The sequence below is a fragment of the Zea mays genome, chromosome 3 (assembly GCF_902167145.1).
Source record: "Zea mays cultivar B73 chromosome 3, Zm-B73-REFERENCE-NAM-5.0, whole genome shotgun sequence".
In the NCBI taxonomy this organism is placed as follows: Eukaryota; Viridiplantae; Streptophyta; class Magnoliopsida; order Poales; family Poaceae; genus Zea; species Zea mays.
Genome location: NC_050098.1, coordinates 2735069 through 2805008, shown reverse-complemented (window position 1 = coordinate 2805008; position 69940 = coordinate 2735069). Strand labels below are relative to the sequence as shown.

At 47.4% G+C, this 69940-nt stretch overlaps 6 protein-coding genes across 13 annotated transcripts in view; 3 read left to right on the top strand and 3 right to left on the bottom strand.

Moving 5' to 3' along the window:
• LOC100192065 (uncharacterized) overlaps positions 1-5974 on the bottom strand; it is an 8895-nt gene extending 2921 nt beyond the window's left edge. Inside the window, exons 1-3 of the mRNA NM_001137488.2 lie at positions 5621-5974; positions 4926-5026; positions 4568-4724 (exon numbers count right to left, since the gene is read on the bottom strand). Coding sequence (NP_001130960.1) covers positions 4568-4724; positions 4926-5026; positions 5621-5722 — 360 coding nt within the window. The 5' untranslated portion in view covers positions 5723-5974. The remainder of the gene's footprint in view (positions 1-4567; positions 4725-4925; positions 5027-5620) is intronic.
• Positions 5975-32939: 26965 nt separating this feature from the next.
• LOC100281482 (uncharacterized) lies at positions 32940-40395 on the bottom strand. The gene is made up of 7 exons (NM_001320248.1): positions 40174-40395; positions 38425-38458; positions 36620-38323; positions 34234-34659; positions 33966-34064; positions 33762-33865; positions 32940-33629 (listed from the first exon to the last, which is right to left on the bottom strand). Coding segments are annotated over exons 2-4 (2115 nt in total). The 5' UTR covers positions 38426-38458; positions 40174-40395; the 3' UTR covers positions 32940-33629; positions 33762-33865; positions 33966-34064; positions 34234-34249.
• On the top strand, positions 33114-34177 carry LOC109945367 (uncharacterized). Its single transcript, XM_020551227.3, has one exon. It carries the CDS (start codon positions 33248-33250, stop codon positions 33551-33553), a length of 306 nt encoding a protein of 101 aa, XP_020406816.1. The 5' UTR covers positions 33114-33247; the 3' UTR covers positions 33554-34177.
• A 433-nt stretch (positions 40396-40828) lies between the features above and the next one.
• LOC103649558 (G-type lectin S-receptor-like serine/threonine-protein kinase At2g19130) lies at positions 40829-44973 on the top strand. Of its 3 annotated transcripts, XM_023301952.2 has the most exons (4): positions 40829-40942; positions 41808-42584; positions 42694-42920; positions 44263-44973. In XM_023301952.2, the coding sequence occupies exons 2-4, from the start codon at positions 42493-42495 to the stop codon at positions 44778-44780; spliced, it is 837 nt and encodes a 278-aa protein (XP_023157720.1). In that variant the 5' UTR covers positions 40829-40942; positions 41808-42492; the 3' UTR covers positions 44781-44973. The 3 variants fall into 3 exon arrangements, with proteins under 3 accessions (XP_023157720.1, XP_008673509.1, XP_020406815.1); XM_008675287.4 differs by having other exon boundaries at positions 41808-42920; XM_020551226.3 differs by having other exon boundaries at positions 40849-40942; positions 41873-42920.
• Positions 44974-45590: 617 nt separating this feature from the next.
• Positions 45591-48089, top strand: LOC103649557 (GDSL esterase/lipase At5g45910). Its single transcript, XM_008675285.3, has 5 exons — positions 45591-46248; positions 46349-46585; positions 46686-46831; positions 46957-47236; positions 47383-48089. Exons 1-5 carry the CDS (start codon positions 45939-45941, stop codon positions 47574-47576), a joined length of 1167 nt encoding a protein of 388 aa, XP_008673507.1. The 5' UTR covers positions 45591-45938; the 3' UTR covers positions 47577-48089.
• A 454-nt stretch (positions 48090-48543) lies between these two features.
• On the bottom strand, positions 48544-54531 carry LOC103649556 (probable inactive receptor kinase At4g23740). Of its 6 annotated transcripts, XM_008675280.4 has the most exons (4): positions 53401-53740; positions 52825-53292; positions 51336-52716; positions 48551-49665 (listed from the first exon to the last, which is right to left on the bottom strand). In XM_008675280.4, the coding sequence occupies exons 2-4, from the start codon at positions 53225-53227 to the stop codon at positions 49215-49217; spliced, it is 2235 nt and encodes a 744-aa protein (XP_008673502.1). In that variant the 5' UTR covers positions 53228-53292; positions 53401-53740; the 3' UTR covers positions 48551-49214. The 6 variants fall into 6 exon arrangements, with proteins under 6 accessions (XP_008673505.1, XP_008673503.2, XP_008673502.1 ...); XM_008675283.2 differs by lacking the exon at positions 53401-53740 and having other exon boundaries at positions 48544-49689; positions 51336-52713; positions 52825-53303; XM_008675281.4 differs by lacking the exon at positions 53401-53740 and having other exon boundaries at positions 48544-49665; positions 51336-52713; positions 52825-53303.
• Between the last annotated feature and the right edge of the window lie 15409 nt (positions 54532-69940).

The window sequence follows — 69940 nt, the reverse complement described above, 5'->3', positions numbered from 1 at the left end:
CTGCGCGACCCGCAGGATCTACAAACTGCCATGTACCTGGCACGGGCGTTCGAACGGCGCGTGGCGGCCTGGCCCCCATTCCAGCAGCGCGGGTCGCGACCACCGCAACGGGCGCAGGGCTCGGGTCGCGTGACACCAGCACCGCCCGGGGCTCTACCGACCAGTACGACGACGCCAGGCGATAGTACGACTCCGACACGCCCGTTTCGCCGATTGTCCCCGGGCGAGCAGCAGGAGCGGCGCCGGCAGGGGCTCTGCTTCAACTGCGATGAACCCTACGTTCGGGGACACGTCTGCCAGCGGCTGTTCTACTTGGAGGTCGACGACTTCCTCGACGAGGCGTCCGGTGAGGGTGGGGTCGACCCCCTTGAGGAGTCGGCCGCCCCAGACGTCACGGGAGCCAACGCGTTGGTGGTCTCGTTACACGCGCTGGCGGGCATCCGGACGGACAAGACGCTGCTGCTACCAGTCACCATCAACGGCGAGCGACTACTCGCGCTCATGGACACAGGGTCAACCCACAACTTCCTCAACGCTGACACAATGAGCCGCCTCGGGTTAGCCATGGCGGGTGGCGAGCACCTTCGGGTCACGGTGGCCAACGGTGACCGCCTACCCTGCGCCGGCATCACCCGCGACGTCCCCGTCATCATCAACGACGAGTCCTTCTCCATCACGTGCGTTGGGATGCGCCTGGGCTGCTTCGACTTCATCCTCGGCGTGGACTTCCTGGAGACGCTGGGCACCATCCAGTGGAACTTCCGAGCACTGACCCTGTCGTTCCAGCGCCAGGGCCGGCGCATCCACTGGCAGGGTGTGCGGGCCACGCAACAGCCTGCCCCGCAGCAGCTGGTTGTGGCAGTCGTCGACACTGCCCAACAGCCCCTCATGGACGTCCTTTTGCAGCAACATGGCGCCATCTTCGACGAGCCCACGGGACTGCCCCCGGCCCGCCCCTACGACCATCGCATCCACCTGCTGCCCGGTACAGCTCCGGTGGCCGTACGACCGTACCGGTACGCACAGCTGCAGAAGGACGAGCTGGAGCGACAGTGTGAGGCCATGCTCACACAAGGCATCATACGACCCAGCACGTCGCCGTTCTCCGCTCCGGTGCTCTTGGTTCGCAAGGCGGACCGCTCGTGGCGTTTCTGCATCGACTACCGCGCCCTCAACGCCAAGACGTCCAAGGACAAGTTCCCGATCCCGGTGGTGGACGAGCTCCTCGACGAGCTCCATGGAGCCCGTTTCTTCTCCAAGCTGGACCTACGCTCAGGCTACCACCAGGTGCGGATGCACACCGATGACATCGCCAAGACGGCGTTCCGCACCCATCATGGCCACTATGAGTTCCTAGTCATGCCGTTCGGCCTCTCGAACGCGCCTGCTACGTTCCAGGCCCTAATGAACGACGTACTCCGCCCATATCTTCGGAAGTTTGTGCTTGTCTTCTTCGACGATATCCTGATCTACAGTGCATCATGGGCGGAGCACCTCCAGCATGTGGGCATCGTCCTCGAGACATTGCAGGCAAACCACCTCCACCTGAAGCGCTCCAAGTGTTCCTTCGGCGCCACATCAGTGGCCTATCTGGGCCATGTCATCTCCGAGGGCGGGGTCGCCATGGACGCCGACAAGGTCGCGGCAGTGGCCTCCTGGCCGCCCCCGCGGTCTGCACGAGGCCTCCGGGGCTTCTTGGGACTAGCAGGGTACTACCGGAAGTTCATCAAAGACTTCGGCCTCATCGCAGCCCCGCTGACACGTCTCTTGCGACGAGACGCGTTTGCCTGGGACGATGACGCGACAACAGCCTTCCACGCCCTAAAGCACGCCCTAACGACGGGTCCAGTGCTCCAGATGCCAGGCTTCGCCAAGCTCTTCGTCGTCGACTGTGACGCGTCAGGTGCAGGGTTCGGTGCTGTCCTTCATCAGGGCGCGGGACCTCTCGCCTACTTCAGCAAGCCATTTGCAGCCCGCCACCTTAAGTTGGCGGCCTACGAGAGGGAGCTCATCGGCCTCGTGCAGGCCGTCCGTCACTGGCGCCCGTACTTGTGGGGGCGCCACTTTTCTGTTCGGACTGACCACTACAGTCTCAAATTCTTGCTGGATCAGCGCTTGTCCACAGTTCCTCAACATCAGTGGACCAGCAAGTTGTTCGGTTTCGATTTCTCGGTGGAATACAGGCCGGGGCGCCTGAACACCGTGGCCGACGCCCTATCCCGCCGCGACTCGGAGGCTACCGTGGAGGACACGGCTATGGCAGCACTGGCCATCTCGGGCCCGACATTCTCCCTGCTGGACGACATCAGGGGGGCGCTGGCAGCTGCACCTGACGGGCAGCATCTCCTCCAGCAGCTGCGGGACGGCGTATTGGCTGCGCCATGGCGCCTCTTCGACGGGCTGCTCCTGCACGGCACACGCATCTTCGTGCCGAACTACGACGACCTGCGCCACCAGGTGCTGACACTGGCGCACTCGGCAGGTCATGAGGGCATCCAGAAAACCCTCCATCGACTACGGGCAGACTTCTACATGCCACATGATCGCGCGCTCGTCCAGGACTGGGTGCGCACCTGCACCACGTGCCAGCAAAACAAGACACTGGCGCAGCAGCCGGGCGGCCTCCTGCAACCCCTTGAGGTGCCGTCCCAGGTGTGGGCCGACATCTCCATGGACTTCATCGAGGGGCTGCCCAAGGTGGCAGGCAAGTCCGTCATCCTCACAGTGGTGGATCGCTTCTCCAAATACGCCCACTTCATCGCCCTCGGCCACCCCTACACCGCGTCGTCCGTAGCACGGGCATTCTTCGACGGCATCGTACGACTGCACGGGTTCCCGTTGTCTATTGTCAGTGACCGGGACCCCGTCTTCACCGGGCACGTGTGGCGCGACCTCTTCAGGATGGCGGGGGTGACACTAAAGATGAGCACCGCCTTCCACCCACAGACGGATGGACAATCGGAGGTGGTCAACAAAATTATTGCGATGTATCTTCGGTGTGTCACCGGCGATCGACCGCGGGCATGGGTGGATTGGCTGTCCTGGGCGGAGTATTGCTATAATACCTCCTACCACACAGCACTGCGTGCCACTCCCTTCGAGGTGGTCTATGGCAGATCCCCACCGTCCATGCTACCTTACACGCCAGGGACGACACGTACTGAGGCCGCAGACGACATGCTACGCTCCAGAGATGAGATGCTGGCCGAGGTGCGCCAGCGCCTTTTGCAGGCCCAGCAGCTCGCCAAGAAGTATTACGATGCCGGGCATCGGGAGGTCCAGTTCCAGGTGGGCGACTGGGTGTGGCTACGCCTGCTACACCGCACCTTTCAGTCCCTCCATCCACGCGCGAAGGGAAAGCTGGGACCTCGCTACGCAGGCCCTTTCCGTGTCCAGGAAAGGATTGGGTCGGTAGCCTACCGCCTGCAGTTGCCAGATGGTGCTCGCATCCATGATGTCTTCCACGTCAGCCTGCTGAAGCCGCATCGTGGGGATCCTCCTGCAACTCCGGGGACGCTTGACCCAGTGATGGATGGTCGGCTGCTTCCTGTGCCGGCCAAGGTGCTTCGCGCTCAACTTAGGCGGGGCGTGTGGCAGGTTCTCGTACAGTGGCGTGGACTGGCTGAAGATGACGCCACATGGGAAAAGCTTGAAGAGTTCCGTGTTGCTTACCCCAACTTACAGCTCGAGGACGAGCTGTTTGAGAAGGCGGGGAGAGATGTTATGTATGGCCAAGCCTATGTTAGGCGCAATAGGGCCAAGGCTGCCCAGGTGGGGCCCAAGGCCCAATAGCTAATAGATAAGCTCTATCTAGTTAGTTATACTTATCCAAAGATAGTAGATAAAGATCAGCTCTATCTAGATAGTTATACTTATCCAAAGTTAGTAGATAGACTTGAGATAGCTCTATATATAGATCTGTAAACTCTGGAATAAAGACAAGCAGAATTCCAATCTATTCTGGCTTCCCAGAGGGAGCCAGAGTCTCCTGTGATCTTCTCCCTGCGCACAACCCAGCCAGGATCACGACGGCGCCCCAACGCCGCCACCCTGGTCCCACCAAATCCCCTCCCTACAATCTGCGCAATCTGCCCGGTAGAATCCGTAGTTCTACCAATACCAAATCCAGCGTGAACCGCTACAATTACTTTACAAGTCCAATAAAAAAGTTGCACCAAAAGCATGATTAAAAAAAGCCATGACTTGAATATTTACCCAAACTCAAGCATGTCATTCTTCAGGGTGAGGAACAGAACCATGAACTTTTTTTATGGAAAACTGAATTGTCTTATATCATCTGAAATATCTAGTCAAAACAGCCAGTTTTCAGCAATATTCAGCTTGGTTGGATTGGTGTTATCTCCAGCAATGAGAACTCTAACAGACTGTCAGTCCATAGCAACCATGAAATGAGCTCAAAATGGAATACACAGCACAACAGAAATAACCTGTTTTTCTTACAACATTTGTTCTCTGCGTTCAGTTAAAACGAGCTATTGCTTGCAGGAGCTGCACCAAGTTCACGCTTCATATTCGCAGAGAAGAATGCAAACTATGTTCTGCTTACCTGAACAATAAGTGTCTTGAGGAGCTTCTTGTAAGTGGGGTGATCTCTACTTATGCACAGTAGCTCTTTCCTTGCTGACTCCAACATATCTGTTACCAAATCATCCTGAGCTTGAAGGACTTTAATTCTGGAAGCATTGAGCTGCATCGAGTAATCACTGCATAAGACCACACACAATAAGATCAGTGAATTGATATGTTTTACACAAAAGAAAAACAGTATGGTCATCAGCATATGGTAAAGTGGGGAAATATCCATAACGGCCTGTAGACAATAGTAGCTATGAAGTGTGACATAGGTAAAACAGAAACAAGTCACAAGAATGAGAATAAGAAATTAAGTTAGAACTGCTATTTACATTTTCTTCTTGATGCCAACTTGCTTCTCTTTCCGGTCATATTCCTGCCTGATCTTCTTCTTTTCAGCTTCCACCAGCTGCAACTTTTCTATTTGGAACTCCTGAGTGGTTTACATACACATGAGTTAATAGAAAAAGTGGTAGAGCTTTCGGATTTAAAAGCACACTAGGCCAAATCATGGCATCACTCAGTCCATGCTCTCCCGTGGTACAAGTGTCACCGTTGTCCATCCAACAGCAATGTGTGTGGACGAAATCTAACAGGAGCGAACAGAGTAGTTCGTTTAGGGTATTATTAATAACTGAACTTGCATGACACGGCTGCACTAGAAACAACCTTGTAAAAACTAGTCGTACGAGATGCAGGACAGGCGGGTGTCTCGTTTAGCAGCGCCACCGGAAAACAGGCAAGGAACTGGCAACGAATAGTCGAACACAATGTCGCAGTTGGTAATCCAGACGACGGCCGGCGACTCGAAGCCCCGCATCCCAACTTGAGCACCACAGCAGCATTGCCCAATCCCCGACCTAATCCGCTGGTCCCACTCCAACTACCCGCGGCGCATTGCGCGATCCTAACACGCCGGGCGAGATCCGAACCTGCGCGACCTGGATCCCAATTCCCACGAGATCCAGACTTGGAGACCCTCTAGAAGAGAACGCGCGCAAGGGGGAAGGGCGGAGGACACGGGTACCTCGGCGGCGGCGGCCTCGATCTCGGCGGCCTTCTCGACGGCCTCCTGGCGGATGAAGTTCGTCATCTGCTTCAGCTGCCGCGAGACGTCCACGTCCTCCATCTTCGCGGGCAAACCCTGCGCCTCTTTTCTCTGCCTGTTGTCAGGCGATCCCCGTGTCAGCGGGAGGCGGAGTTGCCGCAGCGGTGGGTTTTGTTTGTCTCAAGATCGTCGGAGGCGATGCCGATGCGTCGTGCCGATTCGTTTGATCTGGCCGACGCGGACTCTGGCGGAGAAGAGGTTTTGTTTGGGGGAAGCCGCTGGGATTTTATTCCCCCTCGAGTTTTCCTCGGTGGCTCGGGCCTCGGTGTATATATCTCCGACGCGTACACGGTACACGAGCTTGGACTAGCGGACCTGAGCTTGAAAAGGAGCCCAGCGTTAATGGGCTGGCCCTTAAATCAATTTCGGCCCAAAGAAACAGACACCATCTTCCTCTCCCCAGCAGCGTCTCTATCCCATCTACCATCTCACTTCTTACTTTAGGTATATCTAGTATCACATTTTCTATTTTAAACTTTATTATACACTACTAGGTGAGTGCCCGTGCGTTGCAACGAAAACATATAATAGTATAGATAACGTATATACATGTGTGTTATATTGCCAAAAGGACATGAGTTTGAAGTAAATTCTAAGCGAACAAATATGTGAGAAGAACAAGTACAAAATAACGAGCAAAGCTACACAAACTAAAACCTAGGTAAGTGGCCTGCTTGGAGAGGATGTTCTTGAGGGTGGCCTCCTTGGTGTGGCCCTTGAAGGGCGTGCGGCCGTAGACGAGCTCGTAGAGGAAGACGTCGAAGGCCCACCAGTCCACGCTGTTGCCGTGGCCACTCCCGCTCACGAGCTTCGGCGCGAGATGGAGAGTTTGCAGACCGAGATTTCTAGAGGCAGAACACGCGCATGTGGACACCTACACTGAGTACTTAATTAGTTGTAAATAAATCTATGTTGCTGATGTGAGAAAAAAATTAAGGATGATACATTTTCTTCTTTTCTAACATTTTGGAGTAGACATGAAGCAATCCGTGGTTGGACATCCTCACTCTCCTCAATTACCAATCTCATTATTATTGTTTCCATGCAACATGACAGCTTCTGAATGCCCAGAACTGAAATAAGACATAGTAAAGTTCAAAACTTGTAGAAATAATACAAAATACAACATACTTCTAAAACCAAGAGATCTGGCCTATTTAACAAATTTAGCAGCAGGACATAGTAAACCAAAGATTAAGAACAAAATAAAAAAGATTCATTTATCATTATTCAATAAAATATTGGGCGTCTTACGGAGCAATGACGAGTTTAGAATTGAAATTTCAACATTAGCAGTTAAGTAAGACTGGCAAAATTACACACATATAGTTTTAGTATCTAAATTGGAAACAAATAAGACCAAAAGTAGATTATGTGATTTCATTTAACAGATCCAAGGAAAAAATGGAGCCATCGAATGCTCATGTTACTTAATAAATCTTAGACATATAAACTATGCTAGACAAATTTAAATGAACTTGAGAATGTATCCAGGATATATATTAGCAAAAACAGTTTTAGTGCATCAAGAAATCCAGAAAGAAGAGAAATAGATGAAGGTGAGAATATTTAAGATAGTTCTTACTTAACGTAAATGGTAAATATTATTTTGATTGAGATAGAAAAGGCTTAGATTAAAAAACATTCAGGCATGGAAAACGTATGTGTGTCACGGACAGCCATATAAATGGATAGTGAAGATAATTACAGTTACAACTGTAAATGCTTTCAGACATTTCAGTATCAAATTTGAATATAGTGTACAGAACTAAAACATAACAGAACTAATAAGTTTGCTAGTTGAACAAATAAACACCTGAAGTACTGCCATTGGAATCTGAAAGCTAAATACAGAGAAACATATACAGCTACATGTCAAGGATTCCACAATTTGAAGTGATACATAAAAAATAATAAATGATACAATCATGTAACAGATAATAGAGGTTAAGGACACAACCTTGTATTTCAAGAAACTGAACATAAACTGTTATATTAATTCAATGGTAAAACTCTCAAAAGGGGGTGAGAAGGTTCCACTGATAAAGGAAAAGCCACTAACTACAATGGCTCATGTCTATTGTAGTTATATACTTATATTTATATACATGTGCTTGCAATATAGTGCAAACAGAGGCCAAACTGGATCAAGATAAAAGTCAGTGTACCTTGTCAAGATTTTGTATTGCTCATACATCCAGGATAACACTAAAGATATACAACAACATTAGTGATAAATTTTTTCACCTACCTACAACAATATCCCCTTGTAACCAAAATTATTACTCTGTTAGGAATCAACTGCAGCGATAAATGACAAAATCATATTAGCAGGTTTAGCCATTATGTTGTGATAGTCAGGAAGCTGTAGAGTTACAACATCCACCGGCTCCAGAAATGGCCATGCATCTTTATGAGAGGTGATCTGGAAGAATGAAAATCAAGAAGACTGAGTGCAAATGGAAAAGAGATGAATGGAAACTTTCATATGGCAAACCAATCACACACTTTCTGATTCTCCTATAATGATTGAATGAAATAACAGGAGGGGTGGAGCAGCGTTAGGTGTGAGCGGCATGGGGGAGGCGGGATGGACAGAGTGGGGAGGTGATCAATGCAATACCTTATCTTCTAAAACAATGAGTTACTCATGCATCAATTCTCTTTCACCTTCGTCAACAAATGACTGCAACCTGATATTTTTGAAGTGACAATAAAGTCCATTAAAATTCCAACTAAACTCCGAGCAAATAAACAAGTATAGACCAATAAGTTTATTTCAGGTAATAAAATATTCAACAATCAGTTATTCCTTGCCATTAGTCACGTACAAAAAATGAGTTGTAATCACATAACAAAAATAGAGTAGAAGTGACTGGTAAGGTTAACAGAACAATAAAAATAACTGGAACTCTGAACATAGATATTTCAGACAATGATCTATTCAAGAATCAATTATTCTTTGCAAACAATCACACAAGAAAACGAATCAAACCCTCTCTGTCATGCTCGAGGCCTTGGTCCCGCGCTTCAAGGCCAGTGCCCTCCTGCCAACCAGACTTCTTCAGCAGCTCAAACAGGTTCAACGACAGAACGCATCGTGGTACTGAATGCCAGAAACCTTTCTAGTTGTACCTGTACAATTTACTTAGAAGTACTGCATGCTTTAAGCCATTACCACGTATAGACTATAAAGTGAACTCGGGCCTAAATGTCAATATGGTGAACCTAGCTAAAGATCTAAAAGCATGCTACAGGAAAAGAAAGTGATCTATGTCTTGAAGCCGACTCACCTGTGCCATGCCTGGTGGAGTAGTGAGACCGAGCTCAACAAGCGTGGGGATGTCTCCGGGCTCGAGCACATTTGAAAGTGCATTCATCCCTTTTTGTGAGTTTTGGTGATTTGGATAACAACACATTTAAAGGTCTAACGAGTTTGCTAAGTGTTGAACAGGAAATTCAGTATGATGAACATACTTGAATAGTGTATAATGATCAGTGAACAAAGGTTCAACATGAGGTTAAATGACCAATGAGACAATGCAAATGGATATAATATGATCTCTATATTGGTTTGAATATATGGACAAGACCTGAGAAATCACTACATACATATGACCAGAATAGAGGACAAAGTGATTTAGAGGATTGGTCAAGCCAAAGAGAATAAGATATGAGGAATCGTGAATTGGCTTGACCATATTACTGTCAGTCCATATATGCTTCTATGAGAATCAAACTAGAGCTTGATTGATCTTGACAATTATATCTAGAAGACATTCAAGCAAGGTTCACAATATTGAAGAAATGATTCTCTCAATGGATGCTCAATTTGATGTGACTCGAGAATGGCTTGATAGGGTGAAGATAGCAAGGAAAGGGCTTCGAGGAACTAAGCGAAGGTGAAGGCCAAGCGACGGCTTGTAGACCGAGGTACCATGGCTAAGGTGAAGAAGAGAGTACTTGCACTAAGTCGATGAACTAATCAGCTATGAAGAGTTATAACATGTTGATGCATCAGTAAGGTGACTTGAAGCCATGATTTGAACTCATATAAGGTGATATGGTACAAGTCACAGGGTTTGATTTGAGTTTGCTTCAAAAGGTGAGACAAAGATGTTTGTGATCCTTATGAAGCAATGCCATGGAGAAATCACACAAGAGACACCAATGACTCAAGGAGTTTACTTCATTATATTTTATTTAACTTGAGTATAGGAATCGTCGTACTATAAAGGGGGATCCAAAAAGAAGGTTGGTGTTTGCCAAAGCTCAAACCTCTCTATTCAAAAGCTATTTTTGAAAAGCAAAAATCTCTTTAACGTTCTATGGTTGACCGTGGTTAGGGTTGAGAAACCTAGAGTGTTCTTGCTGAAAAGCAGCTGAACTTCTTCAACTGCAGCTGAGCTTTCCAGCTGAACTTGACTTCAGCTGAGTTGAGCTTCTTCAGCTGCAGCTGAGCTTTTCAGCTGAGCTGAACTTCAGCTGAGTTGAGCTTTCTCAACTTCAGCTGAACTCAACTTCAGCTGTGAACCTCTTTGACCATACACCAGCTGAACTTGCCTCCGGGCAGTTGAGCTGGGGTTTTCTCTCCTAAACTCTCTGGTCAAGACCAGTTGAACTGGTCCTGAGGGGCAGTTCAGCTGGTCTCTGACCCCTCTGACCTCTGACCAACAGTCTGCAAGTCAGACTGGCAAACAGGTCGCCAGAGGTGTCAGGGGCGGTTCAACCGCCCTGGGGGCGGTTCAACCGCCCTAGTCAACCCTGACCAGTCTGCAGGTCAGTCTGCGCGTCAGTCTGCCAGTCAGACTGGCAGACAGGCTGCCAGGCCTGCCAGGGGAGGCTCAACCGCCCTAGGGGGAGGCTCAACCGCCCTCAAACAGAAAAATCTGCCCAACGGCTAGTTTTGAGCTCCACCTATATATACTACCTCCTACCTCTCTCCCCATAGTAGTGAGCACGATTTGAACTCCATTTCTAACCCAAGAAACACCTCCCTCTCTCTCACACACATCTCTTGTCTCTCCCATTTCAAATCTTTGGAGAGGAATCTTTGAGTGAGCTTGAGAGCTGCGGTTTTTGTGCTCCATCTCTAAATCTCTCTTGCTCTTCTTCATTCGAGCTTTGGTACTACATCGAGTTCTTTGTGGATTCATTACTCTTGGAGCTTCTAGCTCCTAGACGACTAGGTGTCTCTTGTGAGTCTCCAAATCTTGTGGAAGACCACAAGAAAGTTTGTATTACCCGCTCGTTTGAGCAAAGATTATTGTGTGGGCTTGACCTTTGTGGTCGGCAAAGGGAGGATTAGGGTTGAAAGAGACCCGGCTCTTTGTGGGCGCCTCAACGAGGAAGTAGGGCACCTTTTGTGGTGTGACCGAACCTCGGGATAAATCTTGTGTATCTTGTGTTCTTGCTCATTGTGTTTGTTCATGTTATTCGTTCTCTCACCATTCCATGGAAGATTGTTTATATCTTTTTGGTGTGTGGATTTTGAGAAGTGCCCTTCTCAGATCTACTACTTTGAACCCTATGGATCATTTAGAACATCTCATTTCCAAAGTTAACTGAGTGAATTTCGAGATCAATTCAGTTTTACCGAGTTTGCTTCTAGTTTTTGTTGAAAAAGTTTTAACTTGCCTATTCACCCCCCCTCTAGGCAACTTTCAATTGGTATCAGAGGCTAATCCTCGTTCTAACGCTTAACCGCGTGAGGAAAGATCATGTCGGGGGGACTAAGAAACGAAAGTGCTTCTAAGCTTGAAAAAGTTGAGGTTGCCTCGACTTCATCTTTTGGTGCAGATGTTGATCCTAGGGCAATAGACCTTGCCATGAGAATTGCCGAAAGGATGTTCCTCAAAATGAAGGAAGATGAGGCGAAGAACATTATTGAAGAAGAAGAAAATGATCGATGGAGACCAAACGACGAATCCACCTCTTCACAAGGTTCGTCTTTCAAATCCACTTCTCATATGTGCTTTGTTGCTAATGAGAGTGACAGTGAAAGCGAAAGTGAGGATGAGGAGGAGCATGAAAGTGATAGTGAAGATGAGGATGATCTTCAAAAATTCTTCGCTCAACTAAGTAAGAAGAACCGGATGAGCTTGCTCAAACTCATGAAAAGAGCGGAAGAACAAAAGGAAATGCTTCATAAGCAAGAAGATATCCTCATCGAAAAAATCAAAGACTTGGAGAAGTTGACCAAAGAGCATGAGAAGCTAAAGTGCTTTCATGATGATTTGGTCCAAAGGTATGAAGACATTTCAATTGAGAAAATTAAAGCTATTAATCATTCATCATATATTGCTCAATTAGAAAATAAAAATGCTATGCTCAAGAACACAGTAGAAAAGCTAAACATTGAAAATATAGCTTTACAAGAAAAACATGATATGCTTGTATGCTCTCATAATAAATTTATGGATTCACATATCATGTTAGAAATGGCTCATGAGGTTGTGTTAACTAATTTGAAATCATACCAACCTCACATGTGCACATGTGTTGAAATTGAAACTATATTACCATGTGCTAACAATTGTTGTTATCAAGCAAGCCAATCTTCCATTGAGCTAGAAATTTCAGGAATTAGTGATATTTCTATCACACAAGAAAATAAAGAGCTCAAGGAAGAAGTTGGAATGCTAAGAAGGAGCTTAACTCGTTTGAAGGGAAAGTGTCATGCTCAACCTTCTCCAGATAACCATGATAATATGGTGAAAAAGCTTGAGAAGGGGACAACCGTAGCATGCACAAAACCCCTTCAAAAGAATACCAAGCTTTCCAAGAAAGTCATGAGCAAACATCAAGATAAGAAATCCAAAGCTCATGACAAGTGCCTCAACCACGTCTCCACATGCTCCACACAAGGTAACAAACAAGCCACTCTTCCAAATAAGAGAATATGCACTAGAAAGTGTTATCAATGTCATGAGAAGGGACATGAGATTAAGTCATGTCCCTACATAAAAGATAGTGGCTTAACTTTAGAAAGAAAGAGGCTCACTAACCATGTAGCAAACAAGAAGCAAGGCAAGAAGGAGTCTTGCAAAATTAAAAATCAGATTTGCTACACTTGCCGAAGAAAGGGACACCTATGCAAGGATTGTCCCATGAGTAAGTATCCTAAGTCTACCATGTCAATTCATTCATATTCGCTTAGGAGACCCAAAAATGACATTTGTGCTAGAAAGGTAATTAGTTCACCTAAAACTAGCACAAAGGCCATTTGGGTGCCTAAGTACTTGTTAGCTAACCTTGGTGGACCCATCCAAAGATGGGTACCAAAATGTACTTGATAAGTTTTGCAGGTACCCACAGATGATATGAAGCTTTGGGGTGCTTGAGCGGTTTAACTCAATTCTTATCTCAAGCTATCAATCTTACATTGTCTATCCTTTAAGATTGACCCAAAGATGAATTGAGTTGTTATATCACTAACTTCATATTCATCTCTAGCAAGAATTTGTGTTGTAGGGAATAAGGATTAACCTTTGTGGGAATCAAGCAAAAGGCCTACAACCAAGTGATATCCAAAGGATGGTAACAATTAATTCTTAAGTGCACATTGCTTTTAATTGGTATATTCCTTTGTGTCTTTTGTAGCCACATAGAAAAAATGAAGCACTTGAGAATGAACTTAAAAGATTTTACCTTGCTTTGGAAAGGATCTAATTATATGGTAGATTGCAAGTTCATATTTTTATATTATGATAATCTACATGCTTTAAATTGGTTGTATGTATCTTGTGGCATATTTCAAATTGAATATCATGTTATTGCCATAACCTAGACATAAAGAGGATTATCCCATGTTCTTAAATGAATAGAGTGCTAAGTAAGAAATTCAAATTCTTAAAGCACTTACCAAAAGGGAAATTCTCTATATGACTAGAGTTGTGAGACTAATGTTTTTGTCTAAGTGATTTATGTAGTTTCACAACATGAGAATGTGTTTCTCAAATGGAGTGTGCCATTCAATCTATGCGTACATTTTAAAATTTGAAATGAGGTTTATTGTGAAAAAATTATTTTAAAATTCATTCCAAGCTCAACTGGTTTGACCAGCTGAACTTTCTAGTTCAGCTGGGGAGACCAGCTGAACTTCTGAGTTGAACTTCAGCTCGGCTGGTATTCACCAGGAAACCCCCTGGCTAAAACCGGTTGAACCGGTGTCCAGGACCGGTTGAACCGGTCTCGTGCAGTCTGAGCCGCTGGCGCCCGTCAGTCTGACCGCGTCAGCCCCCTTTTTCAGTCATTTTTTGTCGCGTCAGGTCACCTTTTCATAAACCTGTGTTGTACCTTTTCAGCTTTATTTTTGCAGACTTTTACTATTTCATTTGGTATGTGACCAATAATTGTTCCTTTCAAGTGGCATTCTTTCAATTGGTAATAATCTATTTTATGAAGAAAAAAAATGTCAATATGAAAGTTAAATTCTTTTTGGCTTAAATTTGTAAATTGGTGCATAATATTAATTCACTCATCCATGTGCATTAATTTAAAAAGAATTTAATTTATGCCTTTATATCTCATAAATGATGGTTTGTTTGCCATTCATATATAGATATCATCGTTCATTAAATACTTCCTTGTACTACTAATACCTCTTTTCAAAGTGTTTTATCGACTAGTTTTAAAAGGAAAAGAGATAACAAAGAAGGAAGTCTCCACAAATGATGAAAAGAAGAATGCTAAAGTGACACCACCACAGATAGTAAGATCTGTCAAATTGGTATAACAAATGGTACATTTATATGGTGGTAAGTATTCTTAGGCATAAGTTAATTCATTGCAAATTTATCATGCCTTGAACAATATATGTAATGTACTCCTTATGAGTCTCTTAACTGAATTGAAAGTGCATGTGGTAAGTCATTCAAATACATGATGCACATATCTAGTGGGAGAACATTATATATCTTGTGTCGTAGAGAATAAGTTTCCCTTGAGTAAGTTATACTAAGACAATCCAAAATGGTAAATTTGTATCTCATTCATATGGATTGTAATCTTTGTTTTCTAAATAGCTACTCTTGATGCAGTTTAAAATTTCCTTATCGTTAAATCTAAAAGTGCATAAGAATTCTTTTTGTTGATATTCATCACATACATATGCACTAACATGGATATGATTTTAAACTGTAAAAAGTACAATTAGTGATCCATACTCTCTAAACTTTGGAAACCTACAAATTGATATCTCAGGAATCTACTTCAATCGGTATCCATATGCTTCACTAGGATTGGATCACTATGTTGTAAATTCTGTTGGATCTTTTATGGGCTTGGCCCATTTATTGAATAAACTCTATGGTGTGTAATGGTGGAGAATACCAATAGTACCACCTTGGAAGTCCAAGGGTCTTTTGCCTTGACTTATATGGTGGGATTTATTCCACTTAACTTGAGAAGTCAAGAAATGGACAAGGGCGTGCCACACGCGCGCGCGCGCGCCGCCGCCGCCGCCGCCGGCCGGGACGGGCGTGGCGTGGCGAGGCAGGCCGGCGGGCGGGCGGGCGGGCGGGCGGGCGGGCGTGCGTGCGTGCGTGCGTGCGTGGTGTGGTGTGGTGTGGTTGTGTTAATTTTTAGCACTCACTAACCGCGCACGTCAGCCGAGTGACCCTGTCCCTTCGTCTGCCGAGTGACCCTGTCTCTTCGTCAGCCAGCCGAGTGACCCTTCTCCTTCAGCTGCCGACTTATGGTGTGACTCGGCAAGAGCTGGCCGACTCATGGCATAACTCGGCTAGAGCTGGCCGACTCTTGGCGTGACTCGGCGACCTTTCTCCTTCAGCTTCCCTCTGCGAGAGGAGGTTAAATAGAGGAGCACCCCTGTCACTCGGTACACGCGAGAAAACACTTTCAGTCTCACATTCCAGCAGCCGAGTGAGGGTATTTCCATCTCGTGACTCTGCGCGCACAGAGAAGCGAGAGGGCAAGTGCCTCCGGAGCCCTTGCCGTTCGAGACCTTGCACGAGGGATCGGCAATTAGGTTTTTGGGGAGCGTCTACGCGACTGCCCAAAGTCTTCTTCCTGCTGACATGACAAGTGAAGTTGGACAAGGATCTAGATCCTCGGAGCGCATGGCAGGGTATGATCAATTCATCTCCTTACTGTTTTCCATTCTGCAAATTATATATATTCATACCTGCTGCTTTATTTATAGTCATAAATTTATCCAATCTGTTTTGTCGTATTATATCATGACGTGTCTGATGCCTGATCATACTAGTAATATGATAAATCTGTTTGTCTTAATTTTACAGTCATGCTGTTTATGTTGCTATCTGTTTATTTTCAGTTGTTCCATAAAAATACATGTTCCCTGTTTATTTGCTTATTATATTTATATGATTCATATGTTTCATGTTCTCTTGATCCATATTGTTATGGATATATTTGAGATAATGATTTCTATGATTAACAATATTTTATATGTCATCATCATAATGTTAATTTATGGAATTAAAATAATACGGAAAATGCCTATATTTCTAACATTCCAAAAACCTAATGTTAGGCATTTTTCTGTCAGAGGTTTTGCTGCTGTGCTAAAGCCTGATCCTTTTGATGGTAAAAACTTCTTGATATGGAAAGCTAAAATGGAATTGTGGCTAACTGCAATGTCTTGTTTTCATGCCGCTGAGGGCAAGCCTGCCAACTTACCTCCTGAGGATGAGGCTAAGTTTAAGGCTGAAGACAACCTCTTTCGAGGAGCAGTAATTAGCGCACTGGACACAAAATTCCAGAAAAGCTATATCATCCTTCCCACGGGGAAAGAGCTGTGGGATGCTCTTGTTGGAAAGTTTGGAGTTACTGACGCTGGTAGCGAGCTGTATCTCATGGAGCAGCTGTATGACTACAAGATGGTTGAGAACCGATCTGTAGTGGAACAGGCTCATGAGTTTCAGGCACTAGCTAAGGAACTCGAACTTTTTCCTTGTCCTTTGCCTGACAAGTTTGTGGCTGGCGGTATAATCGCTAAGTTGCCACCTTCTTGGAAGGACTTTGCTACCTCTCTCAAACATAAGAGACAAGAGTTCAATGTGGAAGAGCTCATTGGTACTCTTGATGTTGAGGAAAGGGCTAGAACAAAGGACAGTGGAAAAGGTGTTGAGACCTCTACTGCTAATGTGGTGCAGAAGAGAAACTTCCGCAAGTTTAACAAGAAGAAAAACCAGAACAAACAAGAGAATGCAAATAAGCCTGTTCATACAGCACAGTTTAAAAAGAAGAACAACAATAACAAGGGAAAGGGAGGATGCTTTGTCTGTGGCAGTGATCAACATTGGGCAAGAGAGTGCCCTGATCGCAAGTTCACTCAAGACAAGAAATCAGCTAATGTTGTAACCACTGAAACTGAAGGAGGAACATCTGGGTATGGTAATTCTTTACCATTTGTTCTTTCAGTCTGTAATTCACCTGAGTGGTGGATGGACAGTGGTGCAAACATTCATGTGTGTGCTGATGCCTCTATGTTCACTTCCTACCAGGTCGGGAGGTCTGGCGCCTTGTTGATGGGAAATGGGTCGCGTGCTCATGTTCTTGGTGTTGGTACGGTCATTCTGAAGTTTACTTCGGGAAAGACGGTGCCATTGAAGAGCGTGCAGCATGTGCCCTCTATCAAGAAGAATCTCGTTAGCGCTTCGATGCTATGTCGAGATGGATATAAAGTTGTTCTTGAGTCTAATAAATGTGTTGTGTCGAAACATGGTACCTTTGTTGGTAAAGGATATGATTGCGGAGGCTTGTTCCGCTTATCACTGCATGATGTGTGTAATAAACTGGTGAATTCTGTTAATTTTTCTGATGAGTCAGATTTATGGCATTCACGGTTTTGTCATGCAAGCTTTGGCTGTCTTATGCGGTTAGCAAATATAAATTTAATTCCTAAATTTAACTTGGTCAAAAAGTCTAAGTGCCATGTGTGTGTTGAATCAAAACAACCCCGCAAGCCTCATAAGGCTGCTGAGGCGAGGAGTTTGGCACCTCTAGAACTTGTTCATTCTGATCTGTGCGAGATGAATGGAATTTTGACCAAAGGTGGTAAAAGATACTTTCTCACTTTTATAGATGACTCCACTAGATTTTGTTATGTGTATCTCTTAAAAACAAAAGATGAAGCGTTCAATTATTTTAAGGCCTACAAAGCTGAAGTTGAGAACCAACTTGAGAGGAAAATAAAACGGTTAAGGTCTGATCGAGGTGGAGAATATTTCTCTAATGTGTTCGATGAGTTCTGCGTGGAACATGGTATTATTCATGAGAGGACACCGCCATTCTCACCACAATCCAATGGGATTGCTGAAAGGAAAAACCGCACTCTAACAGACTTGGTGAATGCCATGTTGAGTACAGCGGGATTATCCAAGGCATGGTGGGGTGAGGCGATTTTGACAACATGTCATGTCCTGAATAGAGTTCCAACAAAGAACAAAGAGATCACACCATTCGAGGAATGGGAAAAGAGAAGATTAAATCTCTCATATTTGCGCACTTGGGGTTGCTTGGCTAAAGTGAATGTACCAATCAACAAAAAGCGTAAACTTGGGCCTAAAACTGTTGATTGTGTATTCCTTGGGTACTCTTTTCACAGCACTGGGTATAGGTTCTTAATTATAAAATCTGATGTGCCTGATATGTATGTTGATACTATCATGGAATCAAGAGACGCAACATTTTTTGAGAATGAGTTTCCTATGAAGAATACACCTAGTGATATAAGTCATGAGACTATAATTCCCCATGAGCACGAACTGTCGATTCCTATAGATCATGCTGAGGATTCTCACGTGCACATCCCTGAGGAGGATGACACTATAGTCACTCGAAAGAGCAAGAGACAGAGGGTTGCAAAATCCTTTGGTAATGACTTTATAGTGTACCTTGTGGAAGACACACCAACTACCATTAGTGAGGCATATTCCTCTCCTGATGCTGACTTATGGAAGGAAGCAGTAAGGAGTGAGATGGAATCTATTATGTCTAATGGAACTTGGGAGGTCGTTGACCGTCCTTATGGTTGTCAACCTATAGGTTGCAAATGGATCTTCAAGAAAAAGCTTAGGCCTGATGGTACAATCGAGAGGTACAAGGCAAGGCTTGTGGCCAAAGGATATACCCAAAAGGAGGGTGAAGATTTCTTTGATACCTACTCACCAGTGGCTCGATTGACTACGATTCGCACATTAATAGCCGTGGCAGCCTCTTATGGTCTTATCATTCATCAGATGGATGTTAAGACAGCTTTCCTAAATGGAGAGTTGGATGAGGAGATCTATATGGATCAGCCAGAAGGGTTTATTGCGGATGGTCAAAAGAACAAGGTGTGCAGGTTGATAAAATCATTGTATGGCCTAAAACAAGCACCTAAGCAATGGCATGAAAAGTTTGATAATACTCTTACAGCAGCTGGCTTTGTTGTAAATGAATCTGACACGTGTGTATACTATCGGTATGGTGGGGGTGAGTCTGTTATGCTGTGTCTTTATGTTGATGACATTTTGATCTTTGGATCAAATCTCAATGTGATTGAGGAAGTTAAAAATCTTCTATCGAGCAATTTCGAGATGAAAGATTTGGGAGAGGCTGATGTCATTCTAAACATCAAGCTTGTTAGAGAAGCTGATGGTGGGGTAACTTTGTTACAATCCCATTATGTGGAAAAGGTATTGAGTCGCTTTGGTTTTAGTGACTGTGATCCTGCTCCAACACCTTATGACCCTAGTGTGCTATTAAGAAAGAATCGGAGAATAGCAAGGGATCAATTGACATACTCCCAGATCATTGGCTCGCTCATGTACCTTGCAAGTGCAACAAGGCCAGACATCTCTTATGCTGTGAGTAAGCTAAGTCGGTTTGTGTCGAAACCAGGAGATGATCACTGGCGTGCTCTTGAGAGAGTGTTGCGGTATTTGAAAGGTACTATGACATACGGTATTCATTATACCGGAAACCCAAAAGTGCTGGAAGGCTATTGTGATGCCAACTGGATTTCTGATGCTGATGAGCTTTATGCCACAAGCGGATATGTGTTTCTGTTTGGAGGTGGCGCTGTTTCCTGGAAGTCTTGCAAGCAGACTATCTTAACGAAGTCTACAATGGAAGCAGAACTCGCAGCATTAGACACTGCTGGGGCTGAGGCCGAGTGGCTTCGTGATTTCCTATTGGACTTACCGGTAGTTGAAAAACCGATACCGGCTATTTCCATGAACTGTGACAACCAAACGGTGATTACAAAGGTTAACAGTTCTAGGAATAACATGAAGTCTACAAGGCATGTTAAGAGGAGATTGAAATCTGTCAGAAAGTTGAAAAACTCCGGAGTTATAACTGTGGATTATGTCCACACATCGAATAATCTGGCAGATCAATTCACTAAGGGTCTGTCACGCAATGTGATAGAAAGTGCATCGAGGGAAATGGGTATGAGACCCATGTGAGATCTACTCTAGTGGTAACCTGCTCTATGTGATCGGAGATCCCGTGAAGTAGAGTGGAGAAACAAGCTAGGAGTAGATTGTGAGGAAAGATCCCTTCTTTAACTCATTTCTGATGCACATCTTTCCTATCTGTAAGGCAGGATGGTTTTTACCTTAATGTATTCCAAGAGTCTTATAAAGGTGAGATGTTGTCCTACAGAACATCTTCTGAGGAATACACCTATATGAGTCAGACTGCTAGTCACAGTCTATGGGACTTGGGTAATCCCTAAATACTCATGAAAGGCACTGAAGTGTGACTTATATGCTTCTAAACAGCGGGAATACCCTTTTGCAGCCTAGTATCAGCAAAGGATTTGAGTGAATCTTATTTCGCACAAAACTGTCAATTCAAGGCATAGTCCATTGTTCAGTTGTGATTGAGTGAAACTCTTATTCTAGATGGATGTTCAACTTAACAGTCTCCATCGAAACACTGGTATATCAAAGGATTGTGATTCTGATACTTCATCATTACAAACCCTAGAGTTTGGTGGGGATTATTGGATCTTTTATGGGCTTGGCCCATTTATTGAATAAACTCTATGGTGTGTAATGGTGGAGAATACCAATAGTACCACCTTGGAAGTCCAAGGGTCTTTTGCCTTGACTTATATGGTGGGATTTATTCCACTTAACTTGAGAAGTCAAGAAATGGACAAGGGCGTGCCACACACGCGCGCGCGCGCCGCCGCCGCCGCCGGCCGGGCCGGGACGGGCGTGGCGTGGCGTGGCGAGGCGAGGCGAGGCAGGCAGGCAGGCGAGCGGGCGGGCGTGGTGTGGTGTGGTTGTGTTAATTTTTAGCACTCACTAACCGCGCACGTCAGCCGAGTGACCCTGTCCCTTCGTCTGCCGAGTGACCCTGTCTCTTCGTCAGCCAGCCGAGTGACCCTTCTCCTTCAGCTGCCGACTTATGGCGTGACTCGGCAAGAGCTGGCCGACTCATGGCATAACTCGGCTAGAGCTGGCCGACTCTTGGCGTGACTCGGCGACCTTTCTCCTTCAGCTTCCCTCTGCGAGAGGAGGTTAAATAGAGGAGCACCCCTGTCACTCGGTACACGCGAGAAAACACTTTCAGTCTCACATTCCAGCAGCCGAGTGAGGGTATTTCCATCTCGTGACTCTGCGCGCACAGAGAAGCGAGAGGGCAGGTGCCTCCGGAGCCCTTGCCGTTCGAGACCTTGCACGAGGGATCGGCAATTAGGTTTTTGGGGAGCGTCTACGCGACTGCCCAAAGTCTTCTTCCTGCTGACATGACAAGTGAAGTTGGACAAGGATCTAGATCCTCGGAGCGCATGGCAGGGTATGATCAATTCATCTCCTTACTGTTTTCCATTCTGCAAATTATATATATTCATACCTGCTGCTTTATTTATAGTCATAAATTTATCCAATCTATTTTGTCGTATTATATCATGACGTGTCTGATGCCTGATCATACTAGTAATATGATAAATCTGTTTGTCTTAATTTTACAGTCATGTTGTTTATGTTGCTATCTGTTTATTTTCAGTTGTTCCATAAAAATACATGTTCCCTGTTTATTTGCTTATTATATTTATATGATTCATATGTTTCATGTTCTCTTGATCCATATTGTTATGGATATATTTGAGATAATGATTTCTATGATTAACAATATTTTATATGTCATCATCATAATGTTAATTTATGGAATTAAAATAATACGGAAAATGCCTATATTTCTAACAAATTCCATGCATAACTTGTCTTTATGATATGAATGCTTGTGCGACTAACCTTGATAAGCTAGGTGCACCCAAAGTCAAGGTAGGTTCATCATCAAGAAGGCAACACAACGATGTATTAATAAAAGGAGAAAAGGCTCCTACTCTTAACTCTAGTTTTTATCTTTGTGATTAAATATTGACTTGAAACCATGTAAGATGGTTGTCAAGTATATGTGGGTGCCTACACAAAGAGAAAGGCCACAATAAAGATTGTGTGGGTACTCAAGGCTCTTACTACTAATCTCAAAGGACCCAATTCAAATTGGGTACCAAGATATGCAGCTTAAACTTGTTTTGCAGGATCACGCCTTCAATGGATCAAGTTGGGTGCTCGATAATGAATGTATAAATCATGTTTGGAGATAGTAGCAAGGGTGGTAACAACTGAATCTCAAGTGCATATTATTTTCAAATCTTATCTTTTTTTGTGACTTATGTAGCCACTAAGGAAAAAGAAGCACTTGAGGATATACATCAGTTGTTGATTATGAAATAAAGGTCTAATTGGAAGATGAATGAATATTATCATATGGTGAACAATCCAAAATTATGTGACGTATTCTCTATCTAGTTAATTTGGATTTGACTCTTCTTTATTAGACACTAACCATAACATGGATTAAGTCAGCCCTTTAGACTTTATTGAATAACCATGCATATTATCCATATCATTCAAAATATATTGTGCTTAAGAGCTCAAGGGAAATTTAGTCCATATTATGATGTTTCTCTATTTTAGCAACTCGCTTGCCTTCCACATATAAAGGGTTGCTAAATAAGAAACTAGTACTTGTGCTACTAATGTCATCTCTTATGTTGAGTTTATCCATAGAAAATCTATGTTAAGAGATGGTGCTTGTTTTACATTGGATAAACCACAAGCTTAAAGGATACTATTCAACTAAAGTAAGATGAAGTTGATAAGAGGCCAAGGTATGAAAACTTCCTCTCCTTCAGTCGTTTTAGTATTCTATCCTTAGTGGGATGTTCCATAGTATAGGTTAATTTCCTTGCAATATAAAATGTTCAATAGTGCATATAACTTTGACATCAACTATATGTGTGCACTAATTTAAAGGAATTTAATCTATCTTTTTGGGTTTCAAGAATGATGATTCATTTTCCATCCACGTATAAGGATTATCATTTGTGAAACCCTCCCTTGTGTTTCTGATGCTCTCTTTTCTAAGTGTTTAAATAAGGTCCTTCCAAGTGCTTTCAAAATGGATTCAAAATCCACGGATATAAGAGTCTTGGTTGTTTCAATCATTGAGTTTCAATGGGTCTCATATCAAGTTTGATTGAACCAAGCCAAGATCAATGAAGTTCAAGATCGCCTGGTTGGATGAAATCATAAAGAGAAAAGAAATCACAATGATTCAAGAAGGGAGTTACACTTTTTGTCAACCTAATAATGAAGATGTGGTGACATATTTATATGATATCCTTCATTATGAGGTTGAGGTTCATATTAGCATGCTTTACCTTCCAAGATTTCAATTGATATACTGTTAGTTCTTAAACTTTTAATTGGTTTAATTTTCATCATCTATGTAAAGCATGTTATGTTAAACTAAGATATAGTGCAAACATCTCCTTTAACCTCACATTGTTAATGTGCATAAGTGTACTTTGTGTACTCTTGCATGCACAAATTGAGGGAGAGTTTAGCTTATATCTTGTGAGGCTAATGATTTCTTCAAGTTCATGTTTTGTAGTCTCACACCTTGGAGAACATCAAATGAGGATGAGTGGTTCCAAGGAAATGATCAAATATTTACCACATGTCACCCCATGGATTAGTTCTATTGGGGAATGATATGTGTTCTCTAGCATAAATTCAATTGTTTCATATATATTATGCCTTGACCAAGATATATGATGAACTCCTCTAAGAATCTTAATTGAATCAAGTGCATGTTACAAGTAATTCGAGTACTTGATGCATACATTTAGGGGGAGCTCATTCTATATCTTGTGTCCTTAAAGACTAACATTTTCTTTTAGTGAATTTGTGTAGTTCTTTGAAGAGAATGAGTTTCTCTTGATCGTTTAAAGAGAATAAGTTTCTCTTTGAAATGTCAAGCCTATCAAAAGCTAAGATAGAAATTCATGATTATAATGAAGACCATATGGCATGGAACAGAGTCTCAAATTAGAAAGGAATCTTCAAGCAAAGTCAATCGCTTCCACTGCAAATTTTGATGGGTATCAAAGATTCTTTGCTCCAATAAATGTATCTTCTATACATTTCATAAGAGAATGAGTTTCTCTTGTATATGCTACTCCAACGTCATCTAAAATTGGTAAATATGTATCACATCTTTTTGGATTACAAATATCTGAAGTAGCATAGCTTATAGATTCTCCTGTCTCGAACTTAATTGATTAAATAGTGCACATGTTTCTTATGTTGCATGATTATGTTCAATTGATACTCCGTTTATGCCAATGGTACTTTAAGTTGCAAATAAGTACTCTCAACAGATATCAATTGAATTCATATATATATATATGTGTGCACTAAAACTTGAGGAGAACTTAGTGTAATATGCTATTAGTGATCTATTTATCTATCAAATTGTATCAATTGGTGTTTTTCAATTGATATTTTTCATACATGATCACTAGTTGCATAATCCATACTTGTGCATTTTTCATGTTGCCTCTTGTTGTGATAAGAAAATGCTAGGTGACATCTAGACTCCAGGTATCAAGATTTATCTTTCAGTTAGTATGACAATCTTCATTTGATATCTTGGACCTATGTCACAATTATGCCAACAAGAGCTTGCAAATGAATTCTAAATCCAACACAAGTCTGGAAACCCCTTGAAAAGGTAAAACGCAAAGGTACATCACTTATTACACTTATCCATTACCTTTGTGCCATCTAAGGATCCCTTTCATGATAGTGTGTTCACATCTCGCTTAATCATAATTTCTATCCTTTATATTCTTTGTATCCTTTTTGGAGATTTATGACAAAGGGGGAGAAATTATGCATTAAAGCTTACCTTTAGTCTTATGTAACTAAGTGTTAGAAGACTTTTAAATGGGGGAGAAATAATTAACAAAAAGGGGAAGTCATAAGAAAAACATAAGATGAAGAAAGTTGATAAGTGCATTCCATGTCATGAGCATCACGTTTATTTTATGACACACTGCACCCTATGAATAGTATGATATAAGTTGTCTATACTTTGACCTAAATATGTGCTTTTGGCATTTAAGTACAAAAGTGTTGTTTTCTGAAATGCACATACTTAGGGGGAGGAAACTATATCAAAGGATTCAAAATCTTATTTATCAAATCTTATGTAAGCTTTAAATGTGTTGTCATCAATCACCAAAAAGGGGGAGATTGAAAGTGCATTCATCCCTTTTTGTGAGTTTTGGTGATTTGGATAACAACACATTTAAAGGTCTAACGAGTTTGCTAAGTGTTGAACAGGAAATTCAGTATGATGAACATACTTGAATAGTGTATAATGATCAGTGAACAAAGGTTCAACACGAGGTTAAATGACCAATGAGACAATGCAAATGGATATAATATGATCTCTATATTGGTTTGAATATATGGACAAGACCTGAGAAATCACTACATACATATGACCAGAATAGAGGACAAAGTGATTTAGAGGATTGGTCAAGCCAAAGAGAATAAGATATGAGGAATCGTGAATTGGCTTGACCATATTACTGTCAGTCCATATATGCTTCTATGAGAATCAAACTAGAGCTTGATTGATCTTGACAATTATATCTAGAAGACATTCAAGCAAGGTTCACAATATTGAAGAAATGATTCTCTCAATGGATGCTCAATTTGATGTGACTCGAGAATGGCTTGATAGGGTGAAGATAGCAAGGAAAGGGCTTCGAGGAACTAAGCGAAGGTGAAGGCCAAGCGACGGCTTGTAGACCGAGGTACCATGGCTAAGGTGAAGAAGAGAGTACTTGCACTAAGTCGATGAACTAATCAGCTATGAAGAGTTATAACATGTTGATGCATCAGTAAGGTGACTTGAAGCCATGATTTGAACTCATATAAGGTGATATGGTACAAGTCACAGGGTTTGATTTGAGTTTGCTTCAAAAGGTGAGACAAAGATGTTTGTGATCCTTATGAAGCAATGCCATGGAGAAATCACACAAGAGACACCAATGACTCAAGGAGTTTACTTCATTATATTTTATTTAACTTGAGTATAGGAATCGTCGTACTATAAAGGGGGATCCAAAAAGAAGGTTGGTGTTTGCCAAAGCTCAAACCTCTCTATTCAAAAGCTATTTTTGAAAAGCAAAAATCTCTTTAACGTTCTATGGTTGACCGTGGTTAGGGTTGAGAAACCTAGAGTGTTCTTGCTGAAAAGCAGCTGAACTTCTTCAACTGCAGCTGAGCTTTCCAGCTGAACTTGACTTCAGCTGAGTTGAGCTTCTTCAGCTGCAGCTGAGCTTTTCAGCTGAGCTGAACTTCAGCTGAGTTGAGCTTTCTCAACTTCAGCTGAACTCAACTTCAGCTGTGAACCTCTTTGACCATACACCAGCTGAACTTGCCTCCGGGCAGTTGAGCTGGGGTTTTCTCTCCTAAACTCTCTGGTCAAGACCAGTTGAACTGGTCCTGAGGGGCAGTTCAGCTGGTCTCTGACCCCTCTGACCTCTGACCAACAGTCTGCAAGTCAGACTGGCAAACAGGTCGCCAGAGGTGTCAGGGGCGGTTCAACCGCCCTGGGGGCGGTTCAACCGCCCTAGTCAACCCTGACCAGTCTGCAGGTCAGTCTGCGCGTCAGTCTGCCAGTCAGACTGGCAGACAGGCTGCCAGGCCTGCCAGGGGAGGCTCAACCGCCCTAGGGGGAGGCTCAACCGCCCTCAAATAGAAAAATCTGCCCAACGGCTAGTTTTGAGCTCCACCTATATATACTACCTCCTACCTCTCTCCCCATAGTAGTGAGCACGATTTGAATTCCATTTCTAACCCAAGAAACACCTCCCTCTCTCTCACACACATCTCTTGCCTCTCCCATTTCAAATCTTTGGAGAGGAATCTTTGAGTGAGCTTGAGAGCTGCGGTTTTTGTGCTCCATCTCTAAATCTCTCTTGCTCTTCTTCATTCGAGCTTTGGTACTACATCGAGTTCTTTGTGGATTCATTACTCTTGGAGCTTCTAGCTCCTAGACGACTAGGTGTCTCTTGTGAGTCTCCAAATCTTGTGGAAGACCACAAGAAAGTTTGTATTACCCGCTCGTTTGAGCAAAGATTATTGTGTGGGCTTGACCTTTGTGGTCGGCAAAGGGAGGATTAGGGTTGAAAGAGACCCGGCTCTTTGTGGGCGCCTCAACGAGGAAGTAGGGCACCTTTTGTGGTGTGACCGAACCTCGGGATAAATCTTGTGTATCTTGTGTTCTTGCTCATTGTGTTTGTTCATGTTATTCGTTCTCTCACCATTCCGTGGAAGATTGTTTATATCTTTTTGGTGTGTGGATTTTGAGAAGTGCCCTTCTCAGATCTACTACTTTGAACCCTGTGGATCATTTAGAACATCTCATTTCCAAAGTTAACTGAGTGAATTTCGAGATCAATTCAGTTTTACCGAGTTTGCTTCTAGTTTTTGTTGAAAAAGTTTTAACTTGCCTATTCACCCCCCCCCCTCTAGGCAACTTTCAACATTCTTCATGGGCACGCACTTGACTTCACATTGATACCCTCCTTCTCCACAACCTTTTGCACCCTCTCCTCGGCGCGGACTTCGTCCCGTGATACCTCCCCGTGAATATAAGGAACCTACCTGGTTTAGAAATATCTGCTACCCTGTTTGCACAAGCCGTCGTTCTTGCTCCGGCCACCGAGCCGGTGGCCGTCTAGCTCCTCTGTATGGAGCGCGAGGCTAACAGCGCGGCGGTAGGTGGAGCGCGGGCTGAAATGCTAAACAACATTTGAAGATTTTAGTTGTGTGGTGAAAAGCAAAGGAAAAGCAAAGGAACATGTGTTGTTGCGAGGCTGAAATGCAAGGGCATGCAGCCACCATCTGCACCAACTTCAATCAATAAGCTTGACGTCTATGTGATCTCCAACATTAAAATCTTGCAGCAAATGCGGTGGATTGGGTTACTTAAACAAGATGGGAGGGAGGTAAGCAAATGAAACAAATTCAAGACATTTTGTCACATCCTTAGCCTTGGCCAATGTCAAGAACCCTAACCGGCCTTAGGCGCTAGAGGTGAGGCCGCAGGTGAAGACACGGTGTAACCCAAACCTTGCAGAACCTGTTTTTCCTCTCTTTTGCCCTCATTCGTTCGCTATCTGGAACATTGCGACGTGGTCTACTCATCCCCAAATTCTTCCAAGGCAGGCATCGTTGCAGCATTGTAGAGGTGAGGGGATGGGGATTCCTAGCGAAGGGACACTGGAGGGGTGGGGATGACACGGGCGTACCTTCCAGAAGGGCGATAGGCGATGCAAGAAAGTCTAGAGGTGGACGCAGCCGGTGCAGAGCTGGAGTGCCTCCTCCTCCGGCATCAGTTGCGTCACGACGACGTCCACGGCCGTGGGATTCTCACCACCAGTACTGGCCCGTGCATCCACCATGTCGCGCGAGGGGGAGGGGGTAGTATTCCTGACAGCGCGGCGACAGGGGGCGCTGCACACAGCTCCCTCGATGTCCTCCTCCTCCTTGGCGGGCTCGGCGGCGGGACGCATCGAGTCATCGTCGTCGTACTCGACATCTGCACAGGACTTGGTGGTGAGCGACGCGGGAGCCCAGAATACCTCCTTCTGTGGTGGCTCTTGCTGCTGCGCGGCATCGCCCTTCTTCTTCTTGAGGGACTCCTTCTTGAGGGATTCGAGCGTCATGAGCACGTTGCGGATGTCGAGCTTAACCTCCTCCGCCGCTCGTTCCCGCCTCCCCGCGCCCACCATGCTCCTCGACCATCGCGGTGGGACCCCGGCGAGGCAAGGAGACCCGAGCGAACGCCGGATCTGCAGAGACGATGGGGGCAGGGTTTGGGGGAAGGGCGGGGATCTGGCGGCGGATGCGAAGGCGGTTGTCGCGAGCGGAGGCGGAGGCACGAGGTGCAGGACAGGGTTTGGGGAAGGGCGGGGATCTCGCGGCGGACGGAGGGCGCGGGGATCGCGGGGGAGGGCGCAGCGTCGCGGCGGCGGAGGAGGCGCGGGCATCGCGGCGGCGGAGGCGAGGGCACGCGCGGGAATCGCGGGAGCGGGGCATGGGGAGGCGGAGGGAGCGCGACGGCAGAACCGTGCACCATCGTCGAATGTGCACGCCTACGATACAAACATAATAGTAGTCGATCTGTCTCATTCAGATCACAATACAACAGATTCCACGTCATTTTAGTTCCTACAACTGTATATAAAAGAACTCACCGTTGATGCCAATCTTTGTCTTCTCCCCACTCGAATATTCTACAGAGAAACAAAGGAAGAAGAAAATTACAAATCCACCGCAGGCTGCACAGCTCACATGAAACGTTTGGTCGGGGAGCACGACAGCTACTTACGTGGCACGGTAGGGGGCGCCTGCGTGGCTATCGCCCTCAGCGGCTCGAGGTTCCTCGCACTTCAATTCACAGTGAGTTAGACGGACAATAGCAATGCCTGAAACTACATTTCCAAGGCGACAGTGACTACAGCGTTGAAAGCAAGCACTTACGCCGAAGAGGAGGCCCTGACGTAGGGGAAGGCGCAGCCGAAGTGAGCTGAGCCAGTGCTCCTCACGCACGAGACCTACATATTTATAACATCAATATAATATTATTATTTTGTGTGATGCAAGCACAAAGTGAAGTAGTTAGTGAAAAGCATGAACACAAATCTTTAGCTGTGCTGTTTTAGAAATAGCACTCACAGTAAACTGTGCACGGACACCTCGTAGACTTTCTCGCTCAAATGACTGAGGGAACTGGATAGGAAATGATCTAGCACTCAAATATACGTGATCCTGGTATGTTTTCCTGATGGATGGATTATCCAACACATAGTGTTGTTTAACAAAATTTTGAATTTGTGACATGTCTAACAATACTTCAATTTTGCAAGTAAAAGATTGGTTGATTTTGTAAAAAATGAATCTGTCTACTCTAAACTCTAGTATCTGACACTTAGTGTTGGATGGCCGATGGCCTTTAAAACACTCAAATATGGTCAAATGGCAAAACCGAGTGTACAGAATAGATTTTACAAGACTATATATACAGTCACAAAAAAACACGAATTAACCAAATAATCTCTATGAAGCATGTACTGCCTACTTTTTCCAGGGAGATGGTTAAGGATCTCAAAAGATGAGCAGGAGCGACAGCTGAGGACGACTCACCGGCATCTCGCAGTGCTGATGAGTAGGGGAGGCAGACTATGAGGAATCGATGACGGGATCAGTGTTGCTTAGCATGACACTCACCGCTAGTCGTGCCTCTGGATCTAGTGAGAAAGAAGAACATAACTATTGTATCTAATGTTTTGCGGTAAATAAAAAACAAAATTTTGTTTCAGTAACAATTCCCACAAGAGGGGGGCTAAAAATAGTTGGTTATAAGTTATATAAAAAAGTTTTCTTACCATTACCCTGTCCTTGTTCAGAATTATCCTTCACCCTTGAACCCTGCAAGCAAATTATTTGTTTATTCCAGTTAGTATAAATTAGTATGAGGATGATCATATCTAACTTGAAGTCACTACAATAACCAAAAAAATGCAGGAAGGTAGGATGCACCCTTGAACCAATGTTTCCCGTGAGTTGAAGCCATCCAAATGCGGCGCGGCGATCTCGTGCGGGAGCAGCGCGCCCGCGGCGATCCGCTTCTTGCCGGACTTGACGTCGGCGAGGTAGGCGTTGAAGCGGTTGGTATAATACGCTCGCTTGTGTGTGTGTCATAGTAACCAGCGCAGGTTGTTTTCTCCTAATACATCTACTAAAGCAACACCACGTACAGCACACTGCACACTGTCTATCATAGTAACCAGTTTTCTCTTGCCTAGGAGGCTAGGATAACAAAAAAAGATCAATTTCTTAAAAATGTATTTGTTCAACCACGACATCTGAAGTAAGAAGTAGGAACTGTTCTCGTACTGCATTTACCCGGATTTAAAATGGTAATAAAGTACTGCAGCCATTGTTTGGCCCAGCATGGAACGAACCAGAATCGCACAGCACAACCCGATTTTCAGAGAGTTTGCCAGAAAGGAGCGGAACAAACATGGGGTCAGGACTCAGGAGGTTTAATTCAACTGAACCCCTAGCAAATTTCGAAAGTAAACCGGGTTCGGGCTTCCCTCTACTCCACGTACATGCAAAATTCACAGTAAACTGAACTGCTAATCCATCCAGGAAAGAAAGGCACACAAATCACTAAAGAATCGCATCACAATCACCCATTCCGATCTGCATGTATGAAATTTGTAGCACAAGCAAGGAGGGATCGGGTACACGAACGAACTCAACTCACCAGATTTCTTTTCTCGGCGAAGTAATCCGTCTCGGGTTTGGGCTACGGCGGTGCCTTGACGTGCTCCCCCGGCCATGAGTTGCTGGCTCCGTGACCACCATCTCCATCACCACCATTGCCTCCAGCTGGACCGAATCAGTGGTGGCCGCCTGTGGAGACGTGTGTTTCTTACCTGGGAAGGGATTGGGGATCGAAGGAAACAGAGTATGGGGAACGAAATCAGACATGCGTCCACGAGCGGAAATCTTCTGATGCTACTTGCAGCAGCTGGTCGTGGCGTACTGCCCTATCTCCATGGTTGGGCGGCAGGCACGGAGCGGGGGCATCGCGGGAGGTCGCGGGAGGGGGCACGGAGCCGGGGATCCGAGGCCGCCCCACCCACCGTCCTCGCCGATCCGCCATCAACGCCGATCCCGTCGATGGAAGGTGAGCGAGGAGCGTTGATGGCGGGGAGCAGAGATCGAGGAGCGTTGAGCTGCGACACCCTGTCAAAGAGAACCAGGAGGGCGCGGCGGGCGCGAGAGCGGCGGTGCCGAAGGCAGGAGGTGGGTTCGGCTCGAGGTGGCGACGCGGCAGTCGTGGGACTCGGCGCCCGTGGCACCGCCATCGCCGCCCCCACCTAGGAGCGCGCGAAGGCAGATCTGGACGAAGGCGGGTGGTGGGAGCGCGAACACCTGGGAGAGTGGGGATCGAGCTAGGGTTTTGCGTGTTGTTGAGGGAAAGACGAAGAGAGGGGGAGGCGTGAGGTTGAGAGAGGTTGGGCGATACGTGCCTGTCGTCCGCTCCCGCTCGCTCCTCGTCGCCGACCGGATCTAGCTGCTGTTGTGACCTCCTCCCCTCCCGCTTGTTGGCTGCCGCCGATCGGGTGGCCATGCCCGGCGCTCGTGGATGCGCAGCCCCATACCGACCGTGGTCCACGAGGTCGATGCTCCTCTTCTCGAAGGAGGTCCCAGCGGCGGCGAAGGAGGAGGACGATAGGGTCCTCAGAGGGAGCGGGACGCGAGATCCGGGCTGATGGATGGGATGAGACCGCGTGGGAGAGCTGGATCCCGCTGGTCCGAGCAGGTGTGCAGCGGCGGCGACATCATGGGAAGGAAAAAGGTCCGAGCAGCATGGGAAGGAAGACGACGACCGTGTGGCGAGGAGCAAGCGGGGCCGGGCCGAGGGATCTGGCGCGGTGGGGGAGGCTTGGATTGCGGCGACCGCCATGGATGGAAGGGTGCGGTGGGGAGGCGTGGATTGCGGCGGGGGAGCAATTGAGAGCGGCTGTGGCGTGGTGGGAGGACATCCGTGCGATGAAGAGTGGAGAGAGAGGATTGTGCGGCAGAACATGGTGCACGATTGTGAAGTCTACACTAAAGCCTTATAGAGTAGTAAAGATAATTACGCTATGCTAAGCATGTGTGAGATGAGCTGGCGAGCGGCGCTGCCTGTCGAGGAGGTGTTGTAGCTGTGTAATGTTTGTATTAATTAGCTTAAACAGAACCAAAAAGCCTTGCTCCAGGTTCTGAAATTCCTACGCTGTATTACGCGTGCTATGCCATATCGGGAACTATTTCGATGAGAACGATACATACAGTGTGCTCAAATTATGTCAGATAGACAGATACAACCATACACGCAGTTGCCCGAAGGTTCATCATTTGCGTTATACACAAAGCTCGCAGATCTTTATACACACAATACATACTAACATACATACATGAACGTGCACGAAAGGGAAACCCTGAGCAAGGAAAACACCCAAGAACGCCATCAGTCGTCAAGAGCATGCACCAGATGTCGCCGCTCAAGAACTCGATCACGCAGGACTGCAACGGGAAGCTTCAGAAGTAGTAGGGGAAGCGCGCCCTCATGGCCGGCGACGGGCAGGACTCCTGGCAGAGGGCGTCGAGCTTCCACCCAGGCAGGGCGACGCCGTCCACCGCGCGCCTCTCCTCACAGCTGCTGCGGCCGGCGGCCACCGAGGACGGAGTGCCCGGGCTTACGGGCTCCTTGCCTGCCGCCGCCTTTGCCGCGTCGACTGTGCCGTCGCCAGCCAACGGCCGTGCCGCCGGGACGATGGTCACCTCCGGCAGCCTGCTCTTCGCCTCCATCTGCTGCGGATCTGCCTTGAAGCCTGAAGAGGTCCCTGTGATATCTCTTCACTCTTCACAGTAACTTGATATGATAGCTCGCAGTTTATATTTACTTCCGCAACAAATGGAAAAGGCGATGGCGTTTGTCTCCTTCTATGCTACAGAGAAACGGATAAGATCAGAGCGGGTGGATATTTCTTTCCGGAGTTAGTGCTGACAGTGATGACTGATAGGTGCATCATGATTATCTTCCTCCTCCTGTTGTTTTTAAATAATTGTGGTTGGCCTACGTTATCCTCTTCCCGAGTCATTCTTGTAGAGTGGCCCCCATGTGTCAGCTATGTATGTGCACCCACCAAGGCACCAGGTAAATACACTGAAGAAGATAGCAATGCTGCAGAACACTCAGGTGTCAGCACTCAGCAGTCGAGACAGGGAATGACTACCATATTTTTAAGATGATGACAATACTCTCAAAGGCATGTTCTACGTACATGACTGCAGAAGAAATGGATGCTTAGCACATTTTCAGCAGCTTCATGGCTCTCGTGTTAATCAAAACAAATGAGAACAGGCAGATGTCCCCCCACCCCCTGAAGACCAAATATGAGCAACAATTAGTTCTTCTCCTGTTATCAATCTAGATTCTACGATGTACACTACACTATCAGAGATGGAACTACTACAAAAGACCTACAGTACATGGCTACATACACGACCACTTGTACAGCACAGACAACAAGCACGGCGTCGGACACAGACCTGGAGCCGGAAGCCATCAGAGGCCGAACAGGTTGTCGTTGGTGCCGAAGATGGATCCACCGAACTGTCTCGTGTTCAGGTCCCCGCCATCCAGCGCCGACGGGAACCTGTCGAGCCACTGGGTGAGGATGGGGCCGTCGGAGTCCTCCACCCACGCCGACGTCATGTCGACCGCGTCCAGCGCGATCGGGTCCGCGTCCGGCCTCCTCCTCGCCTTCGGCTCGGAGTGCAGCGTGAGGTTGTAGTGCACGTAGGCCTGGTCGGCCAGGGCCTCCTTGTCCAGCTTGTTGCGCTTCTCGTAGTGGTTCTGCAGGATCACGCCCCAGTCCCTCTGGAACGTCAGCGTGCTGCACACCTGGCTGGTTATTCTGACGGCGGCGCGTTGCAGCGACGGTGCTGAGTCGCCGTACTGCTCCCACCACATGCCTGAGCGCAAAAGCGATAGAAAAAAAAAATAATACAGTGAGAAATGCAGAGGTGCCAAAGTGCTTGAACGATGGTAAGGTTGTGCATGAAGTGCATCAAAGCTGAAAGGATTAGTGCTACAACAACAACAACAAAAATTGCAATAATGAGGTGGGCCTAACACCTCAAAGTGCTCCCAGATTCTGTGGAGTGAATCTGCAAAGCTTCTGACCCGCCCAGAGGAAGCCACGACTACGTTGGTCAATGGCTTTGACGGTGCCTTTCAGGAGTTGGACAGTGCTCATGATGTAGTTTAGGTGGCTATCTAAGACAAAGTTGATGAGGACTAGGCAGCCCATGGGGTTGAGGAGGGATGCTTGCCACCCAGCTAAGCATTTATCAGTTTTTGCGATAGTGGAGGAAAACAGATGGAGGCGGAGTTTGGTGGAGAGGGGCAAGCGAGGTAGGTCCGAGGGAAACCTTCTTGCCTGCAGCCCAGGGGGGTGGTGCATTGCCGAGTGTGGTCGTCGTCCATGTGCATGGGAACGACGACAGTTTTGTTGAAGTTGATCTTGAGACCTATTATAGAGCTGAACAGGTCGAGGGCTGATTTGAGGCAGGCTGCATCACTAAGGTGACCCGTAAGGAGAATGAGGATGTCGTTGGCGTATTGGAGGGTCGTGCAAGGTTGGTCGTTGGGAAGAGGATGTTTGATGTGGTCGTCATGTCTGATGATGCCTGCAGCACGCCAACCACAAGGAGAAATAGATATGGGGATAGAGGGTCACTTGACACGCAGGCCCCATTTACCAGGGAACCAGGGGCCAGGGTTGCCATTTACAATGACGGAGATTTTAGATGAATCGAGTAACATTCTGACCTAGGTCCTCTATTTACAATATTCTGATTCACTCCCACCATATAGTCAGACTTTCTATAGAGTTTATCATATGGTTTCACTTGAGAACCACTTTCAGCCACAAAATCACTTCTCAGAGAATCACTTCTAACAGAGACAATCAGTGGCAGCTCTACCAAACAGGCCCTTAGCCATATTTTGAAATGTAAAATCAAGCCCCAGTGAGATACCAAGAGAGAACTTCACATATAGGTGTTGGGGGCCTTCGGCTTCCGAAGGTCCTCAAAAACATGATTTAACAATGTTTCTGGAGTATAATGTGTGAACAGGTATCTTCGGACTTGAATCAGAAAGGGAGAAGCTCAAAAGATACGAAGGTTGACACAGTGCCGAAGCTGTGAAGCAGGAAAGCTTCGGCATGTTCGCAGAAAGGGGAACCGACTTAAAGATGAAAAGGCCATTTAGACCTCGATAGAATGCTATAGAATTATCACCAAATGTAAAGGGCATGTATGTAATTTTGTATGGGTTGTACCCCGTGCCTATAAATAGGTGAACAGTACCCCCGTACTGTTCACGCTAACTTGTCATTTGCTTTCGCATCACGCTTGTACTTTTGCCTTCCGCAGGACCGAAGGTACATTTGTGATTCAAAGTTATTTATATTCATTAGTACAAGTAGAGATAATTCTACGACAATATTTAATTGTTTATATTCCATGATTTATGTGAACGCTTCATTCTTCGTTGTTATGCTTACGAAGGTATGTCCTTCGTAACCTTCGTCCGAGATGCTTTATATCCCGAAGGGATATATCGTTATGGAGGACGAAGGGCCTTAACACTTAACATTTTTTGTGTTGCCTTGTTCTTAATTCTAAGCATTTGAGAACAAGTCCCCAACAATAGGCATATAGCAGCAATTATTTTGACTAGAAATCAACAGTACATTGCATATTATTATATTAACGATATAAATGGCCAGTGATACCAATGTACTGATTTTCTGTTGAAAAAAATGGCAACATCAACACATAAAAACAATCCAACAATGCTAGAACAATTTTGCAGCATTCATAACAATACCAGAACAGTACAGCAGACATAAGACACGATGCATACCTGGAGGGGTATTGTTGCGGGCCTCTTTAGCAATGTTCGAACCAAACAGCCCTTGTGCCTTGCGGAAAGCGTGCAACTGTGCGGTGATATCATGCCTCTGGTCAGGGGTCGTAAGAACCTTATCCAGGACCTGGTAGAACTCCTCCTTGATAGTGCGGAAGAACTTAACTTCCGGGTTGTACTGGATGCCCGGGCTCAGAAAGGCGGCAGCCGAGTGAAGAGGCGAGTGCAGCTCCGTCTGCCATCTCTGCTCCACTATGTCCAGAAACGACTTGCACTTCCCTTCGTCCATTATGTAGTACGTTCTGATAGAGTCCGTGACCTTCGTCATCGACTCGTATATGTAGCCGATGGCCTGCCTGCCTCCTGAGACGTCCCTCATGACCCTGAGCAGAGGTTCGGAGACGGCGGCTATCTCTTCGACCGCCCTCCAGAGCTCGTCGTCGTCCAGGATCTCGACGCACGGTATCGACCTGCTCGCGTACGACGAGGACGAAAACTCGGCGCTGTGGAACATCTGCTTCAGCTTCGGCCTGTGCCTCAGCAGGGACTTCAGCGTGAGGAAGTCCGACACGGACTTGGTGATCCCCGAGCAGACGAGCTCCTGCCCCGCCACGCACTTCCTCGCGAGATCGAGGACCCACCTGCTGTTGTAGATGAACCGCGTCACGGTCTGCGCCTGGCAGATGCACTGGTTCACCCAGTCGATCTTGGAGAAGTCGTCCAGCATGGCGTTGACGCAGAACGACGCGCAGGGGGACCAGAAGATGGCGCCGCCGTAGTTCTGCGCGACCAGCTTGTCCGTGCTGCCGTAGTTGATGTTCCTGTCGGCGATGATCTGGACCACGTTCTCCGGGCCCACCTCCTGGATCACCTCGTCGAAGAGGTCGTACAGGCCCCTGTGCGTCTTGAAGTGCGAGGAGGCGTCCACCGTCTTGAGGAAGAACGTGCCCATGGGAGACGCCACGGAGAAGTTGATCAGGGCTTTCAGCTTGTTGTCGGTCCACGAATCGGCCAGTATCGTGCAGCCGGTCGTCGCCCAGTCCTTCTCGATCTCCTTCGTCTTCTGCAGGATCTCGGACTTGAGCCTCTGCAGCCACTTGTCCCGCAGAACATCTGCTGGCGGCCCTCGGAATCCCGGACCGCCGAGCGCCTCGAGCATCTGCTGGTATGAGACCGAGTCGGCTATGCTGTAGTCCAACTTGTTCTCGAAAAAGAACTCAGCTATACATCGTTCTGTCTCCCATTCCGAAGCGGCGGCGGCGCGTGGCTTGTTGTTTGCCGCAGCAGCAGATGGTCTGGGCACCGGAGCGGACGCTTCCGGGGCGAGAAGCCGACTCTGTTCAGCGGCACGAGTAATAACAGCAGCAGGAGAGGCCACTCGCCCCGGAGAGGTAGACAGGGACGGAGGAGCCTCCGGCGCCCACTTCGCCGGGGCAGCAGCCGACGACAGGTCGGCGACGCGCTGCCTCTTGAGGAGCTGGAACTCCTTGTACTCTTCCTTGGCCGAGATGACGGCCTTCACCCTGTCGACGACGTCTTCCTTCACCTTGGTGCAGGGGTTCACCCCTTTGCTGGGGATCTGGGACAGGTGGAACTTGAGCCTGCTGATGCCGCCGTTGAGGACCTTGTGGCAGAACCTGCACCGGACCTTGTTCCCATCCAGCTTGTCGCAGTACTCCCAGCAGGCGTCTCTCTCACGCACTGGGGCGGTGGCACCGTGAGCGAACAGGGAACGCAGCACGTTAGCATTGGTGTGGAAGTTTTGGGGTTTATATATGGTGCAATCGGAGCAGGGAAATTACTTTGTGGTGCAGCAGCAGGGCTTCGGATTGGTGTCTGAAAACGAATAGATATGTTAGTTTCCACGTAAAAATTAAAAAATTTATGTACATTGAAACTAACACTCCCGCTCAATTTTTTTTTTTAATATTTAGAGAGGAAAGGGGATGTTTGAATGCACTAGACTAAGAGCATCTCCAACAACATGACCTATAAAAATGCCTTATAATTTAAAAATAAGTAAATTTTATACAATTTAGGGCACCAACAAAACACCCCGCTCCAACAGTAAAGCCCTAAATCTAGATTATAGGGCAGCCCACTACGGTGTAGTATATTTGAGACATTTGAGAGGGTGCCCTATAGTTTTTTGACAAAATTTATTGAATTGAGGCACTGTTGGAGTGGTTTTTCCTGTGTAGAGCCCTATATTTCGATTTGAGACATTGTTGGAGATGCTCTAATAGTTAGTTAGCTAGAAAATTGCTAGTGAAATTAGCTAGCTAACAAATAGCCGGCTAACTAGTAGATATTTACTAAAAATAGTTAATAGCTAAAATATTAGCTAGAGTGTTTGGATGTCTCTAGCTAATTTTATCCATTAACTATTAACTCTAGTGCATTCAAATATCCCTAACTCTCACTAAAGACAACCTTCTGAAATGAAGGTGGAAGAGAAATTTGAAGTGTAGTTTTTTAATCAAAATTGGAGCATTCAACACATTTTTTTGAATTGTCACGTTGCTAGAAACATATGGAAAATCATTCTCTTTGCCTTTCATATAGACAACCCTTCTAATATTAATGATATTATGAGGGGCCGGGAATCCAACAAATAGCCTACACATAAAAAAATTTAATTGAAGTGGTAGCAATGTTTTAATCCATTTGGCTTTGCTCCAATGATGTGGTTTCTAATCATGAACCCATACCGTCAATTCTATAGGTTATTTTTAGGAGGAACGTATTGGTTTTAATTTTGGAGAATGTTGCGGAAAGAAGAATCACACTAAAAAAATCCTCAATATGTGCCGATCCTTAGAGATGGTAGCTATGAAGATTTTTACAAATCATGGTTGGCGATCTATGCTAGAATTAAGGCTGCTTAAATTGTTTAATGTCCCAAACATTTAAATGCTTTACCCTTTCCTAGCTGTTTAGGAAGTTGTAAGTAATGTACTTGTAAGGCTGAATGCATGAAAATGGGCTGGAACTTGTTTCCATTATTAAAAAAAAGGGGAAATTGGAGTTACGAGCTGCCTTGGAAGCAAATGTATCACAGTTCACAGCGTGTGTTGAGTTTCTAGGGTCCTGCGGCATTTGGCAGGCAGTGAGTTAAGTCGGTTCAAAGAAACGAGGCTCCGCTTGGCTTGAGCTGCCCCCTTCCCAAACAAATCCCAAGTGAGAACCAGCCACGAGCTGGCCGGCGCTGGTGGATCGGACCTACATCTTTCGACTTTCGGGCAGAGCAGCAAGACGGAGCGGCGATTGATTCGTCGCCGTTCCCCTTCAAACCAACCCCCATCCCTACCCGCAAACAAACCGCGCGGATTTGAGCTCCCCGTCACGACGAGGAGCATAGAGAGTTTAGTCCAGAGATGCTCAGGCAGCTCAGCGTCCGAACCTCATGGAAGACGGTTTCCAATTGGATCTCAAGCAACTGCCCCCCCTAAAGATTCGCGAGAAGCAACCCGCGCGCGAGATCTGGAAGGTCTCGAGCTCTGGAAAACGTGGGAGGAGAGGAGAGGACACGAGCAGGAGGTGGTGCTGACCTGAGCCGCCCCCCGAGCTGAGGCGAGCAGAGCTTTATTTCGGGGAGGAAGCGAAGGAATGGGGGTGGTTCCTTTTTCTTCTCTTCTCCCCAATTTATCGCCAAGCACTTGTGGGTGTGGGGGTCGGTGGCCGGCTAGCCGGCGTCGCGAGCGGAGTCGTGGCGTGGGAGGCTGAGGCCTGCTGCTGGGGAGAAGACCGAAGACGGGTGCGCGAGATGCCACGATATGATGGACAAGACACGCGCGCGGACACGCCTTTCTATTCTTTGCTTTCCCCTTCGGCAACTGCGAGACAGTGAGAGGCGTCTTCCTCTCGTACGAAAAAAAAATTAGGGAGGGAGATTTCGTGAGGCAGGCGGCAGGCGCTAACACACTGGGCCGGCCCACCGAGCCGGGACGACCGGTCCCGCGCGCCAGAGAGACGTCGGTCGGTTGGTTTAGCTGCACGCTTCGTCGCTTCCTCTCGCCCTCTGGCTGCCTCCACCCGATCACGGATGGAATGGAACTAGTATACCGTGGAAGCAAGCAGGAGGGAGAGGAAGACGAGGCGAGCGAGATGCTTAGTTCGAGGTCTATCGATGGTTGAAGCCGGTGGATCTGGTGCCGTGGGCGATGCCGGGCACGCTGCACCCGGCGTGACTGACGTCGGGCGCGTCGGGCACACTGGACGAGCCGAAGGCGTTCGGCGAAATGCCTCTCCCCGAGAGCGCGCTGTGTACCTGATCCTCTTGGCTCTGTGAGAACCCTGTCGTCGTCGACGAGGTAACAGGTAATGCCGGACTCCTCATGTCACATGTCAGTTGCGTCCTTGTGGTTTAGCTGGATAGAGACTTGGTTTTGACAAAAGTTACTAGAAAACGGATGCACAACAGATCGGCGTCATGTTGACTGCAAACAGGATTTTGATTATTCTGTTTATCTGTTTACTTATTATAAACATCGACCTCAGTCCACCATCCAATAACCGAACTTGGTACCGTGTCATAGTAGGGTCCATATGCCCGGCCAACCTTGTTGGACTTGGACCTGGACAATAGGGCATTGCGACTAGCGCTCTTGAGCCTTGACCGATGAGCAGATCTTTTCCTTGTTTTCCATATATCAGCTCGGTTAGGAGACTAAGCACAAGCACGTACTCCACTTCATTGGGGTGGACAAGAAGAAGAGTATCCCTTAAAATGGTGGGCACAGGCAGTTTGAGGTTCTTATACTCATCTTCCTTTGTGTTACTACTTCCCTCCCTGATCAGCCTTGTATTTCCTTGCTGCAAATTAACATATGCATTAGACACCCTCTTTCCCGGTCAAGTTCTGAATGTAAATCGCAGCCTCATCTCAAAAAATGGTGCCTTCAAGTTGGGTTACGACTGCTCTAAATCTCAATATCACTCTTGTGGTTTGGGTAACGGTTACGACTGCTCTCAATATTATTATTGCGGTTTGGGTATCTGGTTTGCTAAACCATCATATTGCATCCGTGAGTATTTCCCCCTTTGGCAACCTGATGAGAACTTTTATGGAACAACACCATTTAACCTCTCACTCTCAGAGAACGGCGTTCTAATTATACCACAGGTTTCGATAATATTCCGTTCACGCTTGACACTAGGACCACTTCTATCTCTGCTATTGCAGTGCTTCTTGACAACGGAAATCTTGTAATAAGAGACCGAGTAAACAGTTCCATGGTGGTTTGGCAGAGTTTTGATAACCCGACTGATGTACTGCTCTCTGGAGGATACCTGGGATTCAATAAAATCAATGGCAACATCAACAGTCTTGGTATACATTTTAATCTGTCATTCGATGCAACTAGAAGGAGAGGTTTTATTATCCAGTATCCTGAAGGTCGGAGGTTTGCTGGTGCCTTCCCTGAATGGATGGATATTCTCGAAGATGGAAACTATACGCTAATATTCAATGACACATATACATACATACGTTTAGATGATACTAGTTTTGTTAGATTCGGTAAGCAAGGGGACTGTGATTCTATTTTATGGTCTGCCCCAGAAAGTTTATGTGATTATGATCCATATTGTGGACCTTACAGCCTTTGCACGTTGTCTGGCTCTGGCTCTTGTATATGCCCTGTTGGTTTTAATTCAGTGTCGACAGATGCATGGATTACTGCTGGTTGTTCGAGAAATGACTCTCTGAATTGTGAAAATGTGGAAGTGACATTTTATCCAATAGATGGCATCCATAGATATCCCCTGGAAGCTTTCGCGTTGGAAGTTACAAACATGAGTGAGTGTGAATCCGCTTGCTTAAGGGATTGTACCTGTACTGCCTTTGCTTACAATGCAAGTTGCTTGCTATGGTTTTCGGAGCTGCGGAATACAATAGTGCTCGACTCTGGTCTAAATGGCATCCGTATGTACGTACGTACGGCAGCCAGACAACAGTCAGGTTCTGGAACCGTTCCTCCGTTTTCTTTCTGGAAAAGAGTGCCTCTTGAATGGATGATCGGTGTGATAACCCTTATTGTTATTTCTCTGATTCTTTTGTTGAGATGCAGAAGCAAACCTTACAGTGCTAGAACTGTGGGTGACCATGGAAGTCTTGTGGTATTCTCGTTTGCGCAAATAAAGAACTCCACCAAAAGATTCTCTGAAAAACTTGGCGAAGGAGGATTTGGCTGCGTTTTCAAAGGGATGTTGCCAGGCTGCACTCCTGTGGCTGTCAAGAAGCTAAAAGACCACAGACAGGACGAGAAGCAGTTTCGAGCCGAGGTGCGGACCATAGGTATGATTCAGCACATCAATATTGTCCGTCTGCTTGGGTTTTGCGCCGAAGGTAGTGGGAGGTTCCTAGTGTATGAATATATGGCGAATGGTTCTTTGAGCAGCCACCTGTTCTCCAAGAGTTCCTCTAAGCTAAGCTGGGAGCTGCATTACTCGATCGCGCTTGGAATCGCACGGGGCCTGGCTTATCTGCACGAGGGTTGCGTTGATGGTATCGTGCACTGCGAATGCGATATAAAGCCAGACTAGTCGGTTGTCCGTGCGTTGCGACGGCTTACAACAATACTCACGTAAACTATCCATCAAAAAAAATTTAACATGGCCAATGAAGTGAGCGATTACAAGAGAGTTCACAACGATTGACCGAACGAACAGAGATTATAAAATGACATAATTCCATCATATAGAGACCAAATAAGAGAAAGTTTGTAAGATCAAGTTTCTAAAATAAGTCCCATGAAGTCAAACTTATAAAAAAGATAGATCAAAATATGAAGTGATTGCTAAAGTCAGGCATCAATAAAAATTGGATGTGCTCCATATAAATTATGCTACTTCGTAGCAATTACTAACGTTTAAAACCAACAAATAACCTTTCATTTTGTTGTTAGTGTGATAAATCATTGCTGCTCCATCCAATTCAGCAATCTCAAATACCATGTAGTCCATTGCGCCAATGTGGTCTCAGAAACGGCCTAATGCTTGCAAGAGCCAAAACGTCGTGCCGTGCTTGGGCTGTAGCCTCGGCCCGTAGTGCTGTCCCGCCCCGACATGATTATTTTTTTATTTTACAAAAAAATGTATATACCTATATACAATTTATATTCAATATTAAAAATATCTTAGTGTGATGTTCTACTGGTTAGACAGTTTCACCTAATGTCTCCCATCCTTCTTCCATCAGAGCATGGGTTCGAACCCCACCTCCTGCATCGTTTGTTAACATTTTACGCTAATTTAATTAAATGGATCGACAGGCTAACGGGCTGGCTCGACACAGTTAGCAGGCCGGCATGACGTGCATGTGCCATAGTTGTGGCCCGCGTGCATCTAGCCCGTGTCAGACGTCGTTACACTGATTTAATTAAATGGATCGACGGGCTAACGGGCTGGCCCGACACAGTTAGCAGGCTGGCATGACGTGCCTATGCCATAGTTGTGGCCCGCGTGCATATAGTCCGTGTCGGGCGTCGTTTGGCATCTATAGACGTGCAGCGTATTAATTTGAAATAGCTGTGAGGGGTTATTTGTAAAAAAATGACGCACGACGAACGTTGAAACTGGTGCTTTAAGTATAGTATAGAATAACGTGCTTCTTGATGCAGAATTTTGTCTCGATGCAGAATTATGTCCTAAGATTGCAGATTTCGGCATGGCAAAGCTTCTTGGCCGAGATTACAGCAGGGTACTGACAACAGTGCGAGGGACCATAGGATACCTTGCGCCGGAGTGGATCTCAGGGCTACCGATAACACACAAGGCCGATGTCTACAGCTTTGGAATGATTCTCCTGGAAATCCTATCTGGGCGAAGGAATTCGGAGAAGATTGAAGAGGGGAGGTTTACTTACTTCCCTTCCTATGTCGCGGTCAAGTTGAGCGAAGGAGACGATGTCATGTGGCTGCTGGATAGTAGTCTGGAGAGCAATGCTGATGCAGAGCAGCTACAGAGAGCCTGCAGAGTTGCATGCTGGTGCATTCAGGATGCTGAAGATCACAGGCCGATGATGGGGCAGGCTGTGCACATGCTGGAAGGTGCCATGGATGCTCAAGTCCCTCCTGTTCCAAGGTCACTGCAAAACTATGTCGGCGTGGAGGATTCTACCACTGCAGAATTTTACATCTCTGAAGGCTCGTGCTAGTCCAGTGTGAGCCTGCCCTTTTGTTCTTTGTACTGCTTCGGAACTGAATCTAAGCGGAACACACAGTTGCTGTGTACTGCAGTTTTACTCACTAGTGAACTATTTTAAGAATATAAGTACTGCAACCCTCACATTTCCTGATTAACTGCTTCAAATGTTGGTCAGACATCATAGGAATTTTGATGTACTTCAACCCTCATATTTCCTGATTAACTACTTCAAATGTTGGCATGTAATGTTTTAAGACACATAAAAGTAGCTTCGTAACACTCGGAAAGGACATTAGAACCTACCTACTTGAGACCGCTGAAATATTTATGCACCTGTGGTTGTGTAAATATCCATGCCGAATTTTCCAATGTAGTGCAGGTTAATTGCCCTGCTGCGCGTTGGCATTCGATGAGCAGATCCTATGTTGATTATAATATCCGAGGCCATATACTGATTCATTGTGAACTAATAAAGTGGAGTAGGAATATGATGAAATGCACACTCGCAAAAATCTAACGATTCATATTTGGAACGTAATGGTCTGGAGAGAATGTAGTGATGAAAATGAAATGCGCATCGTTTGATAATTTGTGACTGTCTTCTGTGCTCTATTTTGTTTACAGTGATTTATGTTTAGATCGCGACTGCAAAAGCGCGTCCGCGCAGATCGCTAGTGTGGTGTTGACGCGCCAGCACGGCATCGCCCACCTGTTGCAATGCTTTCACGTGTTGGCAACATTTTGCGTGAACCCTCGTCATCGCCACCATCGCTTCATCGCCTGGTAAAAAAAAGCCATGCGTGGGTCGAGGAAGCTCCATTCCATGGGCGGGCGTGGCGTAGTACGTGGCAGGACGCATTAGAGGAGGAAGTCTGATAGGGACGGATGTCCACTGCACTGATCGAGTGATCTCATTCTCTCTCCTCCGTCGTAGTAGCCAGAAACGGATGCCTGCTGCTGCTGGAACAGGAGGACAGGCGCGCCAGCCATGGGTGATGGGTGGGGTGCTTGCTAGCTGTTGAACTCAGCTACCATGCCAGCCGTCCACTATATTTGACGCATTGCGTCGCGCGTCGCCATCGGCCATCGCCACGCCCACCTGTCGTCTGCGCTGCTGAGCATCGACGTACGCGCACGGCGGCCGGAACGAAGGGGGAGCGAGAGCAAGATGAGGCGGAAGCAGCTCCTGCCGCCGTGGCTGCTGGTCGTCCTGTTCTTGTCGTGGTCGTCGGCGGCGCCAGTGCCCGCCTCATCCACCACCACCACCACCACCACTCTCCCCGGTCAAATGCGGCGGCGGCGCTACTACGACTCCATCTTCAGCCTGGGCGACTCGTACGCGGACACCGGCAACGGCCCCGTCGTGTTCGGCTGGCACGCTCTGGCCAGCCCCGTTATGCGCCCGCCCTACGGCTCCACCTTCTTCGGCCGCCCCACCGGACGCAACTGCGACGGCCGCCTCGTCATCGACTTCCTCGGTGCGTGGCTGCATGCCCTGCTCGCGCCCCCACTGCCGGATCGATATGATATACACACATACACTACACTGTCTGATCGCTCTCTGGTCGCACGTCGCAGCTGAGAGCCTGGGCCTGCCGCTGGTCCCGCCTTTCCTGCAGGCGCAGGCGCGCCACGGGACGGGGAGCTTCCGGCGCGGCGCCAACTTCGCCGTCGGGGGCGCCACCGCCCTCGACGCCAGCTTCTTCCACCGCTGGGATCCCCCCGGCGGCAGCGTGTTCCCGCTCAACGCCAGCCTGGGCGTGCAGCTGCAGTGGTTCCAGTCGCTCAAGCGCTCGCTCTGCGCCACGCCCAAAGGCATGTGTGTTGCATTGCATGACCCACGAGGCCACGACCACGACGACACAGATGAACATGAACTGACGCGTGTGCATCTGCTCTGAACGCACGCATGCAGGCTGCGACAGGTTGTTGCGCAGATCGCTCTTCTTCGTGGGCGCGTTCGGGGCCAACGACTACCTCCTCGCCATGGCCGCGACGAGCCTCGAACAAGTCGGGTCGCTCGTGCCAGCCGTCGTCAGGACCATCTCCGCGGCCGTCGAGGTAACGAAGCTACCACTTCGATCGCATGTCCCTCCTGACTCCCTGTGTGGCATGTGGGCTAGCTGCAGCGCGCATTGCCGGTGACGCGCGGGTGGTGAGCCGGTCGGTGTTGGTTACACTTACAGAGGCTGATCGTGGAGCACGGGGCGGCAACCGTGGTGGTCCCCGGCGTGATCCCGGTGGGGTGCGCGCCGCCGGTGCTCGCCACGTTCGCCGACCCCGACCCGGCAGGCTACGACCCGCGGACGGGGTGTCTGAGATCGATCAACGAGGTGGCCACCCGCCACAACGCTCTGCTCCAGGACGGCCTGCGCGAGCTCCGGGCCAGGCACGCCGCCGCCACCGTCGTCTACGCCGACTTCTTCGGCCCCGTCATCGACATGGTGACGTCGCCTGCCAAGTTCGGTGAGCTAGCTCCAGCCTCCAGCCATCCAGCCGTCGCGGCGGCTGCCATCTGCATGCCGCATGCGTGCAGTGCATGGCGTTGGCGCGCCTGCAGCTGCAGTTGCGGGAACTGACATCTGCACTGCATGCGTGCGTGGCGTTCGCAGGGTTCGACGAAGACGTGCTGACGCTTTGCTGCGGAGGACCTGGGCGGTTCAACTACAACAGGCACGTTTTCTGCGGCGACCCCGGCGCCAGCGAGTGCAAGGACCCGTCGGCTCGTTTGTTCTGGGACGGCGTCCACCTGACGGAGGCAGCCTACCGATACGTCGCCGCCGGCTGGCTGAGCGCCATAACGTAGCCGCGGCCGGGAAGAGGGGGCGGCGGTGGTGGTAACACTGCCAACAGGAACCGGACGGCGGCTGCAGCTGCCACCGAGGAGTCCCCGTGCTACTGAGCGGTGAAAGGCACCGAAAGCGTGCATGTGTGAAGTTGGTTTGGCGGTGGTGGTGCTAGCTACTACTTCCTGCCTATCATCAGAATTTGGGTACACAGCAACTAACCACATTTGAATTTGGGTACGTAGCCACATACTATATAGGAAGGGTGGACAATGTTTGTTTTGTGAAGGAAAAACATTACTTCTCAGGAAGAAGAATAAATAAAGCAGTGTTTGGTCAAGAACGAGGTGGAATGGAGCGTACGTCTTGCATGGTTCTAACTTTACTAGTGTTTGGTTGAGTAAAATCTCCAACAAAGTGTCTTAAAAAACAGAGCATTCCGCTAATATGTTGAGTCTTGAACCAAGTGTTTAGGACTTTGTTTTTTTTTTCTTGTAACCGTACTATAAAGAGGGATGTAATGTAGTAGTTTGATCGAGCTAAATATAATAAGTTCAAGATGCTGCACGCTAATTATCTTTAGCTCAAGATGACTTCGGAAATGTCCAAAAGAGGTATAGATTAAAATATGTTTGCGGAGTTTCAAATTTAGACAAGTTGGAAGGTTTTTAGGCGTATGGTAACCATACGTTTCATGGTCTTCGGATCATAGATGACTGATCCGACGCCTCCATGTAATTAGCTTAAGAGAGCCTGGTCGTCGGACCCTATGAATATTAGTGCGTCATAATTAGTCTTATGGTATGTGAAAACATATCAAATAGTTCTAGGGCGCGTTGAATTGGTCCAACGACATGCGTCGGACTATATGATGTAATTGTTTTAGTTATATGGTGCTTCTAAAGTATCGTCGAGCCTTGTAAACAAACAAATAAGATCATGATCGGTTATTCTCTATACACATGAATTGGATGGGATTCCAAAAAATTAAGAATAATTTTAACTTATTTGGGATTCAAACTCATCTAATCTCACTCAATACACGTAGATTAAGAGCTAACCGAACAAGCCCAAGTTGAGTACTCAAACGATGCAAACCATTGCCATGCCCTCAAGGGCATCTGATCCGAAGCTGAAGAAGCAACAGAGCAAAGCAGCACCGAATGTTAATTGCTTGTCTTCATGCGCTGACACTCTCATCTCATCGGCAAGGAGTGAGCAACTGCTGCCATGAGCATCGGACGGACCACCGTCTCCACGTGACACTGTGTTACAATTTCGTAACACGGAATCTTCTTAACACAAGAGAGAGAGAAAAAAAGAATGGAATGGTACAGCACCCGCCAAAAGAATGGAATGGCCGTGGATTTGGAAGAGCACAACACAAAGGGCGACGAACGGATCACCAGATGCGGCTGCGAAGCATCAACTCCCGCCGTCACTGCGCCGCCGCCGCCGCCGCCGAGGAGGAGCTCTCCATCTCACTCTGGTCTGCATCCGCGGCGGTGGCCGGCGGGGAGGGCGGCCGTGTGCCGGTGCCGCTCCGGCGCACCTCCTCGACCGTCCTGACCACGTCCGCCACCTTGGGCCGCCGGTCGGGGGTCCTGGACACGCACGCCATCGCGATCTGGAGCATCTCCACCATCTCCTCCTCGATGTCAGGGACCCGCAGCAGCGCGCCGTCGAACACCTCGGCGGTCCACTCCTCGCGGACGACCGACTGCACCCACCTCACGAGGTGGACGACCTCGCTGCCGCGCCCGCCGGATACCTGGACGGGCGACCTCCCCGTGAGCAGCTCCAGCACGAGGACGCCGAGGCTGTACACGTCTGAAGCCTGCGACGCCTTCCTCGTGTCGGCGACCTCCGGCGCGCAGTACCCGAGGGAGCGGGACCTCGCCGCGATCGGGTTCGCCAGCTGTGCCAGGCCGAGGTCCGAGATGCAGCCGTATCCGTCCCTGTTGACGAACACGTTGGAGGCCTTGATGTTGCCGTGGACAAATCTGCCGTTGTTCTCGGCGTGGACGTGTGCCACTCCTCTTGCTGCACCCAGAGCGATCTTCCACCTGGTTTCCCAGTCCAATGGCGTTCGCTCCTCTCCCCTCTTCCCTGAAAGGAGCACAGGCAGTATGTCTACTTCATTCGATCACGTGAAGAGTTTAGATTAGAACGTCAGATATTAACCATCAGACCACAGCACAATTAATACCAAATTTGTTCTCTGTATGGCCAAAAAAACATTTATAACCAGGTGTTCCCTGCACAGTGCAAGCTTGTAGTACTGTTTAGATGTAATGCTACATCATGGTACAGACAGATTCAGAGTTAACATGAATGCAGATAGCTGATGCATAGTACCGAAAAATCTGGCGGCGGTCCTCCTATGGTCCAGATTCTGACACTGAAATGGAGGAGCGGGGCCATGACAGTGAACACCAGCGCTAACAGATCCAAGGGTTTTACCAATTCAATCTGAAAAGACTTCAAACTTTATGGTACTACTAGGTGACAACACTCAACTACTGTCTGCTTACTAATGGACCTGTCATGCAGTTCTCTTTCACAACCGCCAGCCATTTCTCTATACCTACCACCACTTATAGCTCCCTATTTTACCTTTATTTAGCATATTCACAACGTCACATGGCTGATGGCTACAAATTAATTAGTACTCCCTCCGTTTCTTTTTATTTGTCACTAGATAGTGTAATTTTGCACTATCCAGCGACAAATAAAAAGAAATGGAGGGAGTAGTTAACTAACTATGCAGTTTGCTATTCAAATTCCATGACATCATATGATTTAAGTATGCTTTTGTTAGCATGGCCCGCTTAACCTCATAGGATGAGATGGGAAACAGATTATCTTGCTGCTAAGACGGCACTGATGTGATCAGAGCTGACCAGTGACCACCACACATCAAGCATGCCATGTGAACTTGAATTGAAACGGCATAATGTTTGAAGACGCGTCGCAAGTGAAGACAGCTAATAAGCACATCACACCAAGCAGCTAGACAACTTAAATGAAACGCATGAGATTCAATACATGACAGCAAGTTAGCAAACAAAAAAATAAGCAAGAAATGGGCAGCACATGCTACTTCCGGACTTCCGGTGAGACATGCACAGAGCGCTAAAGTTCATCTTCTCCTTAAGAAGAGGTCAAAAGTGGCATGCTCACCAGTCTGTTACTCCACATGAGGATTTTTTTTTGTCAAAGCAGAAAAGCGATCAGATATTGACTGGTATGGCGTAAAGATAGGAAGCCGGGAGATGAGAAGTTTTCAAATATATATCGGTTGAAAAGCCTAGTGTGACAGCCATCAGAAGAGATTAAAATGTGAAGCTAGACAAGAAACAGGGCACAAACAAGAAACAAGGGCCTTTTCCAATATTTAGTAGCCTTCAGGTCCTGCATTGCCTTTATTTACCCCGAATCCTAAACTCCTACCTATAGCAATCCGATAAAAGCCAAGCAAAGGTTGTTGCTTGCACTAAACAACCAGTTAGCATATCAACCCATGAGCATCTTTCCAAACAACAAGCAACATTGCATCTCCAGGTCACCATGATATCAATCAGACGTCACAAAGTTTCTTCCTTTCCTTTCAAAATCGCCACGTCTGTCTCGCTATCATGATTGCTAAAATTGTAACGCACAAACAGGCCGACGCTTGTAGTTATGAAGCCCGTAATTCCAATTTGAGCACTGAAAACGATCAAAGTGACAGGACGAAGAAGAGACAGAGGAGGAGATGGTCAAAGGATCATACATACCATGAAGCATGTTGGATACACTTCCGCTGGCGTAGTAATCGTACACAAGCAGCTTCTCGTCCTTGGAGTAGTAGTAGGCGCGGAGCTCGACGACGTTGCGATGGCGAATCCGGCCAACCAGCTCCATCTGCTGCTCGAAGTCGCGGCGCCCGGCGCTCACCTCCTTGCTGAGCCGCTTGACGACGACCGTGGTGGCGTCCTCCAGCACGGCCCGGTACGCCGTCCCGAACGCGCCCTTGCCGAGGACCTCGGCGGAGGCGCGGAGCAGATCCTCCAGGTCGAACGCCAGCGCCGGGCCCTCGAAGAAGACCATCCGGTTGCCCTCCCCGGCCTTGCCGATGACGGCCTTGGACTCCGGCGACTCCCTCCCCTTCTTCTCCCCGCCCTTCCCGCCGGCCCCTCCCGTGTCGTCGTCGTCGTCGTCGCGGCCCTCCCTGTTGCAGAATGCGAGGAGCAGCACCGCGGCGACGGCGAACGCGAGGACGCAGCCGCCGACGGCGACGGCGAGGATGGCCGCCTCGCTGAGCCTGACCCGCCGCGTCCGCGCGGCGGGGGCGGCGGCGGCGGGAGGAGCTGCTGCGGGCGGGCGCGTCAGGTCGTTGCCCGCGAATGCGGCGTCGGCGAAGCGGAGGAGGGACGGTGGCACGGGCCCGTCGAGGCGGTTGTTGGAGAGGTTGAGGAACTGGAGCGCGGGGAGGCCGAGGTCCGGGACGCGGCCGGAGAGCGAGTTGTTGGAGAGGTCGAGCGCGACAAGGCGGGTGAGGCTGGTGAGCGCGCCGGGGATGCCGCCGCCGAAGCCGTTGGAGGAGAGGTCGAGCGCCTGGAGCGCGGCGAGCCCCGCGAGCCCGGGCGGGAGCGCGCCGGAGAAGGCGTTGCGGTGGAGGTGGAGCCCCGCGAGCGCGGGCAGGCGCAGGAGGTCGGCGGGGAGCGGGCCCGACAGGTTGTTGGAGCGCAGGCTGAGCAGCTGCAGCGCCGTGAGGCGGCCGAGCGTGCCGGGTTGCACGGCGCCCGAGAGGCCCAGCCCCGGGAGGTGCAACGCCACGACGCGCGCGCCGTCGGGGCTGCAGGTGACTCCCGTCCAGCCCGGTCCGGGGCCGGCGCAGGCGAGCGGGGTGGTGGGCCAGTTGATGCGCGCGCGCGCGGTGGCGCCGCGGCCCACGCCGGCGAGGAACGCCAGCAGCGCCGCCTTGTCGGCGTCGGGCTCGGAGGAGGCGAGGCGGGGGAGGTGGGTGAGGTAGAGGCAGAGGCAGACGCAGACGCAGACGCAGAGCAGGAGCGGCGGCAGCGGCAGCGGCAGCGGCATGGCTGCCTGCCTCGGTCTCTCGCGTGGATGGATCTGATGAGTGGAGGTGGAGCAACGAAACGAACGCTGCTGGACCTGCTGAACGGGAGGAGTGACGGCGGCACGGTCAGCATTGAATTCCCATGTGATGTGAGCGCTGCTGCCGGGCGTGGCGGATCGAGTAGTAGAATAGTATACTGTACGTACGGCGTAGGAATTTATTCGAATTCTGAAATCGTCGTCGGCAACGATTTCTTGTTACGGTGGTTGAGCGGCGAGATCCGCCATTCCTGTGGTGATGCGACGCGACCAGGAACGGCGTGCCGGACTGGACGGCGCCCGAGAGGCCCAGCCCCGGGAGGTGCAGCGCCACGACGCGCGCGCCGTCGGGGCTGCAGGTGACCCCCGTCCAGCCGGGGCCGTGGCCGGGGCTGGCGCAGGCGAGCGGGGTGGTGGGCCAGTTGATGCGCGCGCGGGCGGTGGCGCCGCGGCCCACGCCGGCGAGGAACGCCAGCAGCGCCGCCTTGTCGGCGTCGGGCTCGGAGGAGGCGAGGCGGGGGAGGTGGGTGAGGTAGAGGCAGACGCAGAGCAGGAGCGGCGGCAGCGGCATGGCTGCCTCCGTCTCTGGCGTGGATGGATCTGATGAGTGGAGCAACGAAACGAACGCTGCTGGACCTGAACGGGAGGAGTGACGGCGGCACGGTCAGCCTTGAATTCCCATGTGATGTGAGCGCTGCTGCCGGGCGTGGCGGATCGAGTAGTAGAATAGTATACTGTACGTACGGCGTAGGAATTTATTCGAATTCTGAAATCGTCGTCGGCAACGATTTCTTGTTACGGTGGTTGAGCGGCGAGATCCGCCATTCCTGTGGTGATGCGACGCGACCAGGAGAGATTACCGTAGCAGCCGACTATGGGCAAGTTCGGGTTCGGTCGGCGGGAAGATGAGATTGGCGAGGAAAGAAAGGCAAAAGAGCGGGCGAATGATGATGATTGCAGCAGCCGCGCGCGTTTGTACTTGGAGAAACAGTCCAGGAGATAGGACACAAGCGAGCTAGCTTCTGACGTGTCTGCCACTCTGGCCGTGAATATGAGGCCAAGCCAGGCCTTGTCGCTCGTGGCTCGTCATCGACCATCGTCAGTCAGCGACGAGGGGTGGCGCTGGCGCAGCATGGGGTAGCTGCCTGCTTGTCAGTTGTCGGCCGTGACCACACCAATCTTCTCCTCTCGTTTGGGTGCACCAATCCAAATGGAGGATCCACTCGCTGGTTACAGTGCACCATCTTCCTCACGCCCAACCCCTCCCTAAGTTAGTTCTCGACTCTATTTCTCGTCAGTCTAAATCCACATCAACTTTTTTTATTTTACAGTGCACCATCTTCTCCACGTCCAACCCCTCCCTCAAGTTAGTTCTCGACTCTATTTCTCGTCAGTCTAAATCCACATCAACTTTTTTATTTTAAAATTAAGTAATTGGACACACATTTATGATTTTTTGAACTCTAAACGGTTAAAAACGGTTAGTTGCAATGGCTACCACATATAGACCAATCAAGAGCCGCCACGTCACTTTGGCCCATTCATTCTCGCCCGCGGGATGCTGATACGAAGCCCATCTCCGTGCAATACAATCGCGACCATTGCGCGTCCAAGGCACCCAAATTGCAACAGAAGAAAGAAGCCACTCGATTTGAAATCTCAAGCAAGGGGAAGGTTGTCAGAATCCTTCCACCACTGCCTTTCCGAATCCTTCCACCACTGCCTTTTTTTGGCCCTTTATTTTAACCACCTACCTTTAACTTTCTACCCTCCTTTCCAAAACACGATATTGTATGACACAAAATCAAACTTCTGCTAGAATTTCAAGTCCAACACAACATGAGAATAAAACGGAATAAAATGAAGGACTAAAAATTGTTGTAAATTTAGAGAAATAAGTGACATGCTTTCTACATATTTATATATATATTAAATATTTTAATTCCGAATAAAACAATCATATAACTCAGATAAATACCATATGAAATTATAGCAGCAATGAACAGTAGCAATTCTAAGACATGTAAACATGTAAAATAGCTACACAGGTCCATTTCATAATTAAACATGGCTTGCAGATGAAGAAGGCAGATTAAACAAATAAACATAATTGTTTATCTTAAACTATTGCTCTCAAAATAGCGGGTTGCTGTAATAAACAGCCCTCCAACGCTAAAAGGTGATCAGAGATCCTCGACTAACGTGACAGTCCTATCTTACCAAATAAGGGTTTTAGATAAGATGTAATAAGCCTAATAATCAAATATAAATACTGATAGAGAGGAGCTGTGTACTAAATAAATTAACAGAATTTAACACAGGTAAACAGCCTCAACAAAGAGATTTAATTAGGCACAAATAATATCAATGCTGAAAATGATAATACACTAAAACCCAGACTGTCACGTTGTCTCACTACACCGCTATCATCATCGAGCACACAAATCCGCCCATAACAGTGCAATCACACCCAAGTATTTAATACTAGCAGATTGCACAAAATTAAATAGTAAATAAAGTGAGACAACGAATAACTCACAGCACGTAGATTGTCTACGTGGGAAGACCAGCTCAGCGAACACAAGGTTCTGTCCCAGAAAACCAATTCCGCCGCCCACGTCCGGGCCTGCACGGCGGGAGGTTGACGGAGATACTAGAGCCGCTGCCGGAGCCGAGGGAGACGTCCACGGCACCAGCCCGAGAAGACGAACACCGTGCAGCAGGGAGCCCAGGCACCAGGCCACGGTGGACAATAATCAGAACAAACAGAACACCACACAGGTGCACTGGTGAGACAACGGAGCGCAGGAGAACCTCACTGCGCACAAGCAGTGCCACCTCCACCTTCTTCCACCAGCAGGATTAACACCAGAACACCAAGAATCGAAGGAATCGATCCAAATCGTGACTGGAACCGAGAGGAGGAATAGGAACAGAGAGCTAGCGATTTTTGGCGAGGTGCTGAGCAGGGAGCAGATCTCCATAGTTATGGAGTCGAACGAGAGGAGGTTGCGCAGCGGACGGCCAGAAATTCGCGAGCGCCGAAAAACCAGGCTGCAGCGCGCCGCCGCTAGGAAAGTCAACTTCCTTTTCGCTACATCCTCTCTGCCTCTCACGGCATCACCTCTCCGTGCCCTAGGAAACATCCTCCTCAAAGGGCTGCTCGGCCAGCCTTTCTTCCAACCGGCTGGGTTGGGCTGCTTGGCCTTAGGCCTTGTAGCGGCCCAGCCTGGCTGGCCTCTTTTTTTTAATAAGGTGAAAACACATAATCGGATAGCAATCCCCACCATTTTCACTCTTATTTTCTGATCAATGTCATTGAGCTCCCATACTGTTTATATACTACTTTTCGGCAGAGGTACTTGTTAGGTTTGAACCAAAGCCTATCCCAGTGTACTCCAACCCTGCACGAGTAAGCGGAGGACTACGCCTTGATCCACAAACCCTAGTGTGAGAATCTTCGCACAAAAGGCACATAGTACTAGGCAGATTATCTGCTTCTCTTACGGGGCAGGGCGTTACGGTCATGCCCTTTAATATCTATTCATGAGCTCACTAGAGAGAAAACCCCATTCTCTCTCGGACTGCGACCCCACAGTCAGCTCATATAGGTGAAATCATTAAGGAAATTTTGTAGGACAATTTCCCTGCTTATAGCATTGACTTCATTAAGAGCATATCGCTCAACCTGCCATACAGATAGAGCACAGCAGCTCATGAGACTCTTTATATTTTGTGCTCTTGGTTCCACAGTGCTTCGTTTCCTGGAGCCTGGATCTCGGGACCTCCGGTCACACAGGACAGTTATCCGCAGTTGAAACCGCTAACAGGGTACGAGTCCCATTCCCATGCACGCTGCTTGGATTGGCTTTTGAGCCGGCCCTTTGGTGAAAGGATCAGCAAGGTTCCTTTCAGACTTGATGTAATCTACGGTTATTACACCCGTCTCTCTAGCATGCCGACATGAATCAAGTCGTCTTCTGATATGCCTCGAGGATTTTTGGTTGTCCTCTCTACTGTTCACTTTTAGCAACATAGAAGTGTTGTCACAGTATACTAGGACAGCCGGTATCGGCTTTGCTAGCATTGGAAGATCTGACAACAGGTCTCTCAACCATTCAGCCTCCAATGCTGCTGAATCAAGTGCAACTAATTCAGCCTCCTTGGTGGAACGTGTCGACACTGATTATTTAGACGATCTCCATGACACGGCCCCACCAGCTAAAGTGAACACATAGCCACTTGTAGACTTCATTTGATCCGAGTCAGAGATCCAGTTTGCATCACTGAATCCTTCAAGTACTGACGGAAAACCGGTATATTTAATACCAAGATTCATCGCTCCCTTCAAATACCGAAGCACTCTGTACAAGGCTACCCAGTGTCTATCTCCTGGACTGGCCGAATAACGAGCCAGTCTGCATACTGCATATGAGATATCTGGTCTAGTTGCACTGCTCAGGTACATGAGAGATCCGATGATCTGCGAATATAGTAGCTGGTTCACAGGCTCGCCTTCATATTTACTGAGCGTGTAGGATGGATCATAGGGCGTGGTGACTGGTTTACAGTCCATATGTCCAAAGCGAGTCAGGACCTTTTCCCAATAATGGGATTGTGACAAAGTAATCCCATCCTCACCCTTTATCAGCTTGATGTTCAGTATAACATCAGCTTCACCCAAGTCCTTCATATCAAAGTTCTTGGAGAGGAATAATTTTGTCTCCATGATAGCCTCCAAATCGGTCCCAAATATCAATATGTCATCAACGTATAAACACATGATGACACCTTTGCCCCCAGAGAAGCGATAATACACACACTTGTCGGCTTCATTTACACAAAACCCGGCAGTGGTCAGAGTATTATTAAACTTCTTATGCCATTGTCTGGGAGCTTGCTTAAGACAGTATAAGGATTTAATCAAGCGACACACTTTGCTCTCTTGTCCTTTAACCACAAATCCTTCTGGTTGTTGCATATAAATTTCCTCTTCCAGCTCTCCATTTAGGAATGCTATCTTTACGTCCATTTGATGAACAAGAGTTTATACGCAGCTGCCAGCGCTAAAAGCACACGGATTGTGGGCAATCGAGCCACCGGAGAATAAGTATCAAAATAATCCTCCTCTTTCTTTTGAGTAAAACCCTTAGCCACAAGACGGGCCTTGTACTTTTCAATAGTACCATCAGGTCTCCTCTTCCTCGTAAAGATCCATTTACAGCCCACAGGCTTGCAACCAGCTGGGAGATCAGTTATCTCCCAAGTTCCGTTCGAGATGATTGAATCCATCTCGCTACGGACAGCCTCCCTCCAGTACTCTGCATCCGGAGATGTATATGCCTCTGTGAGGGAGCGTGGTTCTTCATCCACTAGATAGATAATATAATCATCACCCAGAGACTTTTCAGTCCTTTGTCTCTTACTCCTCCTTAACTCCAAATCTGGAGTCTGGTCATTGACACTCGAGGGCAGAGAATATGTCCGAGATGGACCATCTGGGGCTACTACTTCCTTATCCCGCATAGGGAAGATGCTCTCAAAGAATGTCACATCCCGAGACTCCATTATTACATTTACAGCGATTTCGCTTGTCTCGGAATGGACCACTAGAAATCTATAAGCTGCACTGTTATGTGCATAACCCAGGAAGACACAGTCTACGGTCTTAGGGCCTAGCTTTCTCTTCTTCGGCAACGAGACATTCACCTTTGCAAGGCAACCCCAAGTCCGAAGATGTGAAAGATCTGGCTTCCTTCCTTTAAATCCTTCATAGGGTGTGGCCTCACGGTTGCGAGGCGGCACCCTGTTCAGGACATAACATACTGTGAGTACTGCCTCGCCCCACCATATGTCAGGCATCCCCGAACTTTGCAACAAAGCGTTAGCTAAGTCACACACCGTTCGGTTCTTCCTTTCAGCTACCCCATTTGACTGAGGTGAATATGGAGCGGTGGTTTCATGAATGATTCCACACTCTTTGCAGTACTCATCAAAAAGGTTGGAAAGGTATTCACCTCCTCTATCAGACCGCAACCTTTTAATTTTCTTGTCTAACTGGTTTTCAACTTCAGTCTTATAGATCTTAAAGTGTTCTAGTGCCTCATCTTTAGTTCTGAGTAAGTAAATATAACAGAACTTGGTAGCATCATCTATCAAGGTAAGAAAGTATCTTTTACCGCCTTTTGTGATTATACCATTCATCTCACAGATATTTGAGTGAATTAGTTCTAAAGGAGTGGTACTTCTGCCTTCAACCGTATGAAACGGTTTTCTAGGCTGCTTGGCTTGCACACAAATACCGCATTTTACACCTTTAACATGTTTATATTCAGGAATTAAAGACATGTCACTTAATCTCTTAATGGCCTCAAAATTCACATGACACAAACGAGAATGCCATATATTATTAATGGAATCTTTATTACAGACCACATTAACATGGTAAGAAGAATGATTATTCAAAACAGAAAGACGGAACAAACCGCCTGACTCATATGACTTTCCAACAAAAGTACCAAACTTAGACAGGACCACTTTATTAGACTCAAACACTAATTTGAGACCCTGTCGACATAGCAGCGACACTGAAATGAGGTTCCGGCTCATCGATGGCACATAGAGTACGTCCTTGAGCACGAGCGTCTTTCCTGAAGTTAACTTCAGGTAGACCTGTCCAGTACCTCGAACTGCTGCCGGAACACCATTTCCCATCAAGACTGGTGCGCTGTTGTATCCCTGGAATGAAGAGAACATGGATCGATTAGCACAAATATGAACAGTAGCACCGGAATCCATCCACCAGTCATCTGATGGACTTGCCATAAAGGCCTGAGGTGCATACCCTAGGGTGGAGTTAACCACCACGTTCCCTTCTTTGCGCTGAGGTGGAGGACCTTTTCCCTTCCTAAGTTTGCACCTCCGAGCTGTATGCCCGGAGACACCACAAACGTAGCAGATAAAGTCCTCCTTTTTCTTCTTCATCTTTTTGGACTTAGGTTGGTTCATATTCTTCTGTGGAGAGTTCTTCTTCTTCTTCTGGAATTTTCTATCTCCACCCTTCTCAACAACGTGAGCCTGGAGTTGCTGGGATGACTTGTTACTGGACCTTGCACGCTCTTCCACATTAATCGCAGCTGACAACTCAGTGAGAGTCATTTGCTTCTTCATGTGGCGGCGTGAAGTCACAAAGTCTCGCCAAGAAGGCGGGAGCTTTGCCAGTATTGCATTCACCTGAAAACTGTCTGGTAGGACGCAGCCATATTGGACCAAGTCCCTAACAAGGAGTTGAATCTCCTGTAGTTGTTCCATAACAGACCTTCCCTCAACCATTTTATAGTTGAGGTAGTTTTCCGTTGTGAATGACTCATTGCCATTGTCAACTTCAGAGAACTCGCTCTCAAGTTCAGTCCATAGACCCTTAGCGGAGGTAAAACCAGAGTACACGTCAAATAAGCGGTTCGACAAGACGTTCAGCAGACGAGACAAGCATGCCTCATTTGCTTCGTCCCACTTGGCCTTCTCCGCAAGTGCGGCGGCCTTCGCTGCATCATCAGCATTATCTAATGCAGCCTTGGGAACAGCCGACGTCACTACCCAAAATAATTTTAGGTCAGTGAGCCACATGCGAGTCTTAATCTGCCAACGCTTAAAGCTTGCGCCGTCGACATCAGAACTGGAGGCCATTATACGTATTGGTTTTCTGGATTGTTGTAAATTTAGAGAAATAAGTGACATGCTTTCTACATATTTATATATATATTAAATATTTTAATTCCGAATAAAACAATCATATAACTCAGATAAATACCATATGAAATTATAGCAGCAATGAACAGTAGCAATTCTAAGACATGTAAACATGTAAAATAGCTACACAGGTCCATTTCATAATTAAACATGGCTTGCAGATGAAGAAGGCAGATTAAACAAATAAACATAATTGTTTATCTTAAACTATTGCTCTCAAAATAGCGGGTTGCTGTAATAAACAGCCCTCCAACGCTAAAAGGTGATCAGAGATCCTCGACTAACGTGACAGTCCTATCTTACCAAATAAGGGTTTTAGATAAGATGTAATAAGCCTAATAATCAAATATAAATACTGATAGAGAGGAGCTGTGTACTAAATAAATTAACAGAATTTAACACAGGTAAACAGCCTCAACAAAGAGATTTAATTAGGCACAAATAATATCAATGCTGAAAATGATAATACACTAAAACCCAGACTGTCACGTTGTCTCACTACACCGCTATCATCATCGAGCACACAAATCCGCCCATAACAGTGCAATCACACCCAAGTATTTAATACTAGCAGATTGTACAAAATTAAATAGTAAATAAAGTGAGACAACGAATAACTCACAGCACGTAGATTGTCTACGTGGGAAGACCAGCTCAGCGAACACAAGGTTCTGTCCCAGAAAACCAATTCCGCCGCCCACGTCCGGGCCTGCACGGCGGGAGGTTGACGGAGATACTAGAGCCGCTGCCGGAGCCGAGGGAGACGTCCACGGCACCAGCCCGAGAAGACGAACACCGTGCAGCAGGGAGCCCAGGCACCAGGCCACGGTGGACAATAATCAGAACAAACAGAACACCACACAGGTGCACTGGTGAGACAACGGAGCGCAGGAGAACCTCACTGCGCACAAGCAGTGCCACCTCCACCTTCTTCCACTAGCAGGATTAACACCAGAACACCAAGAATCGAAGGAATCGATCCAAATCGTGACTGGAACCGAGAGGAGGAATAGGAACAGAGAGCTAGCGATTTTTGGCGAGGTGCTGAGCAGGGAGCAGATCTCCATAGTTATGGAGTCGAACGAGAGGAGGTTGCGCAGCGGACGGCCAGAAATTCGCGAGCGCCGAAAAACCAGGCTGCAGCGCGCCGCCGCTAGGAAAGTCAACTTCCTTTTCGCTACATCCTCTCTGCCTCTCACGGCATCACCTCTCCGTGCCCTAGGAAACATCCTCCTCAAAGGGCTGCTCGGCCAGCCTTTCTTCCAACCGGCTGGGTTGGGCTGCTTGGCCTTAGGCCTTGTAGCGGCCCAGCCTGGCTGGCCTCTTTTTTTTAATAAGGTGAAAACACATAATCGGATAGCAAAAATTAGTCCATAGAAACTAGACACCCTCTTATTATGATTTTTTTGCTCCTCGTTATATTACGTAATTGTGATTTTACCCTTGTTCATGGTTGTGCTCATACATAATTAAAAGGAATGTAATTTAGACCTTTTACACATTTGTTTTCACATTTTTATTTTTTATAGCTAATTCGTATTTTTACTACCGGTGTTGAGAGGGGGGGCAAAACGGCAGCTTCTTTTTAAAATAGAAGGGCAAAATTACAAAGTTGAAAAATAAAAGTAAAGTCAAACACTTACAATAGCAGCGAAGGGTATAAGGCTGTCCGCAGTAGCAACTGCTCGCCCTACGCTACTGAACGATAGCATAACGCGAGGACGAAAAGGAGCTGGAGTAGAAACCCGGAAACGCTATATCTCGTTCTGTTTTTGCCAGAACGAGAGGCAGGCGGAGAGCAGTACAGCACACACGCTATCTACTGTTTGGTACTGATTGGATAGTAGGGTAGAGAATGGAAAAGAAATTAAAAAAATGATATAATATATGATAGTTGAGATATAGAGTAAATATGACTGCGGGATATTATAGTATAGATTAAAGAATTTTGCTGACAAGTATAATATTTTTTGTACGGAAGAAATTTAGAGCTGTATGAACGTGGATAGTCTAATCACTGTATATCAAAGAATCAAGATACATTGCCTCGAAAAAAAGAATCAAGATACAGACTCGAAGGAAAAAAAAAATCGCAACTCTCGCCAACGGGGAGTTGGCCCGCTCCGTTAGAGCTTTCTCTTGGTTGGGCCTAGGACGGGAAATGGATGGTCGTGTTATTGGGCTGAACTATTGCTGGGCTCGTCGGCCACGAGGCTTTGCGGTTCCATGGGCAACAGCCAATAGAGGAATACGGGCACTCTCACAGGCCTGTTCGGCCGGTAGCCCATCTCCAGGAATTCCTATACTTATATCTCCAGGAATATAAATAACCATACAAGAAAAATCAAATGAAAATTAGTAAATATGTTTATTAGATTTCCATAGTCAAATAAACATAATTTGCTATGGGTAACGGTACAAAAACGAAAAAAATGGGAAAAAATATGTTCCAACTATGCTGTGGCCCATTGTTTATTTTTTTTCCAGGGAGTGAACGAACTCACAATAACTCAGTGATAGTGTTTCCATATCTCGCTGCAAAAACCAAGAATAGTTCGTGCCAAAAGTTCTAAAGATTCCTCGTGATATAAATGAGGATCATTCATTAAACATGTGAGTCCCCACCCCCACCCCCTCCTTTTTTTGCTTTGTTATTTTTCTTCTAATCTAATAGTATTCTATTTCTGCATTTTAGCGGCAATGATTATAATCTACGATAAAAAGAACTCAGGAGCCTGAACCAATGGGTGGAGCCATAAAAGGCAGCAGCGAACCTGAGCAGGCAATACCTGTTTCAGGTTGATTTGATGTTCTCCATGCCAGACTACTGAGAACTGAGCTGAACAGTGGTTATTTTTTTAGCCTGGAGCTACCCTAGCCTGTTGTCCGATCTTCAGTTAGCAGAGACCACAGAGCTCGCATGCTCGGTGGTGCTCGCATGCTTCGCTCCACTCCTAGCTGCTCCCCCTTCAACACATATCTCCATGCACGTGTTCGACGACCGGCTGCTGTCAGTTTTGTTTGGTCATCATGCATGAGCATGGCCGCTCAGGAACTAATCATGGCCATCTCTCCCTGTGCTGTGCTCCAGTGAGTCCAGGCATCACCATCATGGACTGAACTGAACCGGCTCCAGCTGGGGATAATGTTGTACAAAGACAGGCAGTTCCTCAGCGAGTCAGTGAAGTGATCGCTGCGTGCTAACTTGCGCTGCAGCATAATCACCGCTAGAGCTGAGGATTTCAAGTGCGAGTTGCAGTCGCAGTCGCAGTCGCAGTCGCAAGCTGCTTTCAGGAGTCAGGACACGGGTGGCTGTGGCGGCAATGGAGCCGAGAATCCGCTATGGTCGTAAGTGGGCCAATGGAGCCCAGAGCCACAATTTCCAAGGCGAGATTCCACCCCCACCCGTATTCTTTAATCGTGTAGACGAACCAGCTCCATTGGTTCCTTCCCTGTTTCCTCGGTCCTCTGAACGTGCAAACTGCTGACAAGTTCAGATATTGTCCGTCGTTCCTTGAATAACCCAAGAGTTTCAAGATGGGCTGGATTTTATAGAGAGAGAAAAAAACTGTTATTTATAGCACAAAACTAGAATAATTACTTAAAACATATAAGGTTATTAGTTAAAGATATAATAAGTTCATTGATCCAGGGGGCAGGGGATGTAGACGAGGGAGCCCGGCCCATGTGTACTCCAGCCGCGCTAATCGGCTAACGGCGGTTCTTCAGAGCTGAGAGACACGACAGGACAGATAGCTAATTGAACCGGAGCGTCGCTGCTCGAGTGCTCGTGCATTCGATGCTAAAGAAGCTCTGCAGGATCCCATGAATCGTCGGTGCCGTCTGCAGTGGTGTCGTGGTTTCCTTCTCGTGAGTCAAGCAGCAGAGCGGCATGGCCGCATATGGTAGAGCTGCAGCTATAGCGTGGATAGAGCTCGGCTACTGCTTCTGTCAGTGAGGCACTCAGGCAGGCTGGCCGCCGTTCTGCGAACGTCCCCTCCTCCCTTCTCCGGGCCGGACCCGGACCTGTCATATCCTGCATTCAGAACGCCGACAGCGCTTTGGATCCTAAAACTCGGACATGCGTGCCGTGTTTATCCGGCACCGCGGTGTTTGTGCTCGGTGGATTCTTCCCACCTTTCCACCAAGGCACCAAGTCATGTCATCTTCTTCCCTCTGTGGCTCTGTATGAGCTTTCTTAGAGACTGAATTCAGAGATTTGTGTTGTGGGATTATAGGTGTACATTCAAAAATATCCGACCTGTTTGGCTGTTTATCGGCTTACGGTCTGATACGTAATTGTTTAAACGTGTCGAACTTATTTCGTCCTGTTCAAAATTATATAAAAAAAACTCTACTCTGCTCTTAGTATATTAAGAAGACACCAAAACATGGTATTGGCTAAGAAAATCCTCGAACTCAATCCACCGCCCACTCTGCAACGGAGCACCGAGGAATTGTACTCGGAACCTAGAGGTGTTACTCGGAAGATACCAGCACTGGCCATCTGTTCTCAGTAATTAATTATCCATCTGTTCTCCTTTGGCAGACCAGATACCAGTACTGGTCTCTGGCAATGTGTTTCAGTTCATAACATCGAAGATATACACTTATAAGATGGATGATGATCAGATATAAAGAAGAAAACATTAGCAAACTTGGATCCAGTTATAAGGCTATCTCTCCAACAAATCTTCTATATCACATTGTCTATCTTAATTATTCCTTATTTTTTAAACTTCATCCTGTACAAATGGTTCCTGATCTACAGGGAATAAATGGGACGCGGCGTGGCGTGTCGTTTCTGACAAGAGGGAACAGGCAACTATTGTGAGACCGCATGATATGATGCTTTCTCGCCGTGATTTTTCTTTTGTTCCTGCCATCATATATATCATATGTCCTTGTTAACGGCTGCATAATAATTGCGTCTCTCGCTCGGTGATGATGAGGCCAGTTTTTCCAGCTCACCCCGAGCTGATAGGGTTTGCATAGCTTGAATGCACTACGTACGGTCGAGTTCTGGCTTCTGGGGGTTTAGTCACTGCAAGCATGTCTCGGATTCTACCAGCATCATCGCATGCATTCGTCCATGGCACTGCAAGCTATATTCTGCTCTTCCTCATGGTAGCATCGTTAAACTTCAGCATACAGTAACGCAACGACAGTCATGCTGCAAAGTTGAAGCAGTAGAATAATCCACTCGATCGAGAATCCCCGTCGAGGCCGAGACATGCGTGGCCTGCGTCACGCAATATGGAGCTTAAATTTCTTTTTCTTTTTCTTTTTTTTTTTGCAGTACAGCCAGCCAGGAACAAGACTGTAGTGCAACTGCAATAATCCTTCGTTTATTACAGCTTGCAGGCATCAGTACGACCTGCGCGCTTCTGAGTTTCTGAATGATATTCCAGGCGTCAATAACTGACGACGCTGTGCTCGCGCATTCAGAACAGTCGCAGCTATACTGACGACGGAAGTGCATGGTGCTCAGGGCCTCAGCTAGCTAGCCTACCGGTAGACGTCTCCTGCAGTCTGATTTGTTTTTTTTTCTCTCCCTGTGATGGTGCGAGATCGACGCCGAGTAGTGGCAGCATCAGCAGCAGCTAGCAGAATCATCTCGCCACAACCAACTTATTACTTACTCAAGTACGTACGCGCATGCAGCAACGCAATATATATGAACTAGAGGTCAAATTCTTTCTGTCCTGGTTGTCATCTGAGGCTGGAAATGCAGGTCAATTTATAAAATTTCGGCGGCCCTTGAGGACCCGCACGAATTCATGGCCGTATTTCGATCGAGCCCTCTCTGAACTGTAACTGTAAAAGTCGCAGAAAGAAAGACAGGAAGAACACAATATATATGAGATCTAATCTTAATCTAGCTAGCACACACAACTCTTGAGAATAAACAACAAAGCCCTGAGAATCTCACAGTCGCAATAGTACGTATGTACTTGTAGTAAGAGAGGCATAAAATAGTGCCAACTGCAATTAATAGTATTTTATAAAAAAAATCTCAGTTGACAGGGACGGTTTGAGTGGCCATATGGATGGGGATGGCTACACGAGCTAGCGATCGCTTTTTTACTTGTCTAATCATCCCCCCTGATTCCATGCTGAAAGGCGCTGTTTAGGTGAGGGATGGGAAAGGCTAGCTATTTCGTTCGTGCACACGAGTGGGTGCATGCGATGCGACCGGCCGGCCCGACCCAGGAAACCAGGTGTCCCCTGCGGAATTGAAAAAACCTGGAAATCCCAAAAAAGGCTTTCGGCTGCATACGACGACGAGGCAGAGAAGACAGCACCGCCGGAGCAAAGCAAAGCAAAGCAATGCAATGCAATGCAAGAACATGCGGACAAGAAGAGGCGCCAAACAAGCAGCCGCGTCGCCCCCACTATGCTTGGTGTCCCATCGCACTGCAGCAGCTGGTGGTGCAAGTGTCCGGCCGCCGAACTGAACATGCATGTGCGTCCCTCCATCGGAATTTTTGGCTTCACAAAGATGCTGGTTCCCTTCCCCTAGCTTGCTCACACGATCGAACCAATGACAAGGACGACGACAATTATGAGCTTATGATGGCGCGTACTTTTGTAATCGTCGATCCATCTGGAAAAGAAAGGGAACTTGCACTGTCGTATAAGTCGATCTATCGACAACTGTAGTTTGTATGATTGAGTTGAGTTGTGCATGCATGGTCTCTGCATGCAGTGATCGACGAGCAGTAGCAACAGGCTAGCAGCGCAAAGTGTGTGTGTGATGTGATGGAAACATGCAAGCATGAGCTGCGCCGCTGCGAGCCGCCGCCGGCCAATGCAGGCCCGGCGCCCGCCGGCGGGGGCAATCGCATGGCGTGAGTGGCAGTTGCCAGTGGAAGGGAAAGGTTCTGGCCGGCTTTCGGGAGAAACGGTGCTGGATCGATCGGTGAGATGTCAAACAACACCCCATTTATTCGACCCGACTCGGGTCTTCCATGTGAGCCATGCTAAATAACTTACGACCCGGCCTTAGATTCCACACGAATCCGGTCTGATGCAACGTTTGAACAGATATAGTTCTCGTGATTGGTATATCCTGAACATGTAGATGTAACGTATACCAAAAACATATCTCCTTGTTGCATGAGTGGATACGCCTAAACGGTGCGTTTTTCATGGACCACGGCCACACGCCTCACTGGATCCAAGCGCGGCTGGTCCGTCTAACCAATCAGGCGGAGTGTCAGTGAACTCAAACACCCCCATTTATTTATTGGACAGGTCACAATTTGTTTTTTTTTTTAAAAAAAAAAATAGAAACAGAGGTGACGGTCGATGGAATCCCATTCCAAATCTGCACAGGCAGTACGTAAAATAGCACACACGTGCGTACACGTCCTAGCGTACTGCTACTGTACTCCGTACGTATGCGTACGCTCTGCGCTTGTACTGTACGTACTGTACCCACACTGCAACTGCGCTGCAAGCTGCTGGGAGGGAGCTGAGCACATGTACGCGCAATGAATTGCCGAGGACGGACTCAGCAAGAGCCAGCTGGGAGCAGAGAATCTGGCCTGGCCGTGCGACGGCGACTTGCTGCTGCGCGCGCGAGCTCGACGGTACCGCATAGGATTTCACTGCCCGGCGCGTACTACGCCGTTTGATCACGAATGTAACAATGTTTATTCAATTCACTGCATGCATGGTACATGCTCGATCATATCAGCAGGAACACAACCAACACCCGTTGCATTCCGTAATCAAGGCTGCACACACAAATGTGTGTGTGTGATGATATGGCCTTGTTTATGCAGGACAGGCAGAGGGAAACAGTACGTACGGCCATCGCGACGACGCCTCATTGTTTTGTCGGAAGGAAGTGGCCGGATCTGGTCGCCGGCCGTACGACCGCGAGCCCATTTTTTTTTCTTTCCTTTTGGCTTAGGGATATGCTATTCTAATTAAGCCCCGCCTCCTGCCTGCCTGCCTGCCTGCTGCTGTTGCACTGCCAATGCAGCCTTCAAAAAACAAAGTCGCATGCATGATTAGTTGCATGCGTACATCTTCTTCTTGTCGTTGTTGTTTTTCAATTTTCCGTTCGTCTCGGTTTTAGCTCGGGGTCAAAAGCGAGCACGTACCGTGGTACAGTAGTAATCTGCCCTAGCACTAATTATTTTGAGTGCAAGTACGTACTCAGTAATATTAACTAGATAGGATGCCCTACCAGTGACTGACAAAAGATAAGTTCTACATTAACAAAAAACTACTGCTTCAGGAATATATCTAGATCGAGCGGGATATCGAGACAAAGAATTAGCTTGGCTCGGCTCGGCTCGTTTGCGATCTCGAAATTACTCGTTTATCTCTCGAGTCAGAACAAAAACTATCGGTAGCCCAAGGACTGAGGTTTTATAGGGGACCCGATGATCGGTAGCCCAAGGACTGGCGGTGGCATGCGTTTAGAGCTTAGAGGGAGTGTATTGGATACAATACTAAGTTTTGTGGCGGTTTCTGCCTCAAAACCATCGGGATGACGATTTCTCAAGCTTAGACCTGAACAACCAAGTGAAGTTTTGGTGAGTTGGACCATAATGCCCCCGAGAGGTAAAGTGGATTGGCTCTATCCACCTAGCTAGGGGCAAATATTTGGAATATGTAATTCCCATATAAATAAAAAGGAAGGCTAATCCAACCACAACCCCATTGTTTTATTATCATCTCTTTCATTTTTCGAGAAAACCCAATATCTTACAAAAGAGAGCCTTAGATCCTTCTTTGCTTGATAGCGCCTCAACCGTAGCTTATTGCTATAGCATCACGCGAGAAACCAAAGTCGGCGAAACAAAAGGAGAAAAAAAAAGTGTGTTAGACTATCTTGAGCAGCTCTTCTATCATATTCCATATCTCACCTTTTGTTTCAAACTCCACTGCTGGACGCAGCCTTATGGGCCTATAGCTAGGTCAGTTGAGGAGGACTGGGGGAGAGAGAAAAGTTCGAAAACAGTATTACGAACCGTGTTGATACACTGATGGTGAAGCTCCTTTTAACCCTGCCAAAGAGAACAACCTTACCTTAGATGTTGCAGTTGAAATTAATAAAGCTCATCTCTGGACGTACGAGCGAGGGCTAGCTCTGCAGTCAAATCAATGGAGATCGTGCTTCATTCCGTGACACTTGTTTATTAAGCGGAACCAAACTCGAGAAGATGAGCGAGGAGGAGGCCAAGTTCAGTCGTCCAACTCTAAACAGCTCGTAGTGGTCGTCCTGCCTCATGTGCGCCTTAAATGGGTTTGTGCATTCCCATGCCAAGGACGACGTCCACAGCAGAAAAGAACAATTTGACGCTACATCATGCATCCCAAGAATGCTGTGGTAGTGCAGCTGTTGTTGCTACTGGTGTGTGTGTGTGTGTGTGTGTGGCGACGACGAAGGATCTCTGGGCTCTGCCTGCATTGCTCGGTTCCTCAATAGTACCACGGAGTATGCATACTGTGGCAGTGCGAATCAGACATCCAGACGACTTTACATGGCTCTAGGCGCCGTGTGCTGTGGGCTGTG

What these genes read in the sequence shown, in the direction of transcription:
- LOC103649558 (XM_008675287.4), top strand. Translation starts at nt 41,858, where the DNA reads ATGGTGGTTTGGCAGAGTTTTGATAACCCGACTGATGTACTGCTCTCT. An exon ending in AGCCGAGGTGCGGACCATAG is followed by an intron (nt 42,921 to 44,262) that starts GTATGATTCAGC and finishes GTCTCGATGCAG; the next exon opens with AATTATGTCCTAAGATTGCA.
- LOC103649557 (XM_008675285.3), top strand. Translation starts at nt 45,939, where the DNA reads ATGAGGCGGAAGCAGCTCCTGCCGCCGTGGCTGCTGGTCGTCCTGTTC. An exon ending in CCTCGTCATCGACTTCCTCG is followed by an intron (nt 46,249 to 46,348) that starts GTGCGTGGCTGC and finishes CGCACGTCGCAG; the next exon opens with CTGAGAGCCTGGGCCTGCCG. An exon ending in GCTCTGCGCCACGCCCAAAG is followed by an intron (nt 46,586 to 46,685) that starts GCATGTGTGTTG and finishes GCACGCATGCAG; the next exon opens with GCTGCGACAGGTTGTTGCGC.
- LOC103649556 (XM_008675280.4), bottom strand. Translation starts at nt 53,227, where the DNA reads ATGCCGCTGCCGCCGCTCCTGCTCTGCGTCTGCCTCTACCTCACCCAC. An exon ending in TTCGAATAAATTCCTACGCC is followed by an intron (nt 52,717 to 52,824) that starts GTACGTACAGTA and finishes CCTCCCGTTCAG; the next exon opens with CAGGTCCAGCAGCGTTCGTT. An exon ending in TGTATCCAACATGCTTCATG is followed by an intron (nt 49,666 to 51,335) that starts GTATGTATGATC and finishes TGCTCCTTTCAG; the next exon opens with GGAAGAGGGGAGAGGAGCGA.
- LOC100281482 (NM_001320248.1), bottom strand. An exon ending in CCGCAACAATACCCCTCCAG is followed by an intron (nt 34,660 to 36,619) that starts GTATGCATCGTG and finishes TTTTGCGCTCAG; the next exon opens with GCATGTGGTGGGAGCAGTAC.
- LOC109945367 (XM_020551227.3), top strand. Translation starts at nt 33,248, where the DNA reads ATGGCCGGCGACGGGCAGGACTCCTGGCAGAGGGCGTCGAGCTTCCAC.